The sequence below is a fragment of the Argiope bruennichi genome, chromosome 6, assembly GCF_947563725.1.
Source record: "Argiope bruennichi chromosome 6, qqArgBrue1.1, whole genome shotgun sequence".
In the NCBI taxonomy this organism is placed as follows: domain Eukaryota; kingdom Metazoa; phylum Arthropoda; class Arachnida; order Araneae; family Araneidae; genus Argiope; species Argiope bruennichi.
This window is the reverse complement of record NC_079156.1, coordinates 61,095,267-61,167,355: the sequence shown is the minus strand read 5'-3', so window position 1 is coordinate 61,167,355 and position 72,089 is coordinate 61,095,267. Positions and strand designations below refer to the sequence as shown.

The following is a 72,089-nucleotide window of genomic DNA, read 5'->3' as shown; positions in this document are numbered from 1 at the left end:
GTACTTGAATTTTTTTCAAATATATGTTTGAAACCTCTCATAAAATAGTAAGAAAAATAACGGAACTAATGTAAAGAACACTAAAAAAACTAAATAACATTTAACTATTGCAAAATTATATTTTTTTTACCCATTTTTATATCAGTTTTTAAATTTATCAAAGATAAATGTAATCTAAAATAACCCCTGGGAATGGTTCCCACAAAACTTTCTCGCTTATTCTCTATAAACTTGTCATATCAAAGAACTCCTTACAGGGCATTTGTATACAATAATTACGAAATATTAACTTTTGGCGTAAATTTGGCATTTTTACTGAATATATCGTCATCCTTGGCGAGTTAGTTGGCAATTAATCTACTGGCATGCGTTAACAGTATCCAGAAATCGAATATATGTTTTAGATGCATTTTTCTCAACCGATTAAAACAAAAATTTACACAAAATTGCAATTGAAATCACAAAATCCCATACCAAATTTGATATATTTAAGTCATCGACTTTTTGAATTATCGCTTTTACAAGCTTCTGAAAGTACAGACGAATAGACGGTCAACTTTTAGCTAGATTTGTTTCAAAATTTGATGTCTATACTATAGGTACTAAATCTGTGAACCGAATTTTATTACTAACTTATATTCAAAACAACCGAACAGACGAACTTGATTTCAATGGATTTTGCTCAAAATTTGATAGAAATATGCAAATTTAGTGTAAAGACCCTATACCAAATTTCAATCGTCTAGCTTAGAATTTTTGAGTTATCTCTGTCACAGACAGACGGACATTTTCTAAAAATGTGTTTCTCGAACTCACGGAGGTCTTAAATTTGGAGATGCGTCAAAATCTCCAGTTCCAATTTTTTGACGAGTACTGTACTGCTTCCATACTAAGCATACTAGAATGCGAAACCTATAAAATTATAATGCACTTAAAATCGCGATAATTTCAAATATTGAATTGTTCAAAAGCTATTCGGATTAATTTAAACAAGACTGTGATAATATAATATCTGACTGCGCTTTTGTGAGTTAAGTCGAGAATGTCGTAGGGGCTCCGAGACTACATTTTGGCAATAACTAGGTTAAGTGTATGGCGAAGAGAATAGAATATTCATTTTGTACCTCTTCTTTTGACTGATTGAACTAAAGACCGGACAAAGATTTATAGTTTAAATGTCGAACCCACATGCCAAATTTCAATTACCCATTTAGATGCCTTTTTCAGATACCATGTCCGTGTATACACAGACAAACAAACATTTAGATAGTCTACCCGGTTATGGATATAGTTTAAATTAGACAAAGAATTAACAATTCAAATGATAAAGATATACTTCTGCATATTTTGAATCCCCACATGAATAGTTCAAGATATAATTAATATTTTTCTGATATGGTTCAAAATTTAATTCACATTTTCAATTCTGATTATAAAATTGTACGTCAAATTTCATTTATGTAGCTTGTTATATTTTATATTTAAGGCGTTTAAAAACAGACAGATAGAAGGAGCCCAGGAAAGCTAAAGATGTGAAAAATCGTCGATTTGTTTTCATGAATACAATAAATGGAATATACGATACAATAATTTTCACCAATACAATATAACGCAACGAAACCTTTGAAATTAGTATTCATATAATGCAATAGACAAATCGGTATTACATGCAAGATAAATTTAAAATTAAAATTTCTTTGATGACAAAAACATTTACTGTATATACTTACCTGTTTTTTATATGTGCACAGTGAAGCTGACAGTTAAACAAAACATTGATATATCTTGTTTAATTAGTGGACGGTATTTCGAATAGAAGAATTTTAATTTTAGAAATAATATTTTAGTATTCTTTTAAGAACAAAAAATTCTTTTTGATGTTTACGAAATGAGGGCATCCTAGCGACACAACTATTAACTACGAATTCTTGTAAACTACTGACGAATACGAATAAGAACCATCACCGAACCCGAGTTGAGAAGTTACGCTAATTAAAAAAAATAGTTTACCACAGGCATCAACAACCATAATAATACGCTCGCAATATACGGAATTACAATTTAAAGATATGTTTGAACTTGCATACATTTTTTTCTATAATATTTATCTCTATAATGTTATGCCGAGTTTACATTCGGCAGTTATAAGACGGCCAATAGGCAACGCATGCGTAGAAAGGCTGGAAAATGCTGTTAGGTCCATGGCAAGTAATTGCCCTGGTGGGACAAAAACATGCCGCTGCATTGTATTTTTTTCTTATTGTAGCGTTTGCAGAATTCGGCAGTTTTTTTTTTTTTTTGCCGTGAAAAAAACTGATTACTTATTATAGATTAATGCCGACATTTTGTTTTGCTCTTTGCTCTTTCTGATGTGAGGTTGTGTTTTTTTCCTTTTTATTTCCATTTTTTTTCTATAGATTTCCAAATTTAAGTATGGTGACCTTTTTTTAACCATGTTTCTTTGTGAAAATATCCATCATTTTAATATGATAAGCAGTAAAAAAGAAAATTTCAGGAACGCCAAAATGGCAATTTATAGCCAAGCATGGAATGCCTAACTTATGAAATTGTGGCAAAACATAAATCAGTCCCTTTCTACGCACGCACTTCCTACTGGCCATCTTATAACTGGCAGAGTGTAAACACGGCATTAGATCCAATTATTCGAAAGTTTTCCGTGTCGTACGAGAATCCACTATATTTTTTTACACTATATATACGAAAAAGTAAGAATTGCATTTATTCCTAGAAGGCCCACTTCTTCTTACTTTAGGTGTATACGCATGATGTTGTGCATTCAGATAATACGAGAAATACGGACATCTATGCACTGCGTAGCAGCGGAAACCTCCATTCGATAGAGGATTGATAAGCAGAGCAGCACTCTTGAGTCTCGAGAAGCGGGTGTTCGTGTCTTCTTGAAACGTGACAGCCATTTATCAGGTCCCGCATCTGTCGGTAGCTGAGACTATTTTGTGAAGCTCTTTTCCTACAGTTGGCAATAAAATTTAAATGAAATAATTCGAGAAATTATTCCAAAGGCATTATAAAATGACTGAGATATTTCAAATAGAATTTTGTATGACACGTTAGCTATTGATGTTTTGTAAACTTTAAATCCATTTCTGAAAAAAAAAAAAGCCATAGTTTTACAAAACTCTAAGCAGTTACGAATTTATAGATAAGGTCACATGATTTATTCCGACTCTCGTCGATTGAAATGATTATACTCTTAACTTTCTTCTTATTCACAATCTGTGATGTTGCTGGGTACAGAGCAAAAAATGTAGGTATATTATCCTATTACTAAATGACCATTTTATTATTAAGAGGGCAGGAAACATACATATATGAATTTTTAAAGTAGCGATTGATTGATTATATTGTCACGTAGGTACTTTAGTATGGAACTCAATGACACACACAAGAAGTAGAGCTAAACCAATTTATTAACTCAACTAAGAACACAGCAACTGACAAATCTTCTGCTTTTATACTAGCAGGGAAAGTTCCAGAATACTTTTCTGGAGACAGTAAGAAAAGTCCAGAACACTTATTTGGTAAACTAAAGAAAGGTTCAGAATCTTCTGGAACATGAAATAAAGGGAAACATAAAATCAAGGAATTAAATATTCACACAAACTGTGCATCACATTGTCGCCAGCGGGATTCGAACTCACGATCTCTTAATTATGAGACCAATGCTATGACCATTCGGCAATGGAGAGTCGACTGCCTCTTTTCAATGCGGCAATATTATATGGGCACTTCAACATTCAATCCCCATGAACTGCGGGGATGGAGAACTTTCATTATGATCTCTATTCAATCCAGGTTGATGAAAACGAATTCCTAAATCGAAAGTGGGGACTTCACGTGACGTAGTGGTAAAGTTTTGGCTTCGGAGTTGGAAGGGTAGCTAGTTTGGTTTACTTAATTTTATTAATTATATTTAGTAACTAATTATATTTAGTTAGTTATATTAACGTCATATTTTAAAGCAACACTAGGGCTGTTATGGGGTGGACCTTGTCATTTTGAACCGCAGTCAGAAGAGGAGAACGACATATGAGCTGGTATCCTCCGCCGAGCTTCCACACCATACCAGCGCGGCTGGAAAGGCAGAAAGCCAATTCTATTAAAAGTCCTCTGTATAAATGGATACTACTAAATATCCAGCCTGCTACAAGCTAAATCCGACGTCACGAATCAAATATACTTTCGTTATTGCACTGTGGAAGCTTGAAGGAGGGAAGGTGGGGGAGTTTGGGGATCGTCCTCCTCAAGTGCTGAAGGTTACGAGATCATTTCTTATATATCCTTAATGTGGCTTTCAAATGGGATGTAAATATAACTAAAATTAAAATCAAATGAAATAATATTAGTGCAAATACATATTAAGACACTTGCAATTGAATTTAACTTCCTGTCTTAAAACTAAATATCAGTTATTTCGGGAGAGATCAAGTCAATTTGAACAGTCTCAGATGATGAATACCAATATTTAATTCGTCACCCTACTCTTCATAATTTACTTTCAAATCTGATTTCAGGAATTTTGATCGTTCATCTGTAGATCCTGTAAGATTGTGATGTTTGAATCAAACTTGAATCTATTCAAAGAAGAACAGGTAGTTGTTTGAAAATAAATTATTTTATTAAAATCCTTTTAGTGAGCTTGAATAAAATGAAGCAGTTTTAATGGTCTCCTCGAAATTTTCTAGCGTAATTTCTAATAAATGTACTTGTATATCATTATCCGTATACCATTAGTGAAAAATACTTTGAAAGTACTTGTAGCATGCGAATGTGGTGATGAATTGCTGAGATGCGGTTAATACACAAGCATGAAAATATCGGATGTGTATTTTAGATGCCTTTTTTAGCCCAACTGATTGAAGCCAAAACTTGGCATTGAACTATAGTTTCGGTTTAAAAATTCATATACAAAATGACATAAATTCATTGTTGTTTGAGTTATCGCGCTTATATGCTTGTGAAAGTACAGACCAACAGAAGAATAACCCTTTGTCTTCGAAAGGTGACTCTCACTCCCTACATGATTTAATGCCACAGCTCGAGAGGTGACTCTCGCTCCCCACTTTGTTTGGTGCGGAAATTCGATGCGCGGGAAATAGCTATTGTTTCTCTTTGAAAAAAACTCCGCATACTTTTGAAATATCGCGTGTTGTTGTTGTTTCTTATGGCACTTGCCATGGACAAGCCCGCTGTTCAAAGACAGCCGGTTCAAGCCTAAGGGGGAGCGCCTCTTGTTTTTTTTTATCGTAGAGCCAACTTGGGCCAAGAGTACGACTTGACTACTCACGCATCACTCATTCGCTTGCACAATCCCTTTTTGCAGGAGGACACATTCACACATCTCACAGATAGAACAGGAAGAACAACTATGCCCAAGCCGGGACGCCCAGATCACGGGGAAGAGGCGCTACTCCTATGCCAGGACGCCGACGAAATATCGCGTGTGGGTTTAAAGATTAATAAAGTGTTTGAATATAAAAGTTTTAAACGCTAAATTTTGTGTGTAATCATTTTAAGTTAGAGGTAAGAAATGAAAAGCCTACACAAAGTCTCGAGTTGCTGGTTCGTTAACGCGAAAACGGCCTCGAGGCCAAAGGGTTAATCTCTCGTTGTATTTGATTCAAAATTTTACAGGTGTCTAAACTATAAATTTTAAATATGTGTATCGAATTTTATCGTTCTAGATCTGTTTATTTTGTAGTTCTCGCGTTAACGTATATTCTAACACAAGGACAGATATATTTCCTCTTATTTACTCAAATTCAACAGAAATCTAAAACATATTTTACTCAAAATACAACAGAAATATAAAAATTTGGTATGAGAGCCGTCTAGCTCAGATCATTTTTGAGTAATCATAGTCATATACAAACAGACATTTAAAAAAAATATGTTTTTCGAACTCGGGAAGATTCGATACAAACTGATGATCGTCAAAATCTTGAGTTTGAATTTTTGACCCATACGATTACGATACTTTTTCTACACATTGCATACGAAAAAGTAAACAGTGAATGAGTTCTGCTTCAAATGCTTAGGGGTTTGAAGTAGTCAGACTCAAATTTCTAGGTTCGAAAAGGATTAAGATTCCCAACAGTTTGCACTCACATAGTGGAATTAGACTGGAGAGATGCTCATTACGCCTGGATATCGTACCACGAGGTCATTGTGATCCTATTAAATATTTAACAAGCAATTAGCGCAACAGAATAGATGTGAAAATGTTATAAAGTAGACAGACGTTCAAGCCATCGGTTCTTACAGAAATGAATTGATTTAACATATTTTTATAAAATGTTTTTACATTCAAATGAGCTGGAATGATGTTCCTTCGACTTTCTGGTATATTAATACCCTACTGTTCATTTTGTGTTGAACTTCGTAGTACATTATCCCTATGCCGGCGTCCTGGCATAGGGATAGCGCGTCTTACCCGTGATCCTGGGTTCGAGTCCCGGTTCGAGCATGGTTGTTCTTCATCTGTTCTATCTGTGAGATGTGTGAATGTGCCTCCTCGTAAAAAGGGGTTGTGCAAGAGAATGTGATGCGTGAGTAGCTAAGTCGTACACTTGGCCCTATTTGACGCTACTAATAAACAAGAGACGCTCCCTCACAAGCTTAAAATCGCTGTCTTCGTAACAGCGGGCTTGTCCATGGCAAGTGCCATAAGAAACAACAACAGCATTGAAGAGAATCATGCACACATTTAGGATGTCTTTCTTTTGACAACCAGGTTCAAAATTTAATCTGACAAATTTTTGTATTTGGACTGCAAGCATAATTTCATTTACCTAGCTCCTTGTGTTTTTAGATTACTGCATTTACACGTACATACATAAAGAGAGAGAGAAAGGACGCCTAATCTTTATCAGCTTAGTCCAGAATTAGATACATATTGTTACGAAATTTCCGGGGTTCGTTTGGATAGTGGAAGTTATATGGTGTGAAGAACGCTCAATCACCAGACGGCAGTAGAAAATAAAACAACGACGTTCATTTACACGAAGACACACAGGATAGCACAAAGACGACAACTATATACAGCACAGAAGACGATTATCTTCAGCGGAGACGTGCAGCATACAACAGCATACACAGCAGCATTCAACAGACCCTACTGCAGACAGCAGCACACAGCTTAGATCAACACGAGCCTCACTCCGTCGCGGCTCCGCTTATCTCTGGAAGGCCCGTTCTTTACCGTCGGTTCCGACTACTCTGCCCTAGCAGCTGCGGCCGTCTCCTTTTATAGGTCTCAGGAGGCGGGGCTAGAAGCCTCTCAACCAATCAGGAACGTTCGAGGCGTATCTCGGTTCCTACTGGACGGGTCGGGAAAATTCTCGATGTTTCGGGTATAACCTATTTTGGCGCCAAAGTCGCCAAATTCGTTGCCAAGTCACCAAATGATCACCAAGCTCTGGGACCTCCTATGGAACCCACTATGCTGGGAAGCCGCATCGCAGATTCGTAGCTCTGGCGACAAACTCCGACGCGACACCGGACTCCGTCCAGTACCGATGACTGTAAAACATTCTTTCCGATGGTGGAACCAACTATGCTGGGAAGCAGCATTACAGATTCGTAACAATATTTATGATTTTAGTATAAATATCATGTACTGAAATTCATCCACCTAGTTAATTATGCGTAGAATAGTAGCAAATATATGAATGATATTCATAAATAAGAAAGATATTGATGATATAGATTGAAATAGTAAATGAAAGTGATTTATAATCAAGAAATACGAGGGAAAAACTGTTACTGCTAAATAGAAGATAAATTTATTTTTCAAACCGGAAGCTCTATTGGAAACGATAGAGGCTAAAACTAAATAGGCTGTCTTGTAAACTAATCACACAGACTGCAATTTAATGTCATTAAACTAGAAAATTTATTTATATAGTATTATTCTAAATCTTTTTAAATCTCATTTATCCATGTGAATACTAAAATAGATGCGAGAATTTACATGACGGAAATTATGATGTTTACAGTACACCATTACAGTTCTTTCCAGTTAATAGAAATTATACATTTTTCTGATAAAACCTATTTATGTAATTCATTTTTCTTAAAATACATGTATGAATATATTATTTTGGGGTAGAAATAATGAAATATAAATGTTAACTATTTTGAAAGCCGTTTGAATATACATTTGGATTTGTCTCACATGTGATCTGTTTAATTTAATCTTATGCTGCTTTCCATTTAAAATCATATTTTGTTTATGTATAAATCATTACTTACCTTCTCTGAAGCTATTTTTATCAACAAATCTCTCACAACAGTCTTCAAGGATTTATTAATAAAAAATGGCATTTGCTGCCAATGGATTCAATATGCTATAAATTTTAGAAATGTGTTAACATAGAAAACAGTCGCAATTACCGCTATTTTTATAATAGAAGTTTAATATCATGCTGTTATCTCAAATTATAAAGAGGTTTCACAATTATTCTTGAAGATACAATAAAATGCGAGAGAATTCTGATCATAAAATAATATCAAAATTAAAGGTCTATGTTTATTTATTAATCAAGCATGAAACTGATAATGTATAAGTTTATAAACTTTTCAAGGATGTTTTAAATGGTGCTATTGTTTCTCTTTGATAAGATTATTTAATTTGTCAGGTTTGTGCAGGTTAATGTGAGTTGTTATTAAATTTCTTTTAGAAATTTGTGCATTTGTTAATTATAAATATGTTTCGGCTTATTATAAATGTGTTTTTCTAAATATCTACAATTCCACGACATATTATACGAACAAACGTGCTGTTATGAATTTGTAATATTACTCTTCCGCATTTTTAGCTTCAAGGTAAGAGGTGAATAGTAAGATTTGGCGATAATTCGAAGGTTTTCGAAATTTGGTGTTATTTATATTAGGAGCGAAGATACGATATCCTTCTAGAAGTTTCTTTAACCTATCAGGGAAATTATATAAAAAACAACAACAACAACTGAGAATTAGCAATTAGGACTCAGTTGAGTAGAAAAAATTAGTAGTTGAGTGAATTATTTCTTGCAGTGCTACATCCAGTGAATTCGCCTTAAGTGCTTTGGGTTATTGTGGTGGTTTCTTAACGATTTGCCCCTTGTGTGGAATTAATTTCTATAAGCAATATTTTTCATGTTTCAGTTTTATTTGTGTTTAGTGCAAAATAAATAGCCGTTATTGAATCTGTTGTAATTTTCACCACATATTCACTGGATTGATTTTTTTTTGGTAATAATTCGTACCAAAATTCAAAAATTATGCTAAACAATATAAATAAGACAATTCAGCATTTATACACTGCATATATTTCATTTATATTTTAAAAATTGTTTCGTAATTTTAACAATTAGCGCTTGTGCGTAACTATAATACAATAAAGGAACAAAGCAGTCATATAATCATTTTATTACATTTTTTTTTTTTCGCATTTAAAGCACATGAAATATGAAAAGCAATACATAACATTCTGCAAAGCACCAGAAAGCTCACGAGACAACATTATTGCTTATTTACATAACAAAAACATACATGGATGTATGTCAGTGTTTTTCTCATATAGGTAGCAAAAATAGCGCCAATGTGCTAAGAACACATCTGATTTAGATGTAGTAGAGATGAGGTGAGAGAAGCGTTCGCAATTTTACTTCACATTGAGAAATTAACTCTGAAAAAATAATCCTTTACTTCGCCAAATTTTAAATTTCAGTATTAAAAAATGCACTACAATTAACAACAAAGCTTACATTCGTGCTGAAGAACAAATAAGCAATGAAATAGTATTACAAAAACATTTAACTCGTTAAAGTTTGAGAGATACATATAGATATTTGCACCATTATTTTATTTACAACATTTGTCCGGTTATACATTTGTACTACATTTAACATAAACAGGTACTGTACCTTCTACTTCTAATGTCAGCAAAACGTTAAATCAGAAATTACACCCCCTCCCGAAAAGAAAAAATATCTTCAGAATTGTTATCACGTTTTCCCCTTCTTAGGCATTTTTATTTTTGCATCCCTTGTTTCATCTTAGAAAAGATGAAATTTTGCAGTGGTTATTGATGCTTATTTCCCGATATGCTAGATTTTGAAATTTTGTTAATTTATGCATTCTTGATGACAATGCACTATTTTAATAATTTTTACAGATTAATTATCGATTAATCGATTCATTTAATTAAAATTTTATTCATACTCTAATACCATTGCTGGTAAATTAAAAAAATAGTATTATGATTCCATAACAAGTAATGTTTTTTAATAAAGAATTATAAATTAAACACTTACAAGTAATAACTAATTAAAATAAAAACTCTTCTTCTCTAATCTGTTAATTAACAGTTTTTAAAAACTGTTTTTATTTCATTTATCTTTGATTTAAAACCTGCAATTTTTAGACACTAAAGTTTTAAGTTGGAATTGAATTTAAACCAATTATCAAAATAGGAATAACAAATTATTTTCATTTTTATAAATTTATATAAATATTTACCGTATCCAAATAATCCATAATAGATGATTTTTGAGATGTTGCATTGATTGAACTTTTAGTGCCTAATAAATTCAGAATAATTTTTAATTAGTACACATTTCCATTTTCTCTTTTTTCAAGAATTTAAAGCAACATTTGAAATAGTTTAACCTGATCTAAAGCAAAGGCCGTTAATTAGTTGTATATGTTTGATTAACATGTTTAGAATCTTAAAAATCTTATTGAATAATGATTTTTCTGCATGTATTTTTTTTTATACTCAGCAGTCAACTTGTCTTTTTGATATATTCATAAAGGTACGCAAAATCCAAATCATTTTTAAATACTGATTTTAAAAACAGTAGTCCAGAGAATTTCAATCGATGATTTTTAGTTTTAAATTAATCAAGAGAAATAATAATAATAAAAATTATCGAAAGTATTTGCCGAAGGTATTTTAATGTACAGTGAAAAATGCTCAAAAAATCATTTTGTGTAAAACGACATTAAAAAAAATGATATAAAACAAACAAAATTAAATATTTTGTTAAGAATATTCATAATAAATAGTGTTATAATATATAGCTATATAAAATCTAGTATTTATAGTAAATATAAGTTTTTATGCGAAACAAACAAACGACGATAATTAAAAAAGACTTCCACCTTTGTTTAATTTAACGTTATTCATTTTTTCCAAAAAATAATAGTTAATAGTTTTATTTGCTCAATCTAATTAAACAGAATATAATTTTTCATGCTTAACGGATTTTTTAAAAAAAAATAATTTAAAAAAGAATTGTTTTCGTCCTTAATAAATGAGCAGGAAAAAGAAAATTTTAAAAATATCTTTTTTTTAGAGATTTTTATTTGAACATGTATTATCAAATTAATGTGTATGTTTTGAATTTGAGTTCAATGTTATAAAAAAAAAGATCGAGTTTTTTCCTCTTTTTTAATCAAATTTAATCATACGCACTACATAAAACCGAAATAACGGGAAATTATGTTATAATATAATAATGTCACTTAAAAATTTGTTCCAATACATTTATTTAAAAAAAAATATTATGAAGAAACTTTCATTGAAACGTTTATTTTTAATATTTCAACCATATTTTATTTAGTTTAAAACAATTGCGTGAAGATAAAAATAAATCCTTAAGGAAAACTTCATATCCATTGAAGAGAAAATTGCGATCGCTTTTATAACTGAAATATCAAATAAAAAAGGAGTTTGTATTTAACGTCAAGAAAATATCCACCCTTAACTTTCTCCGAAGAATTATTTTTCTTATAAAAAGTTTAAAGTTTCTTAATTATTTAGAATCTTTTGGGAATATTTTAAGTTGTGGAATAAAGATACTAGGATTTCTCTTTTTTTTGATAATTTTTTAAAATTTATGATTAGAAGAAAGAGAGTAAACACTTTTCGTACTCGTTTTTATAATTAAGCTAAAATTCATGTAATGTTTAGACAGATTATTTTCATTGTGGTCAATATAATGTAAAATAAAATATGTTTTGTGAACTTAAAAATATACTTTTAACTTACGTTTATTATCATTTTTTAATTTTACTTACTTTTCAGTTATTAATTAGTTTTTATTTTGCTATACTGCATTATCTAGAATGCCTTTATCTTTCATAAAAGTTTTAAATTCTATCTAAATTTTTATAACTGAGATGTTACTTTTAAAGTTAAAAAAATAACAATTTTTATTTAATTCCTTAAAAATTAATTTTTACTTTAAACAGTAAATTGAACGTATACTATTGTTAAAAATACTTAGTTTATGCATTTCATCTAAAAGAAGGTAACTATCTCAAGTTAAAATAATTTTAGAGTATAAAAGAACTTTATGATGAAATATTTAGAAACAACTCCTGAGAATCAGAATAAACGTTGAGGAAACAATGAGGAACGTTTGCATGGAATTATAAATCTATTATGAAATAATGCGAAGTAATTTTTAAAAAATTAAAACGAACAATTTGTTATGAAATAATGATAAATATTGTTCTAAGAACGGTCTACTGAGAAATTTTTTAGAATTAGAATAAACTTTATGTAATGAAATAAAGAAAATTAAAAAAAAATCTTCAGAACAATTCGAGCTGCAAATTTTTAAATTTTAACGCTTTATAAAATATTGTTATAGTTTAAAATTGAATAAGATTAATTACATTTAATTTAATAAAAATGATGAGTTTTACATTTGTACAAGAAATTTAGCAAAAAAGATCAACCAAATTTCCGAAAAAAAAAACTTTTAATATATAAAACGTTTTTATTAATAGATATATGCTATTTCTTCACTGTAATCGGATTTTGATACTTACATGATTTTTGCTTGAATATAGTAGAACTTTTAAGTTATGTTGACAGTAAGAATGTGATAAAAGTTTTTTCAAATTGAAACAAAAAATTTTTTAATGATTTTAAAAAATTATTCTCTGGATATATTTCTGGAAAACGTTTGCAAAAATAAAATGAGAATCAATTTGAATTTTTCTATAATTTTTTTACTGCTTTAATTATTTAAATGACAAAGCAAAAAGAATTTAAAAAATTCAACCATACATTTTTTTTATTCCCGATTCTGGTTTGTTTCAACATTCAGTGGTAAACTTAGTGACTTTCTTCTGGTTTTAAAAATATACTGAAACTTAATATACGACTGAAAGATTTTTAAAAAAAATTGTTATTGAGCATTTAACTGTCTTGAAGAAATGAAGAATGACTTTTTCCCTCTTAGATTCTTAAAAGTTGTATATTTTCTTTCGTTTTATTTAAAAAAATTCATTAATTGCTCTTAAGTTATTGTTTTTCAAAAATGGCTAAAGAATAAAAAGAACAGAATTTTTTAAACGACAGTTATTTTAGACGAATATATAATCAATGAAAAATCAGAAAGAATGCTTCTTTCGCTTTTTTAATTATTTATATTCAGCAAACTATTTATAGTTTTTTTTTTCAAATATATTTCAATCCTAGCACTTAATAGTTTTTCTCTTATAACATTTAAAAATAACTATTTACTTGTCAAAAACAGAATCTAGAAGTTGAGGGTGCATATTTCTTGACGTTTATGACTCCCACTAAACAAATACACAAACCGACACATGCCATGATACCATAGTTTAAATCTACAGCTAAAAATGACAGCAATAGTGAAGGCTCAGTTGGTTCATTGATATGTTTGAACAAAACATCGGCAGCAGTTGTGCTCGTTTACTTTTATTTATACATTCCACGAAGGCATACGTGCATGCAGAGTTGTCTTGCGCAAAATTGAGCCAGTGTTTGAATAATTCGCTTGATACAAGGTTCGATTTGCAAAATCGTTTGGCGTAATTTTTGTAGAATTGTCTAATACTATATATTCTACAGAATAAAAAGATTTACTAATAAAATACAAATTCTAAAGGAAAAATTTAATTTTTCGGAGAATTTGAATCATGTGACTTTTTTGAAGTCTTTATTATTTGGGTATAATCAAATTGAATTTTGATATTAATTTAATAATGATATTGATTTAATAAATAATCGTCAATGTAAAAATATTAAGAGCTAATTTTGATGAGATATCCTGTATGGTTGATTTCTAAATCAAAATAAAGGATAATATATTTTTAATAAGGAAATAATTTATTAAAAAAAACTGAATGAATTCAAAATAACTAATTTAACAAATTAATGCAAATCAAAAATATATACTAGCAATTACTTTGAAAAGTAAAAGCTGTAACTTCGTTCCAAAAAAAAAATCAGTTATAGAAATTGAACACAAACTAGAATTCTACATACCGATTGATTTTATTCGTTCAACAATACTTAATAAATCGTTTAAGAATTAAGTATTTTTTTAAAAAAATACATTTAACTGTTAGGTCAAGACTATTATTTCTATCCTCTGAAAATTGTTACTTTGTTTTCATCTTGAAATATTATTAATTCTATTGTTTAAGAATGTTTATGAAATTAAAACAAGATTTGTTGTAGAAGTTGATTACTATGAAAAAAGGTATATGTATATTTAAGCTGCTATTATGGTATAATGTGAACTTTAGAGTTTGAGAAATTAAAGAAAGATTCGCTGTGAGTTATTTCCTATCTTTTGAATGGAAATAATTTTTAAACTCTGAATCTCTAGTAAATTGCTTTTTTTTTTAAAAATAAACAATTATTTTTTCTTCAGATTAGAAGTATTTGTTTTGTAAAATAATATTCACTTAATTTTTATCATGTATTTTTTTTAAAACTGCAGTTAAATACTTTTTGAGAATAAAACCAATGCTTCAGCTCAAATATATTTGAAATGAGATATTTGTCACATTGATATATTTAGAAAGTTGGCAATATGTAACTACCACCTGTCAAGACTGAAACGGATATGAAACTCGAGAATGTTACTATCCATCTGCTTTCTCTTCGATAGTTGACATGAGGAATGATTTATTACCTGAGAATGTTACATCAGCATTAACTGATGATTTTACCAATGGTAATATCGAGCGGCAGATCTTACGGAAATAGCTGACCATTCATTCGTTGAATAACTCATTTAATATGAGGAGAAGCATTAGTTAATTTTCTTGTATGATTCTAAATATCTCCTATAATTATTATTAAACGTAGATTTTATAATTTAGATTATAGATTTTTTTATAGATATATTATTCAATAATGTCTCGAAATGTACTTTCCTTATTTTCATTTCAAATGTTTAAAAATATTCAAAAAGTGCCTTTTAAAGATTTCCCTATTTATCTAATGAAAAATCACTCTAATAATTTTATTGATTTTTCTGAATTTTTTAACTTTATAATAAATAAAAGTTTAATAATATTCCTATTTGTTTTATATTTCGAATTTTTTAAAAATTTAACGGCACTTTAAAAAAAATTGCTCAATTCTAAAGAATTTTCTAAACTATTTTTGACTGATTCTTTCAGTTTGAATGGTATTAAAATTTCTCTAAGTAAATTATTTAGCGTAGGTGTAATGAATTTTATTTTGCCTTTTATGTTTATCTATTTCTTCATCGTACAAAAATCAGTTCGATAGATTGTTTACTTATGTTCAACAATCGTCTGCCCTTTTTTTCCCTACGTCATTTTAAAAGAAAGTTTGGGATTATTTTGCTGTTTCAATCTGGCAACTCTGGTTTATTTATAATCCTTCATTTAATAAGTTTATTCTTTTTTTTATTCTAAATGTTTTTAAATAAAATATTTTTCTCTGTTTAATACGCTGCAATTTTTACCATTTTGCATTCTGCGTACCATTTTGCACAAAGCATTTTTATCAGGTAAAAGATTTTTTTTGAGTAAAAGTTATGATTTATGTTTCCATAATTTATTATTTTGAGTTATTCTTTGAATAATAGTCATGTAAATATGTTTCAACGTTATTGAAGAAATGCAGCAACTTTTTTTCGAATATTATTTTATCTTTTATAATAGTTTAGTCTAGAAAAAGTCTTTTGCACTCATTAAATATTTTCGCATTAGGAAGAAAAAAAAAAAGGTCAAATAAAATACCTTTCCTTTTGCAAATAAAAGATAAAATAAAGATCTTTTTGTAAATAAAATCATTTTTTTATATATCGAGAAATATGAAAAATATTTTAGTTAAAGCAAATTTATTATTTAACTTTTAACACTCTAAATTCTTTTTAAAATATAACAGAACATAAAAAAGCATTAATTTCTTCTTTTTTCGAGCAATGACTTGTTTTCTGAGTGGAAAATATCAAAGGTAAAATTTGATAGAAAATGAAAAACATTTTTGAGCAGTAAAATTTGATTTTGGTTTGAAAATGAATATATTGATGTAAACAAATACCTATAAATTTGAAAAATATTTAAAAAATAGAATTTTTTTTCATAATATTTAAAATTTCATGCGAATCGAACCTTGATTGGTGAAGCATACATATAATTATAATACTTGCCAAATAGAAAGAATGTATTATACAATACATGAATCGAAAAATGAAATTATATTTTAGAAAGCAAGTGTCAAAGAATAAAACAACACTCAGCAGATTGCTTTGTGAATTCGATGATACTATTTCATAACTACTTTTCAGACATAAATGATTACAGTTGACAAAATGAAGAGAAAAAAATAATATTTTTCTTGTAAGAATCATTTTTACCAGTGAAGCATATTTTCTAATACTTATTTAATATAAGTGAAAATTTTAGAAAAATGATATTTGTAGTCAATCAAGCCACATAAATAAAGATAGAAATGCATATTTCAGAATGCGAAAATTCATAACAAATTATATATATATTAATAATAATTGGTATCTTTGCATAAATGGAAGAATGTTATTAACTTAAAAAAATTTAAACAAAATTACTGAAGTAAAGAATTCTGAAATTTCGACTTTTAATATTAGCCTCTTTACAAATTTACTTATTTAAAAATTTGATAGATCATTAGGTAACTGTAATTTCAACATTAATGAATTAAATGTTATGTATAAAGATTAAGAAAATTTTATGAAAAACCACATAAATAAAGCATGGTATCTATCTTTTAGTATGATTTTAAATATATTTATTTTCAAAATTTTAATGCTAAAGCCACTTTATAACTTATTGCAAATTTCATTTTTTTGTCAATATAATTATGAAAGGACTTAAAAATGAAATGCATCCGTATTACTGCTCAATTATTCTTATATAAATTAAGCCGTTTATCCCCAGCGTATGCATTTGAGGATATTTAATATTCCAGTTCCGTGTTTAAATTATTATTGTATTTAAATGTTTTCCTTTTATTCTGCCAATTAAGGTAACACGCATTCTCAGACTCTTAGTATGATTTATTTACCATGTTATTATTACCTATTAGCTATTATTATGAAGTTTAAATATTATCATTTTGAAAATTGTTTTCTTATTTATTTATTTTTCTAGGTAATGTAAAGAAATAAAAAATAATATTTTTATATTTTTAATGTCAATTTTAAAAAATTTAAATGATTTTCTATCGACTTTCCATAATTTCTTTTTTTTAAAGCAGAAAAACCTGCACTTTTTATAGGAATGGAATTTAGACTTTTTAATAGAAATTAAATTTTACCTCAGAGTTATTTTATTTTTAGCATCTTTCACATAATTTTAAATAATTATACTAAATTTTTTAAAAATAAATTTGGGCATTAATAGGTTAAGTTAAAAAAATATATAAAATTAAAAGATTATTTAACTTTTAAGTTTGCCATGACAATTTGTCCAAAAAAAACTTTTTGAATCCAGTGTTTCAAATATGAATTTACATGATAAATAAATAAAATCTGTCATACTTGATGAGCATAAAAATATAAACCTCAAGCTCATAAAATATACATGAAACTATAATAGTAAAGAAGAAATTACGAGACAAGACATTCTATTGTTTTTCATACTTTTAACATGTTAAATATTTTAAAATATAAAAAATATGGAAAAATAGAATTTTATAGTTTTTAAAAGTTTAGAAGAAGCAATGAAAATTTCCTTTTGAAACTAATACGATTTTTCATAACTTTCCAAATTTAATTTACAGTCATAAAGCTATTTTCAGCTTAATAATTGCAAGGCTAAAAACATAAGAAAATAAATGATTAATAATTTATTTGATAGAACCGAGTTAACAATGAAATAATTTTGAATGCACCTGGGGAATTATATTATTGAGATCACGTGATCTTCCACGTTTCCCCAGTATTATTCTAGTATAAAATAGGACTTAAAGTTTAGTTATATACTTGCTTTAAACTATTTCCCTTCTGTTGAATTTTGAATTGTTTTAATTCACCTTATATTTAGCTGATCTATGTTATCATACTATCTTATTAACTTTTTTATTGGAATATTATAATATATTAGATTGGGAAAAAGAAAACCATTTTTTTTGCGGAAGATGGCTGTAGCGACCGATATCTCGTAAAGTACCGATCAAACAATTTCAGATTTATGCTCGCTGGAAAAGCAACATTTCGCACAAAAAAAAAAAATTCTTTTCCTGATTTTTGTTTTGTCCATTCAGTTGTGAGTTACAGAGTGTTAAAAATGGAAGTCAACAAAGAGAAAATTCGTCACATTTTACAGTAATCCGAAATGCAAGCCAGTGGTTGAAATTATGAGTAGTGTTTATGATCCCTATAAAGTAACAATTAATTACGTGCAATTTTGGTTTATCGATTCCAGCACAAGTAGGCCAGTCGTCGAAAATGTCGATAAAATCACAGAAATATTTGAAGTTGAACGGCACGTTAGCAGTCATAGCAGTGCCTAGAAGCTAAAGATCGATCATAAAAACAGTTTTAAACTATTTGTGAACAAAACTGAATTCAAAAAGAAGCTTGATGTTTGGGGGCCACACTAGTTAACATAAACCATGATGAATCGAAATTCCATCTGCGAAGCTTTGGCGAAATGGACCTCTTTCATTCCGTTGGTCCATTCATCCCATTCCCAAATCCATTCGATCCATTGGATGAGAAATGGGTAAGGGTCATATATGGCAACATTGTGAAAACGATCGTGGTCAAAGCGCTATGTAGCAGCTCAAACGGTGCCAAACCAGGATTAAAGGCCAGGGAGGTACCGTTGTGCATTTGGTGGGACTTCATCATGAGTTGCTTCCATATGGCCAAACACTAAATTCGTATCCTTTACTGTCAACAACTGGGCCGTTTGAAGTTGGTGATTGACTAAAAACGGTAAGAATTGGCCAACAGGAGAAATGTTGTGTTCCATCAGCACAATATCAGACCACACACGTCTATGGTGACACACCAGAAACTCCTAGAGTTTGGTTGGGAGGTTTGATGCATCCATAATATAGTCCGGGAATGGCAACAAGAAATTACCATGCAAAATTACCATTTCTTGCCTTGCAAAGCTTTCTTAGTAATAAGATATTGGCATCAAGAGAAGATTGTGAAATCGATTACTAGAGTTTCGCCAATAGAGATCAAGACTTCTATAAGAAAGGCATTATGAAGCTACTTTTAAAAGGGCAACAAATTGTAGAACAGATCGGTGCATATTTTACCAAAATTGGTAATTCGAAACCTATTAAAAAAAAGTCTTGAAGTTAATGTAAACATAATGGATTTCTTTTTTCTCCAACCTGATATATGATAATAATAATAATAATAATTGAACAAAATTCTTTAAATTTAATTTGATATCAGTGGTCTTCACATAACATTAGAATTTATAATACAGAATGTCCATAAATTAATCCCTAGATAAAGAATTGTGAAAAATATAGATTATGTAATTGAAAAAGTAAAGCTGCATTTTATTTAGCAATTTATCTATAACATGGTATGAAAAGTGTCTAGTACCCTTAAACATGAAGAACTTAACTGTAGAATAATATTATAAAATTATTATCATTTTTAAAGTTTGCCACTTTCTAAGTAAACAAACTTTTCGTAGTTGCCATGCAAAAGAATAATATATATAGTGATACAAAATGTTTTCTTATATTTAAAAATACTTTAATAGAATTTTCAAATCAAGTTATTGATTTTTGAACACGTTGTATATTAATTTCTCAATAGAATAAACATATTTTGGAAAATTAAATAAATTAGATCATTAAGTAGATCTAATTTTTTTTTACATAAGAACTCCATTCAAAATGCTATTGTGAATGTGCCAATGATATTTCAAAACTTATGGAGAATTAAATATTACTTCAATTAATTTAAAATCATAAAAATATAAATTAATAAAAAATTAATAAAAAACTTGCGGTTTTACAAAAGATACAGTTTAATTCCATAGACATATAGTTTCGTGACTCTAAAAAAAGCAGTTATGCATTCGTAAAAAAAAATATAGTAGAACACAAATTTAAGAAATAAAATAAAAAATAAAACAGAAAAAAATATAATCCTTGTATTAAAAACATTCATATACGTTATTGTGCAAAGAAATGAAATCATGTAGATTTGGAAAGAGCGAATGAATTCTGGATATTTTTTTAAGCTCATTCAAAACTGCTTATCATAAATTATCCAATAAACTTTTTAAGAAGCTTAGAATGAAGCACTTCTAACAGATGAAATGATACAACAACACTCATACATGAAGTTTGTAAAATGCATCTTAGTTAGTTTGTACAAAAATTATTAATTCTAATCTTATTTGCATCGCACTAAAAAGTGCAGACCACGAGTGATCATGCATGCCGAAATAAACAATCATTGCCAGAAATTCCGTAATTAAATCATTACTTTCAGGTACGATCTTTATGATTATTAGCTACTTTTGTAATAGATCGACAACAGTAGTCGCCAAATATAATTATTAACGCCAAATAAAAATATGATGTTTGTACAAGAAGCCAAAATACGTGCAATATCAACATTTCCTAAAGAAAATATTTATTATATAGATAATTTTTCAGATATAGATAAACAGATATTTTTTTCTTTAGGAGTTGGTTGGCAATATATCCAAGAGTAGCAATCTTGGCTCAAAATTGGCGAAATTGACTATTTTAGTGTGTATTTTGGCTGCCATCGTTCTAACGGAAAAGTAATGAATATCGGAAATTGAATTGCAGTTTGTAATATACAGAATTTCAATATTAATTTAAGTATCTATTTTATTTATTTTAATGCCATTTATCAGGTTATAGACTAAATTTTAATTTCATATTATAATAAAATAAACAAATAAAGAACTTTAAAATACTTATACAAGGATTATTAGAAACAAAAAAATTAATTTATGTAGTAAATAAAAAATAAATCCACTGGTATTTATTATAGTTTTAATACATAAAATCTTATAGATATTCTGGATAAAAACATAATCAGGCTAGATTTTATTTAATATAGAGAAAATTTTGCTTACATTTCAATTTTCCATATTTTTTCGAAGATTTCCACAAATATTTTTTTTCATAATGAACACTCATTAGTGTTAAAATTTATACCCTATAAGATTTAAAAAAATATCTAATGCATTTCACATATTTCGCTACAATTATTTTTAAATTTATTATTTCATTTTTATGTATTCCAGCGATTTAATATTTCAGCTAAATTAAGTTGAGACAATATTCATCACTATCATCATTATAAAATTCATTAAAACTTTTTCCATTACTAGCAATTTGTATATTTTTTTTGTTCTTAATTTTTACAGGTATGATAAAAGAGAGAGCAAATTTTTTTGAAACTTTTCATAATTATCAGCAAATGTTTTGTTTGGTAATTTGTTTCAGAAAATTGTTAATAATTGTTCAAGCTTTTATAATTACCGCTATATTAAGCAAATTGCACCATTTTAGAGATTTATTAAAACACGGTAGAATATTTATAAAATTCTGTCAAAGCAAGAAGGAAAAAATGTAAAGATTAAATTTTCTGTCAAAATGAAGCATTTATTCTTCTACTAAATAGAGAATGATGAAATTTTTTTTAACTAAATATAGCTTAATAAAAATATTGCATTCACTTTTCACTTGACTACTGTAAATGTTTACGTATGAAACATTAAACAATTCAAAAATATCTCCATGATTGTATATTTCTTTGATTTTCACCCAAGAAAGACATTCTTCAAAATAATTCTCTACAATACTACAATAATATTTTCATGCAATACCATACGATTATTTGATACAAACTTTGCTATCCATGCCATTTTCCAAGTAGCTGAACATTTTGTACAGTATTGTACATAATGTTGGATATTATACAATATTATATGACATTGTACAATATTGTACAAATCATAAAATAGTGCACAATATCAGGTGAGCTACTAGGGTTACAAGAAAACAGATCTACCCTAATCAAAAAATTAAGTATGCATTATTTGTAATCACAGCTCATATAAATGATACCTTTCTTTTTTTCTTGATATTTATTTCATCTGCTAATGAGTGCTTCATTCTTCAACATGCTCATATTTCGCACTGCTTGACTGATTGTTTGATTCCAAACTCCCTACTGGTCATAAACTCGTTTGTACCGTTTCAGGTTCGTTTTCCTCTATGTGGTCTCCCAATGGTAGGGTGTCCCTTTGGTGACTTTGATGAACAAACACTAGAGGAAGTCTCCTCTGTATGTCCCTGTCCGTTATGGACCTTCTTAGAGGCAGGAATAGGGGTCGACAATGGCGTAAGGCGTCGTCATATGACGGTGGAGGAGGTATCTCTGAGGTGGTAGTACCATCTTCAGCTGGCCGCCTGGAACTATTTTCGTTATTAGTGTCCTCCAGGGGAGATACATAATAGACAACTCGACCATTTTGGAGGGAAGATCTACTGATGGAAACAGGAATTCCAGTGGTTGAGAATCGTCTTGACGACGAAGACCTACTTGGGGGTGCAAGGTTGGTTTCGGGTGCTGTTATTTGAATTTGGGTCTGAGTTCTGTTCTGTTCCATGAAAGAACTTGAGGATCTGAGGAGGAGTGATTCTGAGTAGCTAGGGGCGATGGTATTGTTGTTGATGATCTGCCGCTCGAATTCGGAGCTGTCGATGGTGGTGCCCCTCGACATGTGGCCCACGATCTGCGCCTCGCTGGAGGGGGTGAGGTAATTGACGCCGAAGAGCTTGTTCACCTGGTAGTGGACGTAAGCAGTTTTGTATTGGATGAGCACGCGTAGAGGCCAGGAGAGCAGAAACAAGCTGAAGATCCAGAAGATCATGTGAGAGACGTACCTGAGAGGGAAAAAAAAGTTTAAGAGTGATTTTAATTTAAAAAATTAATGGAGTCAAATCATTTTTACATCATACTCTCTCTCCAACGCCACTTATATTTTGAAATCCATAGGACACTTTGTACGAAGAATTTGTGATATCACAAAATATTGCAAATAAAAAGAGTCTTAAAAATTTTTTATTTGGTACATTAAAAAGCAGGAAAAAAATGCTGTATAAATCCATAATTATTCATATGGTTTGAGCCTCTTTTAACGACCATCTAGTTTGCTGGAAATGCTGGTAGTGTTTATTTTCAAAGAGATATCTTTTCAATAATTCTATGCGCTCATGATTCCTTTGATAAAATATTTTTAACTATAAAATTATAATAGACATTAAAGTTGTGTTATTTTAGTGCTCTTATATCTGTTCTGTTTATTGTATACATTACATTCCTCATGGATTAGACTATCATGACAACATTGCACCATTAAAAATATGAATTCCCGAAAAATTTATATTTTAATTGCACGTCATTTTTTATAGCACTGAAACTTCAGCTTTATTCCGCTTACAAACTACTCAGAAAATTAACTGAATATACCTTCCTTTATTTCAACAATGAAAGAAAATCACAAAATAAAGCATGAAGAAAAATGAAAAAAAAATTTCAATGAGCAACAAAGAAATATATTTTTGAGGATTGATCAAAGAAAAGCTTTTAAAAGTTCCTAAAAGTTAGAAAAAAATTGCAATATCTTTTTTAGATTTTGAAACTGAGTATAGGCCCTTTTTGTGCTTTAATATTTTAGAAAGTTTTTGCGAAATCCTCATAAGCCTGAATTTTACTACAAAAGTTTTAATTAAAATTTTTAAAAAATGCTTCGAGGTGCATATTTCTACCTCCCAAGATTATTCGCACTAAACCTGATAACTCTATATCAAACAGTCTAGCCCATTGAGTAACAACGGACAGACGGACACACATTACCACATACTGATGGTCCCTTATTTTTAGTACAGATCATATCTTTCACGTATTTCATAATGACAACAAAAACAATCCGAAATGTTAGTAAGTTGATTTTATTAAATGATGATAATGTTTTCAAGTATTAAAAATAAAAAAAAAATGTTCTTATAAATATGCTTTTATAAGTGCATGAAAGGGTGTAGTCGAAATATTGTCACAACTTCTCAAGAAGATTGAGCCTCCTTATAAAACATTAGATACCTGCTGAAATCTGAATATTTCCTGATTACCCAAACATTGAATCAAAAAGACTACTGAGCATCTACAGATAATAATGTTTATATTTAAATATCATTTCTTCATAAATATTTTTCCAAGCATTTTGTACAAATTTATTTTTTAAGTTGGATTTTGACTATATAATCATGCCATTGTAAAAGCGGGCTTCATTTCTCTAAAGTGCAATGAGAAGAACTTTAGAAACAAACTTATATAGAAATTTATGCTGAAAGATTATAACGGATGTTTTGAGAATTTAGTAGATTTCATAAAATTTTACCTCATTTTCATTACAGAAAAAAGTTCGTAGATGCAAAATTAAGTAAAAAGAATAATCCATATTCTCTTTTCAAGACAAAAGATTCTAAGCTTTCGATGACACACATTTACATGAAGGAAAGATATCGGTTATACTGATCGTGCAATTCAAATATTTACAATGCTTAAAAATCTGACCATAGTAAAATAACCCACTCGAATTGCACTGCGACATGGAAAATATGCATAGCAGCATATTTTATGGCTTGCTACTAGTCGGTCCTAATTTCTGTACTAGTGGGCTAGTTTTGGTCCAGTCTCTAGTGCCACCGAAGGAGGCAGGATGTTCACCAAGAATGATTTTGTGAGAAAAATGTCACCTATTCATACTTTTTATTTATGAATCGATTTCCTAAACCGTTTTATTCGTTTCAGGATTCTGAGACTAGCAATTTTGGACGATTTTACCTTTCTAAGAACCACAGTAGAAGGAACGCATTTCCCGAATCCTTTATAAGTTCTCGACCTTGGTTCCGGCTGATTAGATACATTTTTTGAAATTATGGCATAATGAACGCCTACTGACGCATATGAATAAAGATGAAGGGTTTCCATATTTGAAAACTTGCTGCAAATGTGCTAAATGCGATGAGTCCATTTCATCGAACCATTTGTTTACAAACCTTCCGTATACAATATTTCCCAGGTTTCTGCTGTTTTCAGGCATTAGAGAGTTGAGTTGTTGAGTTTGATATTCGAAACAGGCTTCTGAGTTTGCATCCGGATATGTTATATAAATAAGGAGTGGGGGAGCGGTGAAAATTGAAACAACTGTTTTTCGTGTTTAAATAAATAATAATAATACAAAAAAAAACTCTTACGCTGAAAGAAAAACCTGAAAATAAACCGTTTTAGATATTGGTTTCGGAGCTGTTTAACTATTTGAAAACATAATTAAGTTAGAAGCAAATTTTAAAAAAAATGCAAAAGGGAAAAATATTTATTAATTTTTTTAAAAATTCGAAAGAAAATTCTAAAATTTAACTGAATTGGATGTTTTATAAAAGACAATAATTGGCAAAACTTCAAATTGATATCTATGTTAGTTTTTGAAAAGTTTGATTTTGTCAGAAAAAAAAACAAAAACAGTACCTGCGAAAAATGCTTCATTAGAATTCGTGGAACCAAAAAAATGTTCCATTTTAAAAGCGTTGTTTCATGGTTTCTAATGGTAGGGTAATAGTCGATTTTCAAAAAAAGTTGTGCAAATTACATTTGAAAAAGAAAAAAGTCTTATTTTGTGATAAATATTTTTTTTTTAAATGTTAAGCAGAAGAAAAAGAGCGTAATTAAAAAGTGAATTCATATTTGATAATTGAGAAAATTCTTAACTTCAAATTTATTTTTCCCCTATTATTTGTGGGAAATTGACAAATATAACACTATTTGAAATTGCAGAATAATATTTAATGAGTAGGAATTTTTTTCGGCATGCGAATTTAGACTGATAAAAAAAATATTTACTGGCATTTTTTGACAATTTATTTTTTTCAGCAAAGTCAGATTTTTCAAAAAATAATGCCGCTATCAATTTGAAGTTTTTCAGCTACTTTCTCCTATATGGCATACTTGAGGGAATCTCAAACATTTTGTTCAAATTGAAAGAAGTGAAAGTTTTTTCTTCCAAATTTACCTCTTCGTAAATTTATTCCTAACTCAATTCGTCTTACAACACATTTTGAAGATTTTTTTAAATATCTAAAATATTTAATATAAATTTTTACATCCTTAAAAATTGTGTCTTAACCCCCCCCCCCCCTCAATCATACCTTTGTTCGTCAGTATATCCGTGTACTAATTTAGAGGCCGACTTCGGATAGCTAACTGAACAATTTAAGTCAGTAAAATTGCTATTACGTATTTTTCTCCACATTTTGATACTTTTCATAACAAGAAGATTGCACTAAAACACAAATAAATTTCATGAACTAGAGATTTATTTTATTCCAATAACTGGAATCTAAAGCCATAACGAAGGAGGTGTTAAGGAACTTTCTGTAGCACAACAATGGAAATAATTCATACTAATAACCTGGAATTTTTGTAAAATGAAAGAAATTTTAACAACTTTAGATTTACGATTCGACGCATTTTCTGAAAATGATATATTTTATCAATGAGCCATGAGACATTCAACAGAAAAGTTACAAATCAGTAAAATTCAAATTCCACTTCTATGATTCCAAAGACAACATATTTCTGGTAATTTTATGTTTCATAAATTATTTAAAGACGAGAATTATGCCTGAATTTTAATTTTTTTTTATCTTGTTATTATATATATATCTTTAAAAAAGCTTTTGTTTCTACAAAATTTTATCAACAATAATTATTTATTTAAAATTAGCTTTAAGATCCTTAGCTGAAAATATTACATCTTTTTTATGAAAATTGAAAAGAGAGGACGGTTCAATGACCATAATTAATTATTTAATTCCTTTTAATATCTAAATGAATATAACAGAAAATGTATTGTCTCTGTTTAAAAAATAATATAGTGAAACTGAATATAATAATCACGCATTTCTCATGAATCACTCCAATCATTATCATGTCTGTTTGAAATTTCAGTACTTTACGATTCGATGCATTTTCTGAAAATGATATATTCTATCAATGAGCCATGAGACATTCAACAGAAAAGTTACAAATCAGTAAAATTCAAATTCCACTTCTATGATTCCAAAGACAACATATTTCTGGTAATTTTATGTTTCATAAATTATTTAAAGACGAGAATTATGCCTGAATTTTAATTTTTTTATCTTGTTATTATATATATATCTTTAAAAAAAGCTTTTGTTTCTACAAAATTTTATCAACAATAATTTTTTATTTAAAATTAGCTTTAAGATCCTTAGCTGAAAATATTACATCTTTTTTATGAAAATTGAAAAGAGAGGACGGTTCAATGATCATAATTAATTATTTAATTCCTTTTAATATCTAAATGAACATACCAGAAAATGTATTGTCTCTGTTTAAAAAATAATATAGTGAAACTGAATATAATAATCACGCATTTCTCATGAATCACTCCAATCATTATCATGTCTGTTTGAAATTTCAGTACTTTACGATTCGATGCATTTTCTGAAAATGATATATTCTATCAATGAGCCATGAGACATTCAACAGAAAAGTTACAAATCAGTAAAATTCAAATTCCACTTCTATGATTCCAAAGACAACATATTTCTGGTAATTTTATGCTTCATAAATTATTTAAAGACGAGAATTATGCCTGAATTTTAATTTTTTTTATCTTGTTATTATATATATATCTTTAAAAAAAGCTTTTGTTTCTACAAAATTTTATCAACAATAATTATTTATTTAAAATTAGCTTTAAGATCCTTAGCTGAAAATATTACATCTTTTTTATGAAAATTGAAAAGAGAGGACGGTTCAATGAACATAATTAATTATTTAATTCCTTTTAATATCTAAATGAACATACCAGAAAATGTATTGTCTCTGTTTAAAAAATAATATAGTGAAACTGAATATAATTATCACGCATTTCTCATGAATCACTCCAATCATTATCATGTCTGTTTGAAATTTCAGTACTTTTCTGGATAATTTCAGATAATCAGCATTTCATTTTTTATTCCGTACCCTTAATCTGCTTAATCTTAATCTTAAAGTTACAATACAGATAAGACTTATCTTGATTGACAAACGTATAAAATAGTCAAGGGGTAGGTGGAACGGCATGGCCAGCAGAGTTTCTGAAAGATAATTCAATATCGGATCGATAAAGTTAACACTCCGCTTCGATGAAGTTAGCTGCAGCCTGGACGTTTTCGATAATGCACTTGTTTCAGGAGTGGGAAAATGGGTTGTTCAGTCCTTTTCGGGTTTTTCTGTTTCATGGGGAGGTGATCTGCTGTCTTTTGTTGATACATTAAAGGAAAGCGATTGGTTAGCTGGGCTGGATTTTTTGCTGACATGTTCATTCCATAACAACAAATCAGATTTTAGTCAAAGTATGGATGATTGGGGTTTGTTTTTTGTTAGACGGTTGAATTATGTCTGTCAGCAATGTTGATTTTTGTAACTTAATCTATTGATGTCTACCCACCCATGAAGGTATTGGTTCAGCTTTTCATGGGATAGGATTTGGAAATAATAAAATGGTTTGGTTGTTTTATTAAAAAAAATTTAGATAACTAAAACCGATTACTCGTTTAATTATTTGATTTTTATCGATCAAATCATAAAAAATCATATTTATATGCATAAATGTAGAGCGAGTTAAAAGGAATGTTTATAGAAGAACATGCAGACGGCTGTCTGGCGTGAAATGAACTACTTACTGCACAGATTTTGTCCGAGTGACTATGAGAAATGACATTAATAGTACCATACAAAAACTTTTTTTTGTATTAATATAAATCTGTAATACTGCTTCCCTGTGCAGTTAGTCCCAATACAAAGAAGAGAAAATTTGCAGAAATTCTCAATGGATGTCAATGGTCCACAGGCTTTGGCAACAAAAATGAAGATTCTCAAAAACACAAGAATTTTGCAATATGTTTGTTAGGAGCCAAGATAAGAGATCCTTCTAGAAAATTCGATGCCCTGTCTTGGAAGTTACGTAGAGGAAGGCTCACACAGCCAACACTTCTATTTTTTAGAAATAACTTGCTGTCTGCATTTATGTTCTTGCTTTTTATCTTTTTGTACGCTTTGGCTGTATTTTGCTACCTGTGCTTTCTGTTTCTCTTGTGGAATAAAACGTCTTCACCAGTAATCGGATTTATTGAGTTTTTCACCATATACTCACCAGACTGAGTTTTCGTAATAGTATTATGTTGAACATGTTTCTTTTATTCGTTATTTGCAAGGAAATTATATATACTGTTCATTTTAGGGTCCCGAGACAAGCACTTTTGAACGATTATATTTTGGAAAGGGATGATGCGCTGTAAATGACAGCGTTACCAAAATTCTTTGTTAAGTCTGACTTTTGAATTAAATAATGCTATTAATATTCTATTAAATAATGTATAAACAGTGTTATTAAAAATTAGTAATAATTAGAAAAAAGATGTTTTAAAATAAAAAATATTATTAATTATAAAAATGAAAAAGCAAATTTTATGTTCAAGAATATGTTAGGTCAATTGTTTATTAGTCATAATTCCACGAGCAAACCCAAGATTTTAAATAAAACTTATTTTTGAATTCACCTCACTACTAAATGTAAAAATATCTCTTTCATCTTCCCTCTCAGTGCTATATTGGTAAAATAATTGTCTTCTGATGCATACGTGAAAGCACGAATTGTTTCATTTTGATTATATATAGTGCAGTTATTTTGCATGATCTAGCAGTACTATGATGAAATCTGTCTTTGAGAATTTACTGAAATTATTTAATTCAATTAAAAAAAAACGTTATAATGCTGCACACACGCACCCATACACGCACTCGGTAACCCAAATTCACACGCACACTCAAACATAAATACACATACACGCACGCGCAAACACATACACCGTAAAAAAGATATTCTCTTATTTTTTATTCAGGTAAATCATATTTTCTTTGAATCAGACAAACGGTAATATGAGCAACATTTCAAACAGGCTGTTTTTTAATTCCGCTCTTCTAATAGCATTCCGTTTTAACTCAAAGAATACGCTCGGAGCAAAAGGATTACCACTCTATCCGGAATGAATTTATTTCTCCAACGCAAGGTGCAGGAAAAATAAAACGCTTCTTTCTTCCTGCAGCAAAGATTGAAGCAGGGGGCGCGGGTGGGAATTTATCCACCCTTCAGGTTTTTCTATCAAATCTTTTTCTTCATCTTTGATTTCCAGCTTGGGTTGGAAAAAGGTGACAGCAAGAAAGCAAAATGCGATTATTTTTTTCTCTTCTTTTTTTTTTCGTTTACTTCTTCAGCATCTAGCTCGAGATCTCTTAACGCCATGTCCTTTTCCTTAATCTTTCACACCATTTTCGAACCTGTCCAAATTTCACAGAGAAATGAAAGTTACTAATGGAATCGTGGGGAAACATTTTTCCCGCCCTTTTGCGTTCGAGCAGAATTGTACAGTCTTTTTTTTTATTCTGCTCGCTGATAGCATATTTTCTTTCGGAAACTTAATGTTCCATTTTTGTAAGGACGGAAAAACATACCAGAAAAAGAACTGGAAAATGCAATTAAGTTTGGGTGAAAAGTATTGCAACTCTAAAGAAATGGGAGATGGATTTTATTTATGCAAATTAAAAATCTCTCATAGGGAAAAAACAAATTTACTTTTTTTTTCTTTCTTATGTTGGATGCTACATTCAATTTGATGCATAGAAAAAATGATTGGAAAAAATGTAAGAAATGAAATAAAAAAATGTTAATAAAATGTTTGTATTGAGATTAATAAAATGGATAGAAAGAAATTAAATAAAGTGAAAACGAAAACTTTTAGTAAATTATATAACCTTTTAACGATCTACAAGAAATGTACTAGATTTATTACATCAATAAATGAAAAAATATCATGTTCAAAATGGTTTTAAATAAGATTTTTTAATTTATTTTAATGAATTAGAATTTTTAAATTTAATTATAATTTACTGATAAATTATTAAAGCACTAAAGAGAAAAAAAAATCTTAAATAAATAAATAATTTAGAAAATTGCGAGGATAAAATGAAAATAGTAAAAACGTGCAACGCTCATCGAAATGCTCAAAGTGAATTAAAATTAAAATCATATTTATGATAAATTCTTAAATTTCAACGAATGCTTAAGTTTTTTTACGAAACTGATTGGGATTTAGTTCCATTAAAGGTTTAATTTCAGCGGTTGAAGCTTTTACAATTTTGATTCCAGCTCTGGATTTTTGATAAAGGTATTGCCTTCTACCTTTTAGTACATCAATAAAAGAAGGCTTTTAAAATTACTTGTATTTTAATCATTTCTTACTTTTCAACCTTTAATGTATTTCAAAATTCATTGCTATAAATATGATGTAAATTTCATGCACAAACGTACTACTAGATGACGCCTCTGGTAAAGAATCAAAATTTACTTAATATTTGGTGATTATTTCATAGTACAATTTTAAAAATATTAAAATGTCGCATTGTTACAAGAAATTCAAAAACATATAAAATTTTGGAATTTTAGTAAATCAGAAAAACAGTAAAAAGTCGTTTAAAAATTATATCTTTACAAATGCAGAACCAGAGACTTTGAATTAAAACTTTAAAAAATTCTCTTCCTGAAAACGTTTCTATATTTTTATCTGAAGCTTACGTTATAAAAATCAATACCTCTGGACGTCAGAATTCATCTGTGGTACAAAAATCAAATTTCAGTTGTCTGCGCTTGACTGAAATCAAATTTGCGGTTACGGTAAGAATACGCGAACAAAGAATCCTGCCCAACAACCAATTGCCTTCTTTAATCTGACCAATAACATACAGCAGATCACCACTCCATGAAACAAAAAACCGAAAAAGGGACTTGGCCATCTTTTTTTCCTACTCTAGAAACAAGCGCATTATCGAAAACGTCCTGGGTGCCACTAACTTCATTGTAGCGGAGCGTTAACTTTATCGATCCGATATTGGATTATCGGTCAGAAATCCTACTGGCCATGCCATTCCGTCCACCCCTTGCCTATTTTATATATTAATCAATCAAATCTTGTCCCATCTGGATTGTAGCTCCCACCCCCGTCATTCGAGATTAGCCTATAAAAGGAATTGTTTGGATAAAATGACTAAAAAGAGAGGAGATTAACTTTTAGGTTAAATTACCAGAAATTATCTAGATTATGAACCATTTTCGGAAGAACAACTATAATTTTGTAGTACGAAAGAACTACTTTAGTTACTATAGTTTATGCAATATCTAAAACTTCAGAAATGTCAGAATTTGACATGTCTTTAAAATTAAAATTTGCTTTATTTTTACGTTGTGTTTTATTCTAGATAAATTCTTTATTCAATGAATTTAAATAAAAATATACAAAGAATATCATATAGAAATAAAATTTCTTCTCTTATATATATTTTACCTATCGAAACATAAATTTTTTTCCTATATTTTGATTAATTGGCATGTGAGTTAACAATTCGTAATTTCATTGAAATATAGCAGATTATATAAATTGTTAGAGATGGCAGTGTTACTATATTTTCTTTTTAACATATTTACTTAGTTCAATAAATACGAAAATAAAGGTACATGGCATTTTATTATGGCCATTTAAAAAAGTGTCATGTTATGAATTTGGAAAATACATCAGTGATCGTAAAGATGTTAAATTGACTGGACACTAAAGATGGAATAAATGTTAAAGGGGATGGAATAAATGTTCTGAAATGCAATAAACAATACGAAGAAATCTCAAGTGGATGTTATGCTTCCATGAGGTGGCCAGAAAAATAACCAATAACTTAACGCAACATTTCCAATTATTTAAAAAACACATTCATTATATTTTAATATCAATATTTAGTACACCATCCACTGTGCATCTAATATTCATCTTATAAACAAATTTTGTAATTGCATGAGCAAATTTTCTGTTTTTTTAAAATCTGCTCACCAAATATTTTTGCCAACAGCTGTTATGTTCAGCACACCTACATTTATTTTCTTATCGCACTTGCCAATGAGTAATAGATAATTAATTAGGGGTTAACAGCTTGTAAGTAACACTATTCTAATAGAATCCTTCCAAGCACAAGAAGGCCACAAAATTATATTTACAAAATTATTGACCACTTATTCAGAATTCCTAATACTACATGCTGTTAAGTTAATTCTAAGCACAAGGTGCCAAAACATAGATATCTCCTTGGGTTAAATTATATATCAAAGCATTACATTACGATATTTTCACAATCAAGTTATTCCTTGATCTCATTGCTGATTTTCCTCGAAAGAAGAATTTGTTTATGGACTAACGAGTTTCAAGTTCCGAAGAAGTACAATGATGGCGAAGTATTGGAGGAGATGGCAAAAAAGAGGCCTGAAAAAGCGAACATGTACAAATTTTTTGTACATTTTTGTACAAATAAAGCAAAATATACATGGTTACCGATTATACACTACGATGGGAATATCAAACAGATTTTTACATTTATTCATTCTTTCGTAATAAAATAAATTCTGGCCCGTATTGAACGGAGAATATTTTGAACGATAAGAGATAAGTCTGTGGGAGTTACCAAGGCAGCCTGTGGGGTTCTGCGAAAGCAACCATGTGCTCCTGAAAGTTGACGCCCACCAGGTCCAAACCTTCGCACATTTCCATATAATCATCCAGTCTTTCGTTCTCGTGGAAGAATCGTCTCCTCTGTTCGTCGAACTCGTTCGCTGCATCCAAGTTGGCGAATGCGAAGCCCTTACTGAAGCGTATCTTGGTGGCAGGGTGCTTCTCCAAGTCGATCAGCTGGGAAAAAAAGTGGGATATTTAAAATGGATGCTGACTTTAAAATAGAGAAAAAACTGCAGATGGCATACACAATTTTAAAAATACGTGGTTGAATAATCATGATACATTTAATCGATTAAATGTACAAAGGAGCTTGGTCAATTTGAATGTTTATAATTCAAATTCATTGATAATTCGAATTTTTTTCTATTTCTCCGAATTTCTTACCAACATAAAGTTAAAACATAGTCTGTAATTAGAAATATTTTTTTTTAAATTCAAAATCAAAACTAAAAATTTAGATGTCTTGTATGATTTTTTTTTCATTAATTAAATGTACAGATAGTTTGAGTTAACATTGATTATTAAAGAATAATTTTTAAACCACTTGAGGGCCTAGCTGCTGTACAATATATTCAACAACAATAAAAAGCAATATAAAATGTCTTACTTTGTTGGAAATCTTTTATCATGCTAAAGATGACGAGATAAATTAAACTGTTTATTCAAGTTTAATTGCTAAATTGTTGTATTAAAAAACTGAGTGCGGTTTTCCCGTTAAAATTTGTTTATTAACTAAAATGAGCGCAAATCCAATTATAAAAATTTTCTAATTTCGATCTTTATTATTTTTAATTATTAAAATAATTTACTGCTTGCATTTTGTACTATTTATGCATTGTTTTTGAGTAAAACTGTTAAGAATTAACAATACGTTCTTTCTGCCCTTGGTAATTAAAAATTTCCTTTTTCTTTCACCGTACATATTTTTAGGCAAGATTTCCGTAATTAGTACATTTGGATTCGAATTTTCGAATTGAATCGTTATTAGTTTTTCGAATCAGTACAGTTTCACTTGCATATGCTAATTATGCATTTAAAGTTGCAGATATGGTATAAAGCTTTTTAATATTAATTCTTTTTTAAGCTGCTTCCAGTTTTAGTGACTTTTTCTGAAATATCATTCGTACTCTATTTCAACCTGCTTGAGGGCCAATCAGTTAAGGGATTGTATATATCGAGGAACATGAATCAAAGGAAGAAGACTGTGAGTTCTATACCCTAGCTGTATGCTTAAACACCATTATTACCACAACTGGCGATTCGACGTGTGTTTCATCAATGAACTGCCAACTGTCGAAGTTTTTTTCTGTTTTTTTTTTTTCAAATGAAACACATATGTAGACCAATTTTTCCTGATAGCCATCCATATAGACTACCTTCTCACATATACTGAATCGAATTCAGATAGGATCTGGATTCTGGGACCGTCGTCGTGACAACTTGAATGTGGGAACAGAAATTAAGTCCTTATGCCATTGATGGCGCAACGGGACAGCTCATTCCGCAGAAAGTATGTTTCCTTCCTTCCCCACTCGCAGTATGTCTTTCATTGGAGTGGAAATAACTTGATTCTACAACATTAGTGAGTTCAATAATAAAGTGAAAACCAAATATTGAACCAAAAATTTCTCATCTTCATATCTGGGGTAGTACTCCTTGGTGGAAGGGGAATAAAAAATAAATATACGTATTTTATTTTTGTCACTTGCAACTTGTTTCTTGTTGTCATTTACAACAAGAATTCCGTTATAGCAATCCATTTTACCAAACAGATGTATCGTCGTTATAATTGATTTTTTTCGGAATTTATTTTGTATTTTTTAAGATTAACATGAAAACATTTATAAAGCAAGTCGTTGAAAAAATCATAAAATAAAGGAAAAAAAATTAAAAAATTCCATAAATCTGAAATGCATAAGAATTTCCATTCCTTTGCATCATAACCATTATAATTATGGCTATAACAAAAATCCCATAATTCTGAAATATATAAGAATTTCTTCTTTTGCCATAATTTATTATGGCTATGAAAATAATAAAAATTCCAATCTTTAAGAATCAGTGAAGAAAATTTTTTTAAAAAACATACTTTAAAAATGATATATTATTAACATGGATCTTGAGAATACAGGAAATGCGTTTCTAGGAACATTCAAAATATTTGTACAATTTTGAAAAGTTTGAAATATATCAAGCTTAGAATTTCAAAAATACATTTGGAGGGCATTCTGCTTACTGGAACATCCAGACAAATTAATTCCACACAATTTCTTTTTCATTTGAATGTCAAAACTTCAAAATTCATATTTTATGTAGAAAATGAGTAATTGCTTCTATATTATTCTGGAGTCGAGACTTTTCAGAATGTGTCATTTTTTACCTTCTACAACTTGTCTAAATCAAAACTCTTCAATTTCGATAGTTTGTGTGAATTATTCAGCAACTATATAAATTATTCTGCAAACCGTATGTCGGGGTCCACTGGAAAATGAAACACAGCGAGTTAAAACTAAAATAATGTAAATTGCAATCAAGTTCGGAAAATGAAATCGAAATAATTGAAATCATTGTATTGATTTTTGAATTTTAATAAGATGATGTGCATGAACTGTACTATCTGCAAACCGAGTCATGTGATTTGAATGATGCCAAATTTGTTCAAAAATGTTCATCAGAGAACACTGTTAGCAAATTTAACGTGGTCATTTCTTGGGTAATAAGAATTTATTGCCTTTATCAAAATTTAAATAGTTCTTAAAAATTAAAACACAATTGGATTATTAATTAAAAATTAAATTCGCAAAATTTTACAGGACTTTTAAAATGAATTCGGAATATATCATTGAACAAAAAATATTTAAAGATAATTTTAAGTTTTTTTAGCAATACCAATTTTACTTCCGAACCATTTTTAACTCCAACTTTAATAATATCAAAAATTATTTTTAAAACAATTTGCAGCAATTTTTTTCATCATTTTTAGTTGCTGAGTTTATATCTACACGCGTCGCGATGATATTAAATACATTTTTTTGTGTGTGTGCACGTCTTCTTAAAAATATAATTAAGAAGAAAAAAAAAATTGAAATTGCCTTTGGCGAATTTCTGCTATGTTTTTCAAATAATTTTTGTTAGCATTTATTTATTAGTTTTAAGAATTCTAAAGTTCATTTATTAGAAATAAATTTCAGATATTAAAAATTTTTTTGAGTTCTTATAATGTTTTATATAAAATAGTATTTTGCATTAAAAATAAATTGTTTAAAAATTGTTTGTTTAAAGACAAGCTGGGATTCCTTTGAATGATAATATTAACCAATGGAATAGGTGCCGTAAATTTTTCTCGCCATGCTCTTTAATGAAGTTGTTATTTGTCTCTGTTTAAAATTGCTGATATTGAACAAGGCCATAAATGCCACTTTTGAAAGTTTTTGTGCACTTCGTAATATAGTAAAGAAAACCAATATTTGTGCTTTAAACGCATGACATTGGGAAACAATAGTTACAAATATTGATCTATGGCACGAATCTAACATTTTTACTGAATTCTTTTACTGAATCAATCTTTTACTGAATTCTTTTACTGAATCAATCTTTTACTGAATTCTTTTACTGAATCAATCTTTTACTGAATTCTTTTACTGAATCAATCTTTTACTGAATTCTTTTACTGAATCAATTGCTATCTTCGGCGATCTTTTTGGAGATTAATCCCTGGAATGCAATTAATACACCAGCGTCATAAAACTGAATATACAATTTGGACGTTATTTTCCCCACTGATTGAAATCGAATTTAGAATTACAACTGTAGACCCAAGATCACATTCCAAATTTCAGGTAATTTGAGTCGTTATGTATTTGAATTATCGAGTTTAAATGCTTGTGAAAATACAGATTGACAGATGGCCAAATCTTTTACAGATTTGGTTTCAAATGTGTCGCTAAAATTTTGATGTTAAATCTGAGTACTGATTTCTTTCCACTAAGCTCTTTGCAGTTACAATGCATAGTTACAATGTTCACTTGTATTCTGACAATCGGACAGACAGTCTTCCTATGAATTAATTTTCATTTAAAAGGAATTATCATATTTGGTGTAAAATTCATAAACAAAATTTCACTCTTCTAGGTCAAAGCATGTTTGAGTTTCGGTGTTTATCTTTCTATATACAATTAAAATTTTTCTCACAAATACTGTAACATGAACAAGATTTAAATTATTTTCTTGTAAAAATTAATTAAACCATGCTTTTTTCATAAGAAAATGCATGAAAATTTCCTCCCAAGCAATGATTGATATTTCAGCCAGTAGATAGTTATAAATATTCTAGATTTCTGAATTCATACTTTACTTTATACTACTTTACTATACTTTATCCTATACTTTAGGATTATATTAATGGAAAAGAAACTTGACCAATGCAACGTGGGTCAAATAATCCAGCACGCACTGGCACAAAACCAATTAGGCAGCTTCAGCAGAGAACTATATTACAAATGTACTTTATGACTATATTCAGGGCTATTTAATTGGAGTTAATGATACATCCTATACCTTCACAAACTAAGTGTTTATTGACCATAGATTATATTGATGATGTGCAATCATTTTGTGAATATAGATACTACATCTACATGAAATGATTTATGGAAAATCCTTCACTTTAAATCAAATGAAATAGATTTCTATTATTAATTCAACGACCACCAAAACAAAAGGGAGCAGAAATTTCCAGAACACACAGTTCCACGCATTCCACGCATAAATAATAATGTATAACTAATCCAATGGGAGAAAACTTCTAACAAAGTGAAATATATACCCGGGTAAATTGTTTCCATCGACGAATTCATACAGTCCGGGCCACAATCGTGTAGATTTATCGCTACCATGTGGGGATAATGAATAAGTTTTATCCTGGCAGGACAGAAATAATGGACCGTTATCGGAATTTCAATCTGAGTAAGTGCTCTTTTCAATCGACCCTGAGCCACTGTAAGCCCCGGCAAGAAATCTGCGCCCCAATCTCGACTGAGGGCAATCATTTTCCGAAATTATTCTTAGGGTCTGCTCAGAACTTAATTTAAAGGAGGATCTTCTAAGCATCTATTTATTAGATACACTTACTTTCAATCTAAATGCAAGAACAAATGATCATTTCAGATATTTTTCAAAATTTACACTCTCATTGTGCCATAATAATAACATCAGTTGATTAATTTGTCTTATAATGATAGTAGCAAAAGAAAATAAATATAGAATATAACAGTTATTACCAAAAAAATGGACTAAATTAAACGATTCATTTAAAATATCACTCCCATTTTTTACTTTCTCGTATGCCTAGTATAAAAAAAGTATAGTAATCGTCAAAAAATTCGAACACGAGATTTTGACGAATCTCTACGTTTCAGACCTCCCAGTGTTCGAAAAACACATTTTTGGAAAATGTCCGTCCATCTATCTGAGAGCTGGATGGTTGAAATTTGGTATGTGGTCTTTACACAATATTTCCAGATTTTTATCAAATTTTGAATAAAATCTGTTTAAAGGAAGTTCATATGTCCGGCTGTTCGAATATACGTTAACACGATAATTACAAAATGGAGAGAGCTAGACAGATAAAATTTGGTATCCAGATTTAACTTATATAGTGTAGATACCTGTCAAATTTTGAGCCAAATGGACAGATTGGCCAGATTGACCATCTGTCGATGGTGTATATATTTTCAGAAACATGGAAACGCGATAACTCAAAAATGCAATGACTTAAATATATCAAATATGATATAGGATTTTGTGACTACATGCGCAGTTTTGTATCTAATATTTCTTCCAGTCGGTTGAGAAAAACGTGTCTGAAATACAAATTCTACTTTCGGATATTATTGATATTATGCCAACGCTGAATAACTCCCCAAAGATGGCATGATAGATTCAATAAAAATGCTAAATTCACGCCAGATATTAATTTTTCGTAACTATTGTTTACCAATGTAAGGCGTTTTTGTCAAGGCAAGTTTATTAGAGGGAATGCGGGAAAGTTTTGGGAAGACCAATCACGCTGGCTTATATTGAGTCTTGAGATAATTACTCTCTTATTTTTCCCTTCAATAATTTCGTTACTGCCTTTTTAACTTGTACGCATTATCCCTTGGGTGCAAAACTTTTCTTTCTTATTCTTTTCTTGAAGAAATGATTTCAGGTGCTTGAATCTCCTTTTGTGGATTTTTCGTTTTCAGAATTTGATATAATGTGGATTTATAAACTTCAAAGAATGAGCTACTCATCTTATGGTGTCTCTTATGCTAAAAGGAATATACACCTAAGTCTTCTTTCCCCCCCAAAATCTTTGTATTTATGCCCACAGTTTTGTTTGTTAAAAAAAAGTTATTAGCATACGATTCATCTTGACAGTTAGTTTTAGAAACAGATTTCCAAATTCTTCATAGGGTCATTCTGTCACGCTTAAATTATTTTTACAATTTTCTTTAGATGCATCAAGAACCGGGTAATTACAACTCGATTTTAACAGAAAACTTTCTTTTTTTCATCTTACTTTTACAACGTGTTGTTATTCAAATGAGTTTAAAACAATTGACTTCGTATCTGTGGATGAAGTTAGAAAAACAATTATAATTCATAATGATTAGGTTAACTTAATCCTTTAAATTCTTTTCTAGTCATATTATGTTAAAACATTTTTAGGCTTGAAATTAGAATAAGAAAAGGGATTCATTTAGCTTATTAGATAAATTTAATTTGATTAATTAATTAATTGGGTTAATTAATAATTGAGTGACAAACAAAGACACATCATTTTGTGTGAAAGAACTGAAGCATCTAAGTTTCTGTCTTTTTAAAGAAATTTGTCAGAAAGTATGCCAGCCTACATAATTTCATACAAAGATTGATAAATTTGGTGGGAAGCGTACTTCCCATGACCCTAGAAAGGGTTAAAAATTGTAAGGCATGTGAAAAGAAATGACAGATGTCATTAGATATTGACTGAAGACGTCGCAATAATGCATTATAACGTAACTTACAGCTGCTTTAACCAATAATCTCCTTTCAAATAATCATTTTCCGTTATTATTATAACTAGCTGATTTTAAGGTACATCATTTCAATCTTTTAGTTTGAAAAATTAAGAAAAGACAGACTTCCGGAATTTTTATATATTTTTTTCAAAAATTTTTGTAAGAAATTCGTTTGTTGCTTTCCTATGAAACATATACATGGAAAACAATTATGTAATCATAAAATATAAACAACACTTCTCTTCATTGATGCGTTGAAATTAATCATTCATTTCCATTCTTTCTACAACTATTCATCGCACGTTTTTCATTCATTGATGAAAACTAAGAAACGAAGATTCCGTTTATTCTGACAATATCGTATTATTTCAATTATTTATATTGAATCTATTAACAAATTTCTTTACGATGTTAAGTAATATATCTATCATGTTAAAAGATTTCACAAGCTTTTTTATCCACTTATTTCAATCTCCCAATTTGTCACTAGCCACTCTCAAATAGAAGTGAAATATACCATATTAATGTCAGAATCAATTTTCTATAAGAAATTTTGGAATTTCATACGAGAAATAAGAAAGTGAATCAACACATATATATATTAGATGATATTGACAATCATGCTTGCATGCAAATGGAGCATTATGTTCATTATGTCATCATTAGGGAGATTAAAGTACCCAATAAAGAGAACAGTTAAATTGCCCAACTTAAAGTTAAATACCCACGACAATTTTATATTTAAACATAATTCTTTAAGTACACTATGAATATATGTATAAGAAATTTAAATGAAATTAAACACAACTAATACTCCCAACAAACCAGCTGGTTGCCAAAGGCGACTAGAAACAACAACAACAACAAAAAGGGTTGATTTTATCATATTTCATTTGAAATAAGGTTAGTCTTTTACTGTAGGATCTATTTCTAAGGAAAATAAAATTCGTTGCAACTGTTGAAATATAAACTTATGTTTAATAACTGTGGATATTAATCATAATTTTATTGATTTAATTTAATAAAGATGGCAGAATATCTTATCTTAAAAAAGCAGCCACGATGTAATTGAAGTGAGATTTAACGTTGAAAGGAAATATATGCCCACCAGTTAATTATCAGTTATGAAACAAAATAATACTTTTTTATTTCTAAGAAATAAATTCCATTTTTATGCGAGATAAAATGGATTTTATCTTTTAAGACATCATATTTAAAAAAAAATACAAATAAAACTGAAAAAGCGTCAAAAATGGGTTGAAAAAGAGAAAAATAAGACGGGAGACAACTACAGATATGATCTAAGATCATTTTATTACTCGTGTGATAAAAAATATGATTGGCTCGAATTTTTACAAACTCGAACTCGTAAAAAAAAATGGTTCATAAAACTGGAGGTTCGTAAATTTGAATATCAATGCAGTTTTAACATTCAAAAATTTATTTGCTATTGTTTGCTTATCTTCAAAATTCTCAGCACGTTTATAACTTTTATCTGATGGAAGATAAAAAAAAAGGAGGTTATTTTCTTTTTTGGATTATAAAATAGTAGTATTTTAATAAACATTTACTTTCCATCGAATTATGATAGTTATAAAATGGCTCTGATGAGCTGGCATGAGACCCAGAATTGCAGGAAATCAGGCGGGCCTATTTCTTATGAGTTACTGATTATACCTACTGATATTTTGATGATACGTACATGAATCAAAATTTATCAGGGTTTCTCTATATTGAAGATATATCAATAATGTAAAACAAAAAAAAAAGATGAACTAAGTTCAACACGATTTTACCTATTAAAAACTATTATTTCTTGGTGACCCACTTTCCGTTTTATACTTTTCTCCCTCTTAGTAAATGGATTCGTCTACTGAGGTCTAAGTTCGTGTTGAAAGCTTATAAACCAGTTAACAGCTACGCTACACGAGCAATTGCTTTTGTATTGTGGTCATGTTACTGGGCTGCGAACCACAAGGTCCCAGGTTCTATCCTCACTCAATCCAATCCGCCATATTGATGACATCGGACGATGAACCTTCGTACAGCTGTTGTGGCGCCATCTACCCACAGCAAACCAAAGTCGTCAGATTCACTTGACGCAGCAACACAAAGTCGTCAGACTCACTTGACGCAGCAACAGCAACTACTCACCCACACGCGCTCGCCATAACGTTTGGCGTTACTCAAATGGGTACAGGCGCATTATAATCAACAGCTAATGCATCACCCCTCAACAGCCATGTCTTTCGTCTCACCTCCGACTCACTGGAGGGATCCGCCACAAGTTCAGTCTCCAACATGCCAGCGTTATGTTTTTTCATACGCCTATTACTGTCTATGGTATGTTTATGATTATGGAATATTCATGAATACAAAATATAGATGTACTGAGACAAACTACATTGTACATAGGGTCGTAAATATCTATCGCGGGCGTCAGATGATTTTAAGAATAAATGTATCATAGGAGTATGATAAGCAAAGGTCAACCATACTTAATTTTGTTTTCGTTTCACTATAAATAAGCCAAATAAAAAACTTTTTTACAATTTTTTTTACGCATTACGCATTGGAAGGGAATTAAAATTATATTTAATCATTCATTTTTCCACTCGTATTTTGCTTCTATGTTCAGTAAAATAAAATTAAATATATACTTTTACTTCCAAAACTTTTTTAATTACGGAAGGCCGAGCTCAAAAAAGATGTGTATTTTGTGTTTCTACTGAAATAACTATACTATGCCACTCTTCATTTTTGCCATTGTTCATATAAAAGTGTAAATGTTTATTGCAAGCTTTCTTTTGCCACAGACTTCAATGCTTTCATCATTGCTCGTTGCATTTCTTTGGAGCTTGAGAATCGTTACTCTTTAAGCAAATTCTTTATTCAAAGGGAAAGTCACATTGCGGGAGTTTAGAGGAAAAAACTGAGTGTATAAGAATCAGAATGCGACAGTTTCTAAGACCGGCAGGCGGGTGGGGGCTTGATAGCTAACCTTCTATCGTGATGCCGCATATACGAAGAAGGGACTTACAAAAATCTTAAGGCTTTCGTATAAAGGAATAAAGCAAATCTATATCTATAAAACTTTAACGTATATGGAACAGAAATCGCTCTTATTATTCATTACGGAATGGCAACAATCAAATAAAAACATATCAGTTTGCGCAAGCTACAGGCAACTGCTCTATTAAGCATTTTCACAGCTGCACTTAGTTCAATATTTCACTAATTAAATAAAATTATTATATTATGAATTCTGCTTACAGTGTCAAACACTTCATTCTCTCAAAAGATGTAAAAGGGATTAAGAGATAAGTATTAACTGGAAAGTTTAATCATCAAGAGTGAAAAATAGGACTTCCAAAACTATTAACCTCACAAAACGGTTTTTTCATTATTTTAAAACTTAAAAAATTATCTCTTTAAGGATATCGATTTCATTTCTGTACAGTTTTTTCTTTACTTTTAATGAATTTATAATGATTATGAATCTTTTAATATTAGGTTAGGTTTTGTTTAAAAAAAGCCTTTAAAGAGTAATGCTCACTTCAGTTGCTCTTTTTTTTAATATTATTAAATTCAAACTCATCCATTAAAATATTCAATCGCGTGCTTTCGCCAAAGTTAAAATTGAGGTAAAAAAATTGCTTTTTTAATCATCAATTCCGAAATAGGATTTTCATTTCGCTTATACTCCATAGTATATACATTTTGAATTTGTGACCACAATAATTTGTTGTAGAAGGATTTAGTTAAAATCATATTTTTAAGTCGTATCAAATAATCTGTAATTTTAATGGGAAATTTAATGGAAATTTTAAAAATGCAATCCATATTAATCATTAATAGTCTAAAATGTCAACAATATTGGCGAATAAGCTGGTCGCTAAATATGGCTAGTATTTACAGACTTGAATATATTTTTCTACGTCTGTGTTGAAGAAATTCCTTGTCTATTTGGCGAATTGAAATGAGCGAGGATAGAACCTGGGACCTTGTGGTTCGCAGTCCAGTAACATGACCATGATACAAAAGCAATTGCTCGGGTAGCGTAGCTGTTAACTGGCTTATAAGCTTTCACCACATCTACAATTAAATAAAACTCCATATCTTCCTTCATGATGGAAAGTTTTGAATAGTCGAACTTACGAGATGCATGCATCGTACGCATTTGATCTGGATGAAATAGCATCTGATTAGTCAGTCGGTTACAAACAGTCTTTGTTTGCTCAAAAAGAAGCCAAACAATTCACTTTTCGTTTTTCTACAATCATTTATTTTGGAAAAAAAAATTTGAAAATTTTTGGAATTTTAAACGTAATAATATATTTTGAGCTCATTATGGTAACTTATAAAAAATGAATAGTTAAAATAATATAGAAACCGGAGAAAAATACCGCTGCTATCAAATTAGTATCATTGAACAGGTTGTCTTTTTATGTATGTTTGCGAAAATATAAAATGAATTTAACTAAAAGCAATTTTAAAAGTTCTTTTATTTGTATTAAGCAATAAAAATTTTTTAGGATAAGAGAATTTTTTTAAAATTTAAACTATTGCTGATTTCTCATTTTCAGATATATTTTTCTCAACACTATTACTCATTCGTGCCCTTGATAAGTTTATTTAACTAAAAATAAATTGATAATTAACTTCTGAAATTATTAAAAATAGTACATTGCCTTCGAAAAAATACAAGTGTATAAAATTTGAATTAACAAGCTCACGAGGAAATGAGTGAAAAAGATAATACAAAATGCCATCTTTACAAACATAAAATAAGTCATATTAAAAAAGTGGTTAGAAAACGATTTTAATTACGTGGAATTTATTTTTGGATTATTTTGGATATATTGGTTGCAGAAGATTGGAATGCTTTTTTTTTTCTCATTTAAAATTTGGAGTGTCCTTAATGAATATGATTCATAGAAACGTAAGTTTATATATAGACTGCTCAAAAGTACATTTATTGATTGATAAAAGAAATATATATTATTTACATCATTTAATTCCTTTTGAAATTAAAATTAAAAACTGAAAGTTAGGAAGAGTTAGAAAACTATTTGCTAATAAATCTCTTAGATATTGCAGTAATTATATATAAAAAAAAAATGTAGTGAACCTAAGAATTTAAGGCCAAAAAAATTCAATTTTTTACACTTATATTTTTTAAAAAGCATGTTTGGTGTTTCCACAAAAGAGTTTTTCTATTAATTCAAACTTAACCACTTTTATTAATATTTATTCAAATTTTATGGGAGCTGACAGAAAATTAAAATTTTAATTTGGTATATTGTCTGCTTGTGATGTTTTGTGAATTGAATGCATTATTATAAAGTCCAGAAAAGAAATCTTTTCGTTTAAACATTTTTAACACATTCGAAGAAAATGTTATAAATAATTTTTTTCATTATTCGTATAGTTCCATAAAAAAAGAAGCTAACTGTTCTGATGTGAAAGTTTTAGTACCAATTAGGTATTTCTAGTTGGTTTTTTTTTCATTGTTAGATAAATAAATTTACCATTTGATAAACAATAAAAAATTAATAAATATTCATAAAAATATAAATTTGCATTTTAAGTTTTGGTAACACAACATTAAATTACCTTGTTTAATCCTTTATATTTTCGAGTCAAAACTATCTTTATTCAAAACAAGCTTTTATTTAGAGATGTCTTCCTATTTTCGTTTCTGAAATCGATTTCACCATTTCCGAAAAAATAACATTTTCAAAAAAAGCACACACACCCTCATAAATTTCTCTGATTTATGGCTACAACGATACTGCACTTTTTTCAGCCAGCAATATTAATCTTCGTCCGAAAGAGCTTGATTTTGATCGAAAATCGCCTTTTTAGTGGAAATGAGGGTAAAGGTACTTTCGAAAAGACATCTTTTATCGTTTTTTGAATCACTAGCTATTTCTACGGCTGATGAAAATTTACGAGTTATATGATATAATGTGTTAAAGGTAGTTTAAGGATATTTACTTTTAATGGAAAGTAACATCTGATCTGTTTATTAATGTGGAGAAATCTCATTCACAAAACAAATGCAGAATTTATTTTTATGAATAGCAATGTTTTTCCACAAAAAAAAAAAAAAAAAAAAAAAAAAAAAAATGAAAAGAAAATTCATAGTTTCATTTTGTTGCAAAGAATCATGTCAAAAGGATATTTAATTTCTTTTGATGAGTATTTCAAGAGGCAAACTATTTTTATGCGCTTCTAAAAAATTGCGTTTCGCGCAGACGAACTTGTTTGGAATGAATTGGATTTAGTAAGAAAAAAATGGCAACAACAAAAAAAGAAGAACAGTTTTCCTTGGAGATCTGATAAAAATTCATTTCACTGACAAAATAAATCGGAAAGAAAATTAATAGTTGATTGCTGTTTGTGTTTCTTATTCTTTCAGAACGAAAGTAACATTCACGATTAAACAAATGATTTCTTTCTGAATGGTACGAAATCTAATAAAAGTGTTGGAATTTACATACATACTTTCTAAGAAACTAATGTTTTAGTATTTCAAAATGCACGCTACACTTATTTATTGCAATTTCATTTGTGGCAATGTCTGAAAATATTCAGAACCGTTAATTTTAAAAGATAAGGCATCCATATTGAACTTGATGTAATTTATATGTTTAACGACATGAACGTAGATTAAAAAAAATACTGATAATATTACAAAGCTTATGTCCGTGATTGATAAAATAGATTTGAATGACTTTGTTTCTTTGCAGATCGAATATTAATTCCAATCGAAACAAAAATCTTACTTGTATGAGAATGATACAATAATTTAGAAAGACTCACTTTTCTTAATATATAATTTTATGAATGTAAATCTTATAGGCAAATCTTTAGGTTTCGAAAATATTAGGGAAAGTATGCTTAAAGTTTTAAACATCATGAAAATTGATTTTTACGATGTTTAAAATATATAGATTGACAGTTCTAAAAAGCATTATTAAAACCTTTTTATACACTTTATTTAACTTTTTCTCTATTTGCAAACATGGATTTTTGTAATTGACTTTTTTTTCACTTTATTTTAATAGTCTACATTTCAGCAATTTTGATTTCAATTTTGTAAAGAGTTATTTATTCTCAATGAAATTATAATATTTTAATAGTTTTAAAATTAGATAGGTTAATTTTAATTTCATCTAAGAGATATCATCTGGCTGTGAAGGATATCTCTGATTATAACAGTGAATTATAAATGATTATAACAATCATTACTGTTTATAAAAACACATTTTGAAATCTATTAAAATCTGGAATATATATATATTAACCAGCAGGAGTGGTCTCCATAAAACTTTCTCGCATGCTCTCTAATAAAATTCATTCCTGATAACGTCTTACATGGCATTGGCGTACAATAGTTACGAAATATTATCCATCGGCGAGAGTTAGCCTTATTACTGAATCTATCGTGTCATCCTTGGCGAGTTAGTATTCTTTTATTTCGCGATTTAGCAACCCAAAATCTAATTTGTGTTTTAGACAAGTTTTTCTTAACTGATTGAAACAAAAATTTGACATAAAACGGCACTTGTAATCAGAAAAATTTGACATATTTAAGTCACTGCGTTTTGAATGATCATGGTTACATGTTTCTGAAAGTACAAACTAAAAGAAAATCAATCCATAGTTGGATTTGGCTCAAAATTTGACAGGAGTCTTCACTAGATTTGTATACAGAATTTTATCTGTCTAACTGTCATAGTTTTGTAATTATCGCGTTAACTTATATTCAAACAACCGGACAGACAGACTTAATCTGAACGGATTTTACTCAAATTTTGACAGAGATCTGCAAATTTGGTGCAAGGATCAAACTTAAATTTCAACAGTCTGTGGTGAATAACATATAAGCCAGTTAACAACTACACTACACAAGCATATGCTTTTGTATCCTGGTTATGTTACTGGACTGCGAACCACAAGTTCCCAGATTCTATCCTCGCACATCCTAATCCGTCACATTGGTGACCACGGACGATGAACCTTCAACCTTCGTAACAGCTGTTGTGGCGCCATCTACCCGCAACCAAAGTCATCAGACTCACTTGAAGCAGCAACCCAAACACGCTCGCCATAACGCTTGGCGCTACTCAACTGGGTACAGGCCCATTAGCCACAGCTTAATACATCACCACTCAACAGCCATATCGTTCGTCTCACCTCCGACTCACTGGAGGAAGAGTCTGTGGTGAATAGCATTTAAGCCAGTTAACAACTACGCTACACGAGCATATGCTTTTGTATTGTGGTTCTATCCTCGCGCATCTCAATCCGCTAAAAGTCTAACTCAAAACGTTTTTGTGTTATCATTGTCACAAACAGACAGACGATCATTTTCCAAAAACACATTCTCGAACTCAGGGAGCTCTAAAACAAGGAGATTCGTCAAAATCTCAAGATCGAATTTTTTTATGTTTACTATACGTTCTCTATATTATTTACACGAGAAAGTAAAAATAGGCTTTAATTAGGATGCGAAAATTCGAGTTTAATTTTTAAAAAATAAAAATTACCACGTCAAACTGAAAAAAATATAGTAGCACCAGCCATTGAAAACTATTTATGTACTCTATATATGGAAATTAAATTATTATAAATAAATTCCTAAAAATTCAAAACACGATGCATTAGAATTCAAATATATACGCGCTTTTAAAATTATCGTTTCGATTGTCGGAATTTTGATAATTTCTATTTCTATATTATAATAAAAGTGCGTTTTTTACAATTCATTTTTATATATTTTACATATTCTACATATAAATTTCACTAACAACATCGTTCTTTAAAATACAACTGCGCTATTATATAGATTAATCTATGTAGACACTCCACATGCTTACAATGACAATTCAAGCAGTGGCAACATGGGCAGTGTGTTGCATCTCAATAAACATGACTGAACTTGATGGGCTACCGCGTAATCACCCTTGCTAATCACGTTCCTGTCACCAGTCCTCTCAAATGGCAGAGGGGCCTCTTAACATGACAATTGCACCAGCGAATATTCCATTGTTCTACGACAGGGCTTGAAGGAACATAGTGCTGTGTTGGGCAGCCATGTACGTTGGATCCGAAACCAATGTTATGCGTACTACATGCGGTTCGAAGGGCTTTCAATGTTATGATTCGAAAACAGGTGAGGATTTTGAAAGGACTGAGTGATTATGCAAGGGATAGGATTAGTAATATCCTCTGAGTGCTTTGGGGGAATAATCAGATCGGTATCTTGCTATGTTCTGATATTTGTACAGTAAATGGAGGATTTGTAGTTATAATATTTGAACGAAGACGGAGGTTTTACTACTTAATCCTCGAAGTGCATTTTTAAAATCGTTCTTGTGATCTTCTAATTACTAGTTTATAATGCAGAAACATCGATTCCCCCCGATTGTTGTAGTATGTTCATACTCTATTTGCCTTATGAATAGATTATAGTCTTCTATTTTTAAACAAAAAATTCAATTGTGATTATATTTATTCTGACGAGCTGTATCAGAGGTTTTTCCTCTTTTTTACTATTAAAACTTTGAGAAAGTGATTTAAAGAAATAAAGTTATATATTATTTTACTAGCCGCCTTTGGCGACCAGCCGGTTCGCCAATCTTAATGCACGTTAAAATTTTAATAATTAAATATTTTATGGAACTCCCATTTTAATTGCTTCTTCATTAAAATATTTTAAAACTTCAAATTTTAATAGTCATATAATTCACTCATATTATTATAAAGGCCGTCAGCCATAACGTAATATGTATCTCTCTAATTTTCTGTTAGCTCCCGTAGAATTTATGCTTTAAATTAAAGTGGAAATGATTAAACTGCAATAAATATAATAATATTTTTTTTACTGAAACAAAGCATTTTTTTTTAAAATATGAGTTCTGAAAACAGAGTCGCTGAGTATTTAAACCTTATGGCCACTAAAGAATATTTTTCTTAATTTATATAATATCTCAAGAAATTTTCAACAATATTTTCTCAGATTCATCATAAACAGATCTTTTAATTAACAATGTTTAGTTTCAAATGCATCAAACTTTAAGAAAATAAACAGAATCGTTTGAAATAATCTGTCGGAAACATATTAAACCATCAAAACAAAATCCGCATCCGTTGAAAATATTTGTCAACAATAAGAAAACAATGCACATGCATGAATTTTCAACGCCAATTATGTTAAAGCAAATGCGCGAATTTTCTACTCCAGTTGGGGTAACGCTATTCAGATTAGAAATTTTTAATTTCCTTTATTTTGTTTTATTTTAATTCGAAAGTACTTCAGAATGAATCTGAAAGATCGATTCATTAACAATGTTTAATTTTAAATGCATCAAACATTAAGAAAATAAATAGAATCGTTTCAAATAATCAGCCGAAAAATCTTAAGCCTAGCTTCATGACTGTTGGGAAAAAAAACTGAAGCCATACTCATTTGGCGATGGGAAAAATGAAAAGATTTTTTTGGCGGGAAAGTTTTTAATTAATAATTAAAATTCTAATTAAAAATTCAAAAAAAGGGGCTATCCTATCTTTTAAGTTAGATCAAACTGCACACGGTGTGCAAATTTGATTAAAATCGGTTAAGTAGTTTAGGAGTCCATCGCGGACAAACAACGTGACACGTAATTTATATATATTAAGATTATTACTATTTGATTCATCTGTGTCATTTGGAATAAAATTATTTTAAAGTCTTTTACTATGAGAAATCAACTTAAAATTGTCACAAATTTTAATTAATGTTTATGTTTTTGCACTTTTAAATAAAAATTGTAAAATGGTGGTAGTTAGTTATCAAGTATCAAATCAGCTATATACACTTCGATATATATTGTCACGTAAAAAAATAAATTTTCGAAAAAGCAAATCTGATTGGGTTCAAAATGTAAGCTTTTTTTAAAAAAGAGCTCACACTGATTGAAAGATTATAAAATAAATTCAAAGGAATTAAAGCAAGTTCTTAAACTTATGCATTACACAAAAGCTCAGATCTTTTTAAAACAAATAAATTTACACAAATTTATCAGTAAATCATTAATAGCGTAAAAAAGATTAATTAAATATATGCGCAGAAAATTTTAGTTTACGTACATCTAATTCCACACTCAACGTAAAAAGATGTAACAATATGTATAAGGTGTTCTATTAATGAATCAACAAATTCAGAAGGTTGTTAATAGACATTGAGAGAAGCACAACTGCAAAGAGAAAAAAAAACCCACCCTGAGAAGATGGAAATCGTGAAAAACGCAAGCCGGTTCTGAGTCTAGAAGGTATTATTAACAGACATTATGCGCACATGGAGGCAATGAAAAATACTCATTTCAACAGAACTTTAACATCGACATGTGGACCGGAGTGCTTGCTGATTACCTCTTTGGGTCGTATTTACTGTTCAGATGCCTGAATGATGCAGCGTTCCATGATTTTCTGCAACGCATCCTCACAAAAATATTGCTAAACGTGACGGATGCAGTGTAGTCTGACATGTAATTCATACATGATGGTGCCTCTGCCCATTTTTCCCACGATGTCTATAATCATCTCGATGTTGGATACACTAGAAGATGGATTAGACGAGCAGGTCCCAATGCTTGGCCACCATGTTCGTCGAATCAAAATCCATAAAACTTTTTCCTATAGAGTTATCTTAAAGCATTCGTTTATGTGACGCCAAGGATCTCATAGCACGGAATGTTGTCGCTGCAGCAGATATTTAAAGCATTCCCAGTATCTTCAAGCGTATTTGGAAATTGTTTCTACAATGCCAGAGACCACTTCTTCTAAAACTTACTATAATAATTATTCAAATAAATCGCTTTATAGTTATTACTGAATTTTTTGATTCCAGCGTGATATTGAAATCTGCGTGTTTTTCCCGTGATTTTCATTTTTTAAAACTTATTTTGCTATAATACCATGTACCACAGAGATTCGTATTTTTCTTAATACTTACAAACAACCCTATGAATTTGTAGATACATTAACAAAACAGAATGCAAGCTATTCGAGAGACATCCGGACCGTGGGGCCTGGATGTGCTTCTATTTATAGAAATAATTTTTTTAAATTTTGGATAAATAGACTCATCTGAATATCAGAAAGATATTACTCTCCATTTCTTTGTATGTGGTGGCAATTGAAAATGAAGACAATCACCCACTTTGTTCACCTCAAGATACTAACTAAAGTTTTAAAAAATATGGATCGATATTGTCAAATAATTAAAATATTTAATTTTAATTTCCCCACAAAAATGGAATATCGGGAATAGATATGAATTATTGTTTTCCGAGTGTTAGAATATGTTAATTCAAGAAACTTTCTGTGGGGCGTAAAAAAACGTTTTTAATCTAATTGTAAAATTGAACTGCTGTATTCTTAAGTCTCAGAATTTGGAAAAGGAAGTGAATTCATTGTGTTAAAAGTGTTCTTTTTTTGAGACTTATGAAAATGTTAAAGAAAAAAAAAAGCTTCTGTGGATATATATTTCCAAAAGTGTCGGACATCTGGACAGCAATTTTGTGCTATATTTATATATATTTCAAAATACCCTTGACATGAAAAGGAAAATTTTATCAACAGAATTTGAATTAAAAATTAAGGTTAACTTGTAGTACTTAATGCTTCAGTCTCTGAATTAATTAATTTAAGGTATTCGACTAGGTTCGGAGACGAATTTTTAAAAAAAGTGACATATAAACATTTTTTTTATTGTACCAAATAGCTAAAACTGATTTGAAAAGTCAGTATTAGAAGAAAAAAACACTCGTTGCTTTTAGTTTCTGAAAAAATGCTTATTTCCTTATTGAAAATTTAGCAAAATTTTCAATGTTAGAAAGATAGAGTAACTTAAAAAATAATGGAAATATTTAATTCTTATTTTACCTATATATAGCTCAAACTCCATAAAATGTAACACATTGCAAGCTAATAATAATTTTAATAATAAAAATTTAAATATTTGGAGTTACCATTAGTGATTTTTTTGACAAAATTTGCGTATGTTTTGAAATTTAAATGTCTGTAAATTATGTCTAAATGAAGCTACCTTAAAATCAGCGGTCTACCACAATCTCAAAGGTTTTGGATAGATGCATAACCAAATTTTATGAAATTTTATTGAATTGTTTTTGAGATATCATATTTTCCATGAATCAATCACAGAAAAATATTTATTCTTCAGAAAATACGTTTAGATGTTGTACTTGCAAATTAGTTCATCCAAACGCGTTAGAAACAAATGTAGTTTTCACGTTTTTTAACAGAAAGGCCAAAAATGAACTATGGCTAAGTAAGTAGAGATATAATATCAACATATCAAATATTATTTTGGAGAATTTGACGGTAAAAATAAAATAAGGACCCGTTTTCGGTTAAAAATACCACTGTTTAAGATTTTATTTTTATTTATTCCGTATTATTGAAACTACTGTATCTGCAGTTCTATCTCACATATAATAAAAACAAAATCTGTTTTAGAATCTACAAAATTTGGCCTTTATTTTTAGATTATAAAAAAAATCAAAAGTTTCTGGAAAAATCATCTTTAGAACCTAATCGGATGCCTTAATACCCAAAAAAGAATTTTGAAGAAGAATTTGGAAAAGATTGCTTAGAAGTAATTAAAAAAAGTCAAAAGTAAAAAAAGAATAGTGGCATCTTGGAAGAGAATAAGAACAAGGGAAATTAGAGCCACATAGAATAAGAATTGGTTCTTTGTGATTAGATTTAGAAACGAATGCATACGTGACGAGCAATAATTCTGTTTCCTTAACCATTTTCAAAAAGCAAACTTTATTGCAGTTAATGCCTCACTGTCGGTAATGGCATAAATGATATTCTGTTGTTATTTGAGATAGATCATTCGAACTGATATTTCTAAAAATAACAGGGTAATGCAATTATTCTCATTATTATAAAATTTAGGGGGAAAATTATACATTTTCTGCAAGAGAATGATTCAGACAATAATGACTATTATTGTGCAAGAAAATTGTTCTGAAAGTGCTTCAAGTTAAATTCTGAATAATTAATATAAATATTAATGACTCAAAAAAGAATCATCTGCCTCTTGGCACGATATTGCATTCGAATTTCGAAATTATTTTGAAGAATGGATAAGCTGATTAGATATCAAAGATTTGAAACAATTTTTGCTATTGGATCAACGAAAACAGAAGGTACTTCATTCTGTAGTGGAGTATATTATGGACAAATTCCTAAAATCATAATTATTGGAAAATGAGTAAAACGATTATCAAACTTCGAGACTTAGTTTCAAGAGAGAACCTAACCAAGGCTTTCATGAAAGTTTTAAAAAGAGGCCCTTTATTGTTTATTGATTATTATGCAATATTCACTTTTATTGTCTGTGTTCAATCAAATGATTTGTAAAAAATGAAATTATAAGAATATTTATGGTGCTAAAAATGAAAATAAATCGAAAACTCTTCATTCCAATTTTAATTTATAAAGGTAAATGTTCACAGTATGTGCTAATAAGAAAGAGGAACCAAATTGTTTAAAATATTCTAAATTCAAACACACGTTTACATTTTGTGAGCAAACAGAAATAAATCAAATTATAGCCATAAGTACTAATAATTGCTCTAATAAAAATGAAAAAATATATACAAGATAATCAAATAAATATTTTGTTCGAATTTAGCTCAAATGGGTCGCCAAAATTGTTTTTTAAATAATAATAAACGCTCTATTAAAACTGATGCTTATATTTAACTTATTTATATATTGATTATTATTATGTATATTGACTATTATTATGTATATTGACTATTATTATGTATATTGACTTATTATATATATTATTATATATATTGACTTATATTTAACTAATTATACAATGAAGCTATTATCGCAGCTTATACGATTACTAAATGGAATTTTACCTTAAGCAAAATGGGAAAATAATTCACGGGAAAAAATAATTATTATAACAATTGCGCACATATAAAGTTAGATAATAATATTAACAAGAATATAAATTCAATCCCCACTTGCAAAATAAATAAATAAAAATATAAATGCCTACATGTGTCAAATCAAAGCACAATTCAGGAGTTTTGTTTTGCCTCGCTGAATGTTATAAACATGATACTGATGTATAACGTTATGAATTTTAAACACAGAAATAGAATAATAAAACTTATTAAAAACTCGAGTGGATATAAATTTGGAAGATGAAAATTTATTTCATTAATTGTTAGAAAAACCTTCGTTAATATCACTCTTTTGCTTTGCCGTATTATGAGTAAAATTTGAAAAAAAATTTCTTAGTAATTTTGAATTTCTATTGGGTACAGAAAGAAAATGACATATAATTTTGGAGGATGAAAAATTTATAATTTATTCTTATTAACAGAAAATTTTCAATAAACATGATAAAATTTTGAAGAAAATTCATTTAGTAACTTGTATTTCTATAAGGTAAAAAAATAAATAAATAAACAACAAACTGAGGGTTTTATTTATATACTACTATTATTGCTTTATTTAAGAATATTAGTCCATTTTTAATAAAATTATTTATAGATTAAATCTGCAATATTTTTAATTAATCATTAAGAGGTGTATATATATATACCTCTTAATGATTGATTAAAAATATTGCAGATTTAATCTATAAATAATCTAATTAAAAATTGAATAATATTATATATTATATATATATATATATATATATATATACCGTTTATTCAAAAAATTTTAAGATTAATTGACAATTTGATGTATGATGAAAAATTTTGATTGATGTCAATTTGAAGTACAACGAACAATTGTCACGTTAATCAATTCAATAATTGTTTCGTATATTTCAATAATTTATCATTATCTTACTTAGAACAAGATTGATTGATCATTGATATACTCCTGCAATACTTTTAGTCGACCATCGAGAAAACACGTGTATTCAATTTGATCAAAATCTCCAAATAGTTCAATAATAATGCATGAACAAACATATATACAAAAATCGTGTTTTTTAAGCTTTTATGTTAAAAAAGTTTCAATGTTTTTTAAATATTTCTCAAATATGAATGAATTAGGTTATTTACAATAGACTAAACAAAGAGAACCCTATGACCAATTAGACAGTATAAATTTGACCCAATTTCAATGCTTACAGCGATCCAAAAAGCATTTCAAAACTCTCCGCGTCAGAAAATTTAAATCATCAGTGCTCACTTGCAATGAGATACCGGTTCACAGGTCTCTCCTAAGGTCAAATTATTTGGTATTTTCAAAAATCAGTTGATTTCCCCTGATCTCGCTCCATGTGATTTTTTCTCTCCAATAAAGAATTGGGATAAGGAGCTAAGATTTTCAAAGTTGCGAAGTAGTACATAGACGAAGGCGCTGGATGACATGGCAAAAGGGGTATTATGCATTTACAAGTGCATTTACGTGAAGCACGAAGATGTAAAGGAGCATTTCTGCTTTTTCGTTATGTAAATGCTTATACAAAAATTCCATAGTGACACAGATAGTTATTTCGAGATAAGTACCAAATAAATAGGCTCTTTTTGTATTCATTCCTTGTAATAAAATAAATTCCTGAACTTTTTGAACGTAGTAATATAGAGATGAGGGAAGAAAAATAATTTATCGGAAAAAAACGAACTAACAAATCGGGACGGATTTCTAACCAGACAAACTAAGCCGTTGCCTGTGTCCATTGGATAAAGGAAAAGATCGTAGAATTAGAATTAAAATGCTATTAACCTAGTTGCCAAATAAATAAATGTTTAAAATATGCTAGGCCGGGATAGCCTGGTTGGTAGGGCGTTTTATTTGCATCCCTTGGGTTGTGAGTTTGAACCCGGCCGGCCGAAGACTCTCCATGTATAGGGTGGCTGGTGCACGTATAAATCTGTCGTAACCACAAAGTCTCCCCAAGTCGAGACAATACCACTGGGGGTAGTGGATCAGAGGTAATCGTTCTCTGACTTAGGTCTAAATTACGATCTGTGAATAAAATGCATTAATGAAGTCCGCCCCGTGAAAAGGGTTGTGACGCGTGAGTAGCTGAGAGTACACTCTTGGTCCTAGATGGCGTTACTGAAACAAGGTACGCTAAAACTCTGCTTAAAATCACTGACTTCGTCAGCGGGCTTTGTCTATGACAAGTGCCATAGGCAACAACAGCATAATATATGCTATTTCTATGAATTATAAAATAGGACAATATTAATATTATCGAAAATATTTGGTCAATTCTTATTTATTTCACTTCAATATCTAAATCCACTGACTCACCCATTTTATATTTCAATGACCTGACAAACAGGAAACAGACTTTCTTTTTCTTCGTAAAATTCATAGTATTCAAAGATTATCTACAGATTTCTTTTAAATCTTAATCAAACATTCATGCGGCCAAAAGACCATCTACCTTTTTGGAGATGTCCTTCACTCCGCAGTTCGTGTAAGCGAAGCTGGCTCCTGACCCGTGCGAGTTGACTCTCTCGTAGTAGACTTGTGTTGTGGTGTAGGCATCGCCATTACGATACCGTGTCACGTGTCTCGTCCTTCTAACGTAGTGATAGCACACAGCTTTCCACCAGATGACGGGTTGGGTCTCTCTCATCTGTTGGATGTGCTCGTAGACGAAAGAGGAATCCACCTGCAATAATAACATTAGGACATTTTACAATTCATTTTTGTATACTAGTCATATTATTATTTAATCTTTCTAATAATATTGTGCTGTAGAGATGTCGAATATTCAACATTTCGTCAACCGCAATCAGTTATTAGATTTAAAATAACGATAGGATTACGTCGTCAAGCGTGTTGAATTTCGGCAACTTTCAGCCCCTGAAATCCCACGTTATTTGAGAAATTGGAATCTTTTAAAGTATATTTAATATATACGACTCTTATAAATCGGACAGATTTTTTTGGAGGCTCCTATGAAAGTGGGGCGTTTAAAAGCTATAATTTACGTACTAGAATGAACATATTTGCAAATCTGGCACTGTCAACGCAATATAGGTGAACCTGTAAATTACTGCTCTTGGATAGAGGGGAATATTGTTAATAGTATCCGGCACTGTCAACGTAATATAGGTGAATCTGTAAATTACTGCCCTTGGATAGAGGGGAATATTGTTAATAGTATCCGGCACTGTCAACGTAATATAGGTGAATCTGTAAATTACTGCTCTTGGATAGAGGGGAATATTGTTAATAGTATCCGGCACTATCAACGTAATATAGGCAAACCTGTAAATTACTGCTCTTGGATAGAAAGAAATATTGTCAATACTCGTCAATCTATTGTTCTAGAACAGATAGGGGAAAAAAGAACGAAATTTTTTTTTGGGAAGCATTCAGTTTATACTTGCTTGAATTTGTAATTAAAATTTTGTGTTATCTTCAAATGGGTTATCGCTTAAAAATTTTTTTTTACCATTATTAAACACATATCTATTAAACAAATGGAGGGATAAGGGAAATGAATACATACATATGATCATCTTAGAAGCTTTAGACTTTAGAGATTTAGTAATAGAAGCAGTTAATTTCAGGTACATCAATGAGAAGCTTTTCAATTTTTCTGAACCAAATTTAAATCTTGGTCTATTTGTAGTACTATGTATGACTATGATATTTATTGTCATTCTTAGAGAACCCCTTCCTAACTTCTTGACGAAAATTTGTAGTATCTATGAAGTATAATCCACAAGCAGATTAAAACTGCAATCATACTAAATCGTAAAACTGACCGTCAGTTATGATTAAGTATTGTTTGGTACCAGTAACAGACATCTGAACTTCCAAATGTGGTGGGTAAAGTAATAGACATCTGAACTTCCAAACGTGGTGGGTAAAGTAATAGACATCTAAACTTCCAAATGTGGTTGGCAAAGTAATAGACATTTGAACTTCCAAACGTGGAGGGTAACAAACAAAAAAATCTTGCCAAAACTTGCCATGGGAGATATCCTGATGTATCCTATTATGTAATGCAAATTTGTGTTCTCATCGTGGGATATATCAAGATCCAAGGAGCTTCCGCTGATCAAAAGCAGTTTGCAAACCATTCTATCTCAAATTATCTAGTGATTAATTATTTCCTTATTGGCACGCTGCAAAGAATCTTGCAAATAGAGATTTCCATTCAGATATGTGGTTCATAAAAGCTTGATTTCCTCAGCTTATTTAGCATCATATACAGAGATGAGTCTTTATTAAAATGATACTTCAATTGGTGCTGAGGATAATAAATACCATTTTCCTAAATTTCCTAAGATGCTATTGTTTTTCACAATATTTATCTTACGATTCATCGATTGTGAATATTGTTTACACAACTTGATGCAACTTCCTTTTAAGATAATATTCAATGGTGGTTGTTATCCTATTATGCATAATTTTTGTGAAAGAAAGATTTATTAAAAATATCACACGACCGATGATGTTGAATTTATGACCAATGAAACAGTCAACAAGACAGATCAGATTTTCACTAAAACTTAAGAGCAAAGAAATTATACTGTATTCTTCAGTGAGAGGATTCAGATAGACAGACCAGTATAGACTAAATTTATATATGAATAATTATACTGTTAATTTTACCAAGACTATATTATAAAGGACATGAAATACAAGGAGGAAATGCATCGACAAATAATATAGAATGGAAAAACATTGCATAAATGTGGTAAATTAACTTCACGAGAGGGCGCTCTGCGTTCTTCCGGTGATAGCCAGCAGTCGGAGGGCAGAGTTCACTAGACGAGGGGAGAGAACGGACGTCCGCCGAGAAGGGTGCGACCGGAAACCGAGAAGACGCGATACTCTGAAAAAAGGCCGAAACTGGAATTCTTGCGTTGAAGGATTCCTCTGCAAATGCCAGTGCACCACGCGTAGGTGGGAAAGATCCTTTGAACGACATCAACTGTCCATCTTCATGTAATATAAATTCCTTCTTCATCATTGAATTCCATTTGTAAAAACCATCCGAATCATCATTTGTTAATCAAGAAATAAAAGATTAAGCTAATTCAAGTGGACTGATGCATTAAAACCCATCACACCCACATAAATAATTATTAAATTTTCTAAAAGTTTACTTTGAGATATTATTTGACTGGAACCAGAACAAGAAATAAAGTGCGCATCATTTTCTAGAGAATTATGTTCTGTTCGAAACAACATGGCTGTTCATTATGCAATTTTATGAAGGGCCTGTCCTTTAACTAATTTCAAGGAATTCTCATTTAATCCAATTTTCTCAACTCAAGAAATTTTTGAGACTATAATTCTTTAGACACGATACTTTTGATTTAAGTTCTCTTCTATTTCTGACAACACACTGGAATATAACTCAAGTATACATAACATGCCCTGTAAGAGCACACTGGCAGGCTCTTTCAACTTTTCTAAGAATTCAATCAAAGTAACAAAGTTTGCTTAAAGTGAAACTTATCCAAATTTCATTATTATCTATGCTGAAAAGAGGCAGCTTGGGGGCAATCATTCAAGTTTTCAGCCAATCATGTTAATGAGAAACGAGCGGAGAATTGCACTAAAGTGCTGTAAGGAGATTAGTTTGGGACTGATGAAGGCGATGTTATGTAGGTGGATCGGAACGCTGTCTTGATATTATTTAGGTATTATTCTCCCTTAGATATTTATTAAATTTTTTAAAAAAGCATTAAATTAGTCTTTATTGTCATTCCTCATACATTTATATGATCTGAAATTATATAGAAAGTTGGCATTGAATAGAATACCTGACGTTTTGGTGCAAACTATGTAGTATTTTAGAATTAAGCATCTGAATTTCTAGAGTTATTGTAAACAATGCTAGGCATAATAGAGAATAAAAAAGATATATGGAAAGCTGGCATAACAGATTATCTGACATTTTGGGACAAAGTATGAAGTATTTTAGAATTATGCATCTACCCTTTCTCGAGTTATTGTAAACAATTCTAGACATGATACAGAATAAAAAAAGATATTTAAATAAAATATTAAAAAAAGTCATCAAGAGTCTGTTATTGAAAAACTTAATTATTCACAATAATCCATAGCAAATTATTTTGATACTTCCTCAAAAACAGCAAAGCAAATGTGATGCCCCCCCCCCAGAAGAGTGTCTCGATAGTCACGCGCATCATTTAATATTTTATATTTTGCCTAAAAATGAATGAAATGTTAATAGCTTCGTACTTTGTTTCAACACGGCTGGTATTGTCCATGGCAAGTGCCATAAGAAACAACAACAACAACATATATTGCATTACAGTTTCTGTAATATAATACATAATAATATGATATAATTAGTAACTGCCCATGTTTTGGGCAATATTTGTAACATCATGGAATTTTATAATAAATCTTTACCGAGGACCATGGTGACACTTAAATACTTGGCTTGCGGGGTGGAATTTCCCCCGTGCACGCTCCAACAAATTTTACAACCAACTCGAGTAAACTAAGGAGTTATGTGGGCATTCATTATAGTTCAAATTCGTGAAGACAATTTGTATGTGAATCGTTCACGACTTACGATGAAATGGCTATGTAGATGAAAAGATACCGACCTTGTAGGCCAACTCCATCCTGGTGGTGCAATGCCAGCATTCGACCAGGTAGACGAGATACAGCATGGCCATGAAGGCGAGGGGGATGAAGACGTAGCCCTCCTCGCAGGGGCTGGCCGTCCTGCGGGTGGTGATGGGGAAGCTGTGGAAGTTGACGACGAGACGCGTGACGCGGGCGCACTGGCACCACACCAGGGCGGCCAAGCAGCCGATGATCAGGAGGGTCAGGACGAGGCACTTGATGTGGGCGTCGCGACGGAGGCTCTTGCACAGGCTTTGCTTCTCGGGACGTTGCTGTGAGGAACAAATAGAAAAAATGAATACCATAAATGGATAGAATTTTGAATATATTCTGTTTCTTATATTTCTTAATGTTTTAGTACGTATAAGTAAGTATAAGAACATTCCAAACAAACGAGAAATAACAGAAAGTAAATCAATAACAAAACAATTTTTAGGCAACTTGCCTGCAGTCGGATTTGAACGTCCGAACTGTCACTTGCAGTTCATAGCATTCTACCTCAGAGCCATTCAGTCCGCGCCAAGTTAGAACAAGTTTCGTTATATTATTTTATTTTTATATGATACTAATTTTCATACATCGATTTTTTTTTATTTTACCGAATTTATAACTTTAAATGTTTGATAAAAAACTTTTAACCTATATCAAATTTTGGAATATATAAATAAAAGATATAAAACAAGATTTTAGAAATTTTTAAAAACATAAAAAAATAATTACATGCAAAATAAAAAAAAAGTTAAAGGAAGTTTTAATTACAAAAGACTTTCAGAGAAGAACTGCAGAAGAAATAAAAGATTTTTTTTTATCATAAACAGAAAGCAAAAATTGAAAGCCTTATCATCTACAAAATAAATAGATAAAAATAAATTACATAATTTTTAGAAAGTATTTATTTATAATATCACAAATGTAATGCATGTAAAATCACACATAATGAACACGATTTATTTTCCAGTTACATTGTTTAAAATTGAAATTTTTTTTCAAAAAACAGTATTAATTTATATAAATGTTTAAAAAAAAACATGCATTAAGAAAAAAAAAATTAAAAAAACCCAAACTAACTTTAAAAACTTAAGAGGATTAAAAAAAAAAATGCAAAATAAAAAAAAGACTTTTAAAATGATTCAACGTCACTCGATGGAGGAAAAAAGTACTTAAAACTCGTTGCGTGCCTCAGAACGGAAATTATTATCAAAGTTGTTCCAGCAGAATAATTTGATGTCAGGTTTGATAAGGAGAATTTTTTTTTTCTGAAATGTTCTTAAAAATAATTTAAGCACGAAAAGTGGAATTCTGAAAAGATGATTCATGGCGTTTGGAAACGAATTACGAGTTTCTAAGCACTTGAGAGGATGATGTTTCGAGTTTTGAGTGCAAAGTTTTTATTTCAATTTAGCTTTGAACGGAATGTTAATTTCTTTAAATTAAATTATTATTGATTTAAAAGAAACAACTTCATTCAGAAAAAAAATGAATAAAAAGAAAAATTTAATAAAAAATTTCGAAAAATGCAGTTGAATATTTGATGAATGCTTTCTGATATATGTAGCATAGTAATTCTGATGGCAGAATTAATTTTGCACAAGTGAGAATTTTAGTATCACCACTGCTGTTAAGTGGAAGTAGATATATCATATATATAGATGTTATAGCCGGCATTTTGCCCTAGGGGTAGCGCATTTTCCCCGTGATCTGGCAGTAGTCCCGGGGTCCAGTCCTGATTGTTCTTTACCCTGTGTTCTATCTGTGAGGTATGTGAAAGAGCCTCCCTCCCCCTGTAAAAAGGAGTTGTACAAGCGAGTGTGTGAGTGTCATCTTCATATGAGCTAGAAGTCAGACTTCTGCCCTCGGGTGCTCAGGGGTCCTTATCCTCAGAAACTACTGCACCCTTTTCCCCCGATCTCTTGGACTTGGTTTGAATTGGTGTTCAATCCAAGAGGGATAAGCAGCAGCAACAACACATATGTCAATGTGAGAAATCGGTTATTATTAATACTAAGCGATTATTATTAATAATAACCAATAAAGTTTGGTCAATGTCAGTTTTTTAGTTTTTTTTATGTGTTGGCAACAACTAGACAACATCAGTTAATTGTTTATTTCTCAAGTCAGGCTCTCGATTCTTTCGCTGTCAGTTTTTTGCGTTTATATTATTGTTTTTCCAAAATTAAGATAGTTATTTTGACACATTTTACTACGACACAATGGATGACGATTTAGAAGTCATGGAGTCATGTTTCAAAAACCATTTAGAAAAAATAATTAGAAAAAAAGTTAGAAAAAAATACCAGAGAGAAACTTCATAGCAAGTTCTAAAAACAAAAAGGAACACCCATGTCCCAATACTATAAAAACCGTTTAATCAGATTGACAAAACTGAATACAGAATTATTAATAATAACCTAATAAAGTGAATAATTTGCGATATTTCTCACTTTAACCAAAAGAAGTGGTTATTATTAATAATAACTGATTACTCACACTGATCGTAGGATATATATTACAAAACTAATAATCAGATGAATCACAGTAGTAACTAGAATTTATAGAACTGCTTTGTGTTATAGATTATTACAACTTTCGCATTAACGGAATCGATACACACACACGTGATACATGTTAAATGCGCCGTTTCATCTTAATTTTAGGAATCTGTTGGGAATTTTTTAGAAAGATAAAAGATGTGTCTTAAAACAATGTATGTTCAATATCAGATAGCAAGCATATTATCTTTTTTCATATGATTGTGGTATTTATTCTATTTACTGATTTTATTAAACTGTATACACTTTTTTGCACAAGGTTTTCTTCCATAACAAATTTCACATTGGTATAAATGGAATTTTACTATTGATATTATGCTCGCTTTCTGAAGTATAATGCTGAAATTTCATATATGTAGAGTTTAATTACCTTTTAATCAATTAAATTAAATTTTAATTTTAGATTAAAAGAGTCCTCAAGCAGTGATTTTTGAGTTTTTCATACCAATATTTTACATTTTTTTTCAATTGTAAGAACTAAGAATTGTAAAATATATTAAATGAAAGTAGACATAATTGTTATTAAAAGCAATATATTATATATATCTTTTATTAGTGTTTTAATAAGTGCCAAATAAATTAATACTTTAAAATCTGGAGGTCAAAACAAAACAATAAGTCGCTGGAAAAGAAAAGAAATTATACCGCATCATGATAAAAATCATGATATTTATCGTTTAAATAAAACATTTTAAAACATAAATAAACAACAAACAAACATCGGGGATTTAATTTTGTAATCATCGCCAGCTAGGAAACTGGCGAGCCATAATGGCGATAATTAAAAACGGTGTGAGAATTTGACGCAATTTAGCTCTCTTGGCGCGTTTGGCTTCATTATTCCCAAAACAGACTTCTGAAATATATTAAACACTTGGAAGTAGAAATAGTTGTTAATAAAGGAGAAATTTATTTATAAAAATATGCTTTTATCAGTGTCTTAATAAATACACGAAATAAATTTATACTTAAACATCTGAAGGTCACAACAAAATAATAATTTCTGGAAAAAAAAAAAAGAAATTACACTGCAATGATTATCAGAAAAATTTATGCCAGTGGGGCGTGCGAGCTTAAATCGCCTCCAGATAACTGTCAGCGGGCTTGTAAAGTGCCATAAGTTACAACAACATGAGTATCATTGGGGATCGTTTTTTTGTAATACCCGCCAACAAGAATATAGGAGAGCCATGTTACTACTAATTGAAAACGGTGTGAGAATTTGACGCAGTTTTGCCCTTTTGGCGTGTTTGGCTTCATTCTGTTTATAACAGATAAGTACCGAAAAATTCTCAAACATTCATTAAAAAGTAGAATTTAAAAAAATGAATAATACAAATTTGCTTAAAATTCTAATTTACTCAAAGTATTTTTATAGTACTTCACGCTTTTATGTAATTTTTTGAATGAATTGCTTTCTTTTTGGTCCACTAACAATAGTTTTTATTATTTCCTTCTAGAAATGATAAGTATGAATGAAGGTACAAATTTGCATTTCATAAGTATTCTATGACTGAATTATGTTATAAAATCTTAGAAGGATTGCTTTTTATTTGTAATAGCCGACTACAAGAAAACTGGCGAATCATGTTGCCGATAATTAAAAAAACAAAAAGAAGCAAATAAGCATACAGAAAAAAGGAAGCAAATAATTAAACTGCTGCCCGGAACAAACTGTTTGATGTCAATTTCGCTGGTTTTCTCTCGGAATAGTAAATGTTTTGCAACAGGCAATCCGAAACGCAATTTTGGCTGTCTGGACTAGTTGATGTCAGAGTCAAAATTGACTGAGCAACGAACATTCTCGTTTATTAAGCCCTTAAGACTCATAAAACTTCTTGTTTTTCGTACTTCTTTGACATTAATGGGCAAATAAAAGAAATTTAGGTCGTGTAATCGGGGAATCCCAGTTACAAAGCTGCGCGACCCAAACGCAGGCAAAGTAATTATTGTACACATTGTATCATTTCCATATGCATGGCAAAGCAAGATTTTTCATTATAGTAAAAACTATGGTTAAATCAATCTGAATGTATTTAAATTTTGTATTTAATACGATATATTTTTATGAATTTTGTAACTCTCTATTATATTACAAACATAAAAAGCAACAACCTCTCTTGTGTGCTTTAGAATTTTTCAAAATTCAAAAAAAGTTTTAAATTATTTGGTTTGACATTCTTGTAAACAAATAGACATCCAGATATTTAGAAAAAATAAGCCGCGTTAAACCTGTGCGATAATTTTAAGATAGAATACATTTTTTACTTTGATAATCTTGAATTACCCAGACGTTAATATACTACTTTCATATTCGTAAAACGGGAATTTTCTTATTGATTTTTTATTCATACCTTAATGAGCAAAAATTCTAAAATCTCGTGCAGTGGCATATTCCCAATGACAATGCGAATTTTAATATTAGCAAGGTTTAATAATCAATTAATAAATATGTTTCAGAGAAATTGTGATTTCATATGAGAAGTGCGGGAAAATTAGAATTTGAAGAAGAAAATAATTCCCATATTTGTTAAAAATTATGATAATGAATTTTAAAATATATTAAGCACTTAATCCTTCTGCTATTGCATACATCAAATCATCGATTATCATAAGTTGAAATTAAATCATTCAAAAACGCTGTAGTTCGATACAGAATGTACACACAATCCAAAAAATAGTAACTAGGTAAACAAAATATAATTATCAAAAAATAAAAAGTAAGATAATAATAAAAAATAATGGTCTCGATTTTTGGTCTAGATTCTGAATCCGTTCAAATGAGTCACCGAATCTTAGCTTTATCTGAACACAGTATGCATAAAAATTATGAAGACGTTGCCATTTATCAAATACATTAAAAAATTACTTTACTTTCCAAAATATTGAAAGATATAAAAAAAATTCACAACTTTGGCGATTTTTAAATAAATAATTTTTCCAACAACAGTTTTTCTGGTGACAATCACTTAATTTTTATAGTACATGGCTCGAGGTTTACGTTTTCTCTATTCTTTATTACAGAAAAAAATTTTATTATATAGATTAGACAGGCGTTTTAAGAGAAAAAAAAAATTCACAGCTAAAAACTCAGTAAGTGGACATTTTCCTTACATTGTGAGAATTGTTTTAAATTCGAATAATCTAATATTATAAACATTCTTTCCTTTGAGGCGACATGCATGCCATTTTACCAAGAATAAACATTTCTGTTGAATTTCTGATAACTTTAATTAAAAAATTAATTTATTATTTCCAAAATATTGTTACGAATCTGTAATGTTGCTTCCCAGTATAGTTAGTTTCATCGTAGGAAAGACCGCTTTCTATCAGCTCTATTGGACACCGGAACCCCGTGCTTTTCAACAAATTAATGATATTAGAATCTTTAAGAATTTTGGTAATAATTAATTAATTCGTAATAATTAATAAGGTACTTCGTAACATAATAGGAACCGAGATATGACTGATTGTTCCATAACCTTCTCTGCCCAGCTCTGGAAACAATAAAAGACCTGCAGTCAAAGCCGAAGGCAGTCCTCGAAATGTTTAGTGGTATATCGAGTCGCTAAACATTTGGAGGTGGTGGATTAGTGGCGAATTAGTTGGATCAGTCCAACGAAGCGCAAGCGTTGAGAGGAGCTCAAACGATTGGTGATACTGTGTACTGAATCCTGGAGTTTATTAAAAAAGCTGCATCGAGTCGTGTGTGGAGTAGTCAATCGTATAGTAGTGAGTCGGCAGTTGGATATAGCTAAAGTGAGGAGACAGTGGAGAATTGCAGGCGTTTAGAGAGACCATAGAGGGCAGTTACGTAGATTCCCTCCTCCTGCTGAATGGCAACTTTTTATGCTATGATTGTTGTTAGCCACCGATTACTACTTGTGGACTTCTGTCTGTTCTAAGTGTGTTGCGGTGTATTGCTTGTGTACGCTTCAGCTGTGTTTTGTCGTCTATATATTCCTGTCTATGTGTTAAAAAACATCTTTGCTATTGAAGACTGTTTATTGCGTAACACCGTACACCCACTACAAAAAAAAAGAAACCTGTTGACTTCATAGATTTAAAGAAGGAAGTTCCGAAACAATATGTAAATCTTGTAAAAAATCCTATCCTTGAAAGGAAGCAGAAAAAATCCGAGTTATTTGTTTTCTAAGATTATTGCACAGGAGTAAAATAGTTATACTATAGTAGTTTATTTAGATAGATTAATTAAAAATTTTAATTGAACGAATTTTTAATTCAACAAATCTTTGGAAGGTAATGAAGTATTTAATGATTATTTATCCAAATTGGCAATCTGATCTAATTGAGAGCAAAAGATACAAAGCTTTGTTCCAAGAGACACCATAAGCCATAAATACTACACAATGGTGCAAGTTTATAGTAGACATAATACAAGTTTAAAACAATATGGCTACTGTTTATAGATGTTTCATCCCCAAAGAAATACTTTTCTTGTTTAAAATTGAAATTTATGACACTTTTACCTTTATCCTATTAGATTTTTCACAAGATCTATGATTTAATTATTATATGAAATTCAAAATCAGTTTGTTCATGCGTATTCATTTAATAAATTTCGAAACTTTTATAAAATCACAAACAATTTTAGTAATAATTTAATAATTGCATTAAAATACATTTCAATTAATTTATTATTATTTATTAATGTGATAACTGATTTCTGTCTAATAAAAATAGTTGCTTGATCAACAGAATAACATAAACTTCGAGAATTTAATAAGCAGACAAGACAAACTCCAACGGCAAATAACAACACAGAAGAACGACGCTTCATAATAAGAACGCTTCTGTCCAATAAAGGACGATATATACGACAGTCATAATAAACATCTTTTTTTTTATTACCCTAGCCATATCTCTATAGCTCTCATAAATCTTGCAGGTCCCTCAAGGATCTTTAAATTAAGAAAAGGACAAGATTTTATTTGGAAGTATTCTTGTTCAATCGAAAGAAGCTTTTATTCGAACAGGAATCGGAAATAATAAATGGTAGGAAAAAAAAACAATACAATATCGAAGACTCCTGTGAGAGACTTGGGAAAACATATGACTTTTTGGTACAGCTGTTTCCTCTTGTGTGTTTGCTATCAAAATAGATAAGAATTCAATGAGGAAGACTAAACAATGATAGAATGAGTTAAATAAAACAAGCGATTTTGTGATTTCCTTTCTATTTTCTTATTTATTTAATGTTTATTTTCAGAATGGTCGAAGCCTGCATCAGAAAAATAAATAATATTTCCAGTGATTTCTTGTTTATTTTAACGGTTGGTTTATTTATCAGATAGGAATGAATTTCGAATCCATTTATTAAGAGGACTATTTTGTTTCAAAGAACAATACAGTGTTCAACAGAATAAACGTTAAATTACATCCAATGAAAGAAATATTATTTTCCTTATTAAGGTAATAAAGGAAAAGTGAATTCAAGTTTAAATTTCCTTTAATTGGAAATCAGGCTTTAACATTCAGATAGTGAGTAAAGAGGAGAATTCATCCTTTTTAAATGCAATTAAATTATTCTTACTTAATACACTTTAAACATGCGAGTCAATTTTATTTTAAAATTCACCCCTCAAAAAAGATTTTTTGTAAAAAAACAAGATTGTTATGTAATAGAGGTTTAAAGCAATATGGATGACGCGTTCAGTTCATGGCAATATAAATTCTCATGTGAATAAGGCATATATGCGCTTTCAAGCAGAAGATAATTTTTTAATTCCAAATTGCATATAATTTAAAAGAGTAAAAGGAATTTAAATAGAAATAATAAGCAAGAGTTTTAAAAAAAATGGCTATATATTTTCGAAGACAGAATAAATTTTATAAAAAAAATTATCCAAAATATTATTAATTTTCTTAATATAAGAAATAATTAATAAATATTTTTTTTTGCGAATAAACCAGTAATTCTCAAGGAATGATTATTTATGAAAATATAATCGATAAAAAATAACTGAAAAAAGTAATCGATAACAAAGTTAGTTTATGTATTAAATGTTCTTAGCTAAATTAAGTAAAATTACAGTTTTTCAAATGCACGACAAACATGCTTAAATTAAGAAATGAAGCTATTTACTTTCTTATTTTTCATTATGTTTAAATTTCCACTCTTTTTAGAGTTTTAGAATTACATTTCAATCCCCATTCATTATTCGAAGTTCAGTAGAAAATTTATAGAGCATTAAAATCTAATATCTTGGGAAGAGTGGCAACACAAATTTAGCTAGACAAGAGTGTTGCTTCTAACGCATTTTGCAGTACTTTATGTGGAACTCTAAGCATTAAACAGACTTTTATGCACAATTAAATTTTATTTCCTCGCTTAGGGGAATACATTGCAGAATACAAACGAGAAATGGCGACCGTTGCTTCCAAATGCTTAGGAAGTCAACATTAAAACAAAACGTGTGTGCAAGTGTGTTTTATCTTCTTTTAATCACCCTATCCAAATTTGCATACTTCTGATCCTTGAAAAAAGGAAGGATCTAGACTGTCTTAATTAAGAATTTTCTTTTTGGTGAAGTGTTTTAAAAATGAGCAATTCTGCGAGCTTTATGCACGGTTGTCAGTGTTACAAAATGGTAATCCATTAAGACATTTTTACGGCGAAGGAGATGCGTTTTTCGACACATTTGAAGATCATTGGCTCTGACAAGAGAGTAATTTTGTTAATCGAATCAACTGGTTATGAAAGAAAGAAAAAAATGGAATATTTTTAAAGATTTGTTTTTAATTAAAAAGAAGGACGAGATAGTTTATGCAATACTTGTATTTTAATATTTCTAAATGTGAGAA

At 29.8% G+C, this 72,089-nt stretch overlaps 1 protein-coding gene across 1 annotated transcript; it reads right to left on the bottom strand.

Moving 5' to 3' along the window:
- Positions 1 to 22,413: 22,413 nt before the first annotated feature.
- Positions 22,414 to 67,657, bottom strand: LOC129971753 (transmembrane protein 151B-like). Its single transcript, XM_056085729.1, has 5 exons — positions 67,619 to 67,657; positions 62,694 to 62,987; positions 58,529 to 58,759; positions 33,972 to 34,195; positions 22,414 to 23,224 (listed from the first exon to the last, which is right to left on the bottom strand). Exons 1-5 carry the CDS (start codon positions 67,655 to 67,657, stop codon positions 22,513 to 22,515), a joined length of 1,500 nt encoding a protein of 499 aa, XP_055941704.1. The 3' UTR covers positions 22,414 to 22,512.
- Positions 67,658 to 72,089: the final 4,432 nt, after the last annotated feature.

Coding starts and splice junctions, on each gene's coding strand:
- LOC129971753 (XM_056085729.1), bottom strand. CDS start 67,657: ATGCCACTGCACGAGATTTTAGAATTTTTGCTCATTAAG. Junction 34,196..58,528: donor TGAAGGACATCTCCAAAAAG/GTAGATGGTCTT, acceptor TTTTTTTCCCAG/CTGATCGACTTGGAGAAGCA. Junction 23,225..33,971: donor GAACCCCACAGGCTGCCTTG/GTAACTCCCACA, acceptor TTTCCCTCTCAG/GTACGTCTCTCACATGATCT.